Here is a 72089-nt window from a genome sequence, read left to right as displayed (position 1 = left end):
CCCTGAGTGTTGCTGCCCCAGCAAGAATTGTGAAGAACTGAGTTCAAACCCCAGTTATCCTTACAAGGGTAGAAGAAAGCCATCAGAGATACTCCACTTCTTTGTCCTTAGATTAAATCAAGATGATAGAATGTGAATCTAGTGGGCTATTTGACCAGACATCTTTCTCCCAACCCCACCTATCTGAGTTCATTGCTTGGCAGAATTCATGCACCCCCCCCCCCCCCGATCCAAGATGTTTCTTGGTACATTGCTGCCAAGGACCAGGTTTCCTGAGTTTTGTTTTTTATAGAATTGGGTGTAGTCAGTCATTGTTGCCCTCTATTATAGATATAGACAAATATCTATAATAACTGACCACACTGTACTTGTATATACAGGTACAGTAGTGGAAATTTCAGCATAACTGAGGAGTGGGCAACCAGGACTGTGTCCTAGCCTTTCTCTGCCCATGTCACAGCTCACAGGCGGCTGGGGCAAACCTTGAGTTCCTCTGTAGAAACAGAGTGAGGTTGAATGGACACTGAGCAGGCAGAGCAACACAGCTGAGGCAACTCAATTCCAGCAACAAACACATTATTTGTTGCCCATCTTAACAGCTCGTTTTGAGGTCTTGTCCCCACACCTAGCTTAAACACAGCAATTTGCATACATGCCAGTCTGCTATTTCATATTGTTGCTGTAATATGCCTCCTCATACGCCTCCACATCATAGATTCCAAATAAGAAAAAAAAATAAACCTGACAGTGAGAAGGTTGATGCTTGTCAACATCTAGTGCGTTGGGGGCCCAGGTACGGTCACAAAGACACAGAGGATGCAGAGCAAAGGCAGATGCAATTGCATACATGCATACATACCAGCCTGCTATTTCATATTGTTGCTGTAATATGCCTCCTCATACACCTCCACATCATAGATTCCAAAAAAGAAAAAAAAATAAACCTGACAGTGAGAAGGGTGATGCTTGTCAACATCTAGTGTGTTGGGGGCCCTGGTATGGTCACAAATAACCAGGACACAGGGGATGCAGAGCAAAGGCAGATGCAACTGCATGCAGCTGCAAGCTTATTAATCCTTATATAGGCATGAATATGTATTACCTCACTTTCCCTTTTGGCAAGATATAATAAGATCGTTATTCCCATGATACCAGGAACGACCGAGGCAAGACTAGGCAAAGAAGTAAGACTAAGCAAAGACTTCTTCTTAAAATATCTGTATAGCAAATCACCCCTCTTCCTAGTATCACAATATACTTGTCATAACCCAGAGAGCATGAGAGCCGCTTCCACAAAAATAGGACATAGTACAACATACTGTAAGGTAAAGTGAGCAAAAACATTTTCTTCTCAAGGGCAGCATTCCAGCACCTGCTTGCATCTCTCAGCAGTCTTTCCTTGATCCTGTCTGGGAAGTGTATCTCAATGACTCCACGATTTCTTCCTTTGTTCTTTTGTTTTAAAAGTAACACTTTCTATAACATAGGTCAATGTCCTCGAAGGGGTTTAATTGTGCAAAAAGAAAGCAATATAATATATAATGTATGCAACCTTTAATGACAGTATCTATTTTCTTAGGGGTATTATTCAGATATCTTCCCAGATCTGGATTTAACTTTGGTAATTGTTATCTGTCTAGAAAAATCAACAATATCGAATAAATATTTCAGTTTTCTGGTGTAAAGTCCTTGGGAGTAAGAACTAATGATTTTGGAATTTGCTCAGTGTCTGTTGTTATGTCCCTCATTTCCTTTCTGATTTTTAATTTTTGTATTGTCTCTCTTGTGCATTGTTAGTTTGAGGAAGGGGTTGTCTCTCTTGTGGATCTTCTCAGAAGAAGAAGAAGAAGAAGAAGAAGAAGAAGAAGAAGAAGAAGAAGAAGAAGAAGAAGAAGAAGAAGAAGAAGAAGAAGAAGAAGAAGAGGAAGAAGAAGAAGAAGAAGAAGACAGCCCTTGCTTTCCTTGACTTTGTATTTTTCTCTTTGTTTCTGAAGGCTTGATTTCAACCCTGAGTTTATTTCCTTTCATCAGATCCTACCAGACTCTCTATGGGATGAGGCTTTGCCTCACCTTGGTAAGAGCAGCATGGAATAAATGAAGCTTCTGCTGATCTCTGTTGTGGTGTTGCACATCACAATCTCACCGAAAACCATGCATAGCCTGGTTTAGGCTCTGTTAAAGCAGCCCACTATTTCAGTGTTCCCTGCAAGGTGCCATGGAACAGTAGTAACATAATTCTGCATGCACATCGACAGGTTTCTCTATGGTGTTCTGGGGCATTTGATAAAAGTTTATAGTGAGTTCATGGATGAACACACACACACACACACACACACTTTACTGACATGGTGCATATTCTTTGTACACCAAGAATAAAGTGAGCGTTGCTGAAAATGCACCAATAATGGAATCGAAGGAGGGAGCTGTGGGGAAGCTGGGGCTTAGAGTTACTTAAAAGACCCGATGCAGATTCTCCTTTTATTAGAGGAGAAACTTGATAGACAATGTGGTTCTTTATTTTCTTTTTCTAGCGCACACAGGACTAGGGTGGCAGCTAGGGCTTTGAGTGTGTTTGGCAAGTACTGTAGCACTGAATTAAATTCTTTGGCTGGAACCCTATTAATCGTCTACAACAATTACTGGGCAGGCTGGAACGACACTCAGTTGACACTGTGAACATCTCAAGACAGTAACTGGACAATGGCTGACAGACTTGTCTAAAGACTGGAAATGTTTCTCTATCTTGGAGAGCGAAGAAGGATCCTCCAACTACACTGAACTCTAAGGAAGTTTATTCAGGTGAGGGATGACATGGACTGTTTTGTCTCATGTCCCACATGTCAGTAAAAATATCCTCTGCAAATAGTGATATTTTGACTTCTTCTTTTCCAATCTGTATCCCCTTGATCTACTTTTGTTGTCTGATTGCTCTGGCTAGAACTTCGAGAACTATATTGAATAAGTAGGGAGAGCATGGGCAGCCTTGTCTAGTCCCTGAATTCAGTAGGATTGCTTCAAGTTTCTCTCCATTTAATTTAATGTTAGCTTCTGGTTTGCTGTATATGGCTCTTCCTATGTTTAGGTATGGGCCTTGAATTGCTATTCTTACCTGGACTTTTATCGTGAAGGGGTGTTGAATTTTGTCAAATGCTTTCTCACCATTTAATGAAATGATCATGTGGTTTTGTTCTTTCAGTTTGTTTATATAATGGATTGTGTTGATGGTTTTCCGTATATTAAACCTTCCCTGCATGCCTGGGATGAAGCCTACTTGATCATGGTGGATGATTGTTTTGATGTGCTCTTGGATTCAGATTTCCAGAATTTCATTGCATATTTTTGCATTGATATTCATAAGGGAAATTGGTCTGACGTTCTCTTTTTTTGTTGGGTCTTTGTGTGGTGTAGGTATAAGAGTAATTAGGCTTCATAGAAGGAATTTGGTGGCACTCCATCTGTTTCAATTTTGTGGAATAGTTTGGATAGTATTGGTATGAGGTCTTCTAGATCTGATATAATCCTGCACCCAACCCTTCTGGACCTGGGCTCTTTTTGTTTGGGAGACCTTTAATGACTGCTTCTATTTCGTTAGGAGTTATGGATTTGTTTAAATGGTTTATCTGTTCCTGATTTAACATCAGTACCTGGTATCTGTCTAGGAAATTGTTCATTTCCTGCAGATTTTCAAGTTTTCTTGAATAAAGGCTTTTGTAGTAGGATCTGATGATTTTTTGAATTTCCTCTGATTCTGTAGTTATGTCTCCCTTTTCATTTATGATTTTGTTAATTTGGACACCCTGTCTGTGTCCTCTCATTAGTTTGGCTAAGGGTTTATCTATCTTGTTTACACTCTGAAAGAACCAACTTTTGGTTCTGTTGATTCTTTCTCTGGTCCTTTTTGTTTCTACTTGGTTGATTTCAGCTCAGAGTTTGATTATGTCCTGCCTTATACTCCTGTGTGTATTTGCTTCTTTTTGTCCTAGAGCTTTTAGGTGTGCTGTCAAGCTGCTGATATATGCTCTCTCCTGTTTCTTTCTGCAGGCACTCAGAGCTATAAGTTTTCCTCTTAGCACAACTTTCATTGTGTCAGATAAGTTTGGGTATGTTGTACCTTCATTTTCATTAAATTCTAAGAAGTCTTTAATTTCTATCTTTATTTCTTCCTTGACCAGGTTATCATTGAGTAGAGCATTGTTCAACTTCCACGTATATGTGGTCGTTCTTCCCTTATTGTTATTGAAGACCAGCTTTAGCCTGTGGTGGTCTGGTAGGACGCATGGGATTATTTCTAACTCTTTGTATCTGTTGAGGCCTGTTCTATGACCAAATATGTGGTCAATTTTGGAGAAAGTACAATGAAGTGGTGAGAAGAAGTTATATCCTTCTGTTTTAGGATGGAATGTTCGATAAATATCTGTTAAGTCCATTTGGTTCATGATTTCTCTTAGTCTGTCTATGTCTCTGTTTAATTTCTGCTTCTATGATCTGTCCATTGATGAGAGTGATGCGTTGAAATCTCCTACTATTATTGTGTGAGGTGCAATGTGTGCTTTGAGCTTTAGTAAGTTTTCTTTTATGTATGTAGGTGCCCTTGTATTTGGAGCATAGATATTTAGGATTGAGAGTTCATCTTGGTGGATTTTTCCTTTGATGAATATGAAGTGACCTTCCTAATCTTTTTTGATTACTTTTAGTTGAAAATTGATTTTATTCAATATTAGAATCGCTACTCCAGCTTCTTCAGACCATTTGCTTGGAAACTTGTTTTCCAGCCTTTCACACTGAGGTAGTGTCTGTCTTTGTCTCTGAAGTATGTTTCCTGTAGGCAGCAGAATGAAGGGTCCTTAATGCATATCCAGTTTGTTAATCTATGTCTTTATATTGGAGAGTTGAGACCACTGATGTTGACAGATATTAAGGAATAGTGATTATTGCTTCCTGTTATTTTCATATCCACCAGAGTACTACTAAACATGATAAACAGTATCAGCAAAGTGGCTGAGAATATAATTAACTCAAATAAATCAGTAGCCTTCCTCTACAAGAGAGAAACAAGCTGAGAAAGAAATTAGGGAAACAATACCCTTCATAATAGTCCCAGATAATATAAAATACCTCAGTGCGATTTAACCAAGCAAGTAACAGATCTGTATGATAAGAACTTCAAGCCTCTGAAGAAAGAAATTGAAGAAGACCTCAGAAGATGGAAAGATCTCCCATGCTCATGGATTGGCAGGATTAACATAGTAAAATTGGCCATTTTACCAAAAGCGATCTACAGATTCAATGCAAACACCATCAAAATACCAATCCAATTTTTCAGAGAGTTAGAGAGAACAATTTGCAAATTCATCTGGAATAACAAAAAACCCAGTATGGCTAAAACTATCTTCAACAATAAAAGGACTTCTGGTGGAATCACTATCCCTGAACTCAAGCACTATTACAGAGCAATAGTGATAAAAACTGTATGCTATTAATACAGAGACAGACAGATAGACCAGTGGAATAGAATTGAAGACCCAGAAATGAACCCACACACCTATGGTCACTTGATTTTTGACAAAGGAGCCAAAATCATCCCATGGAAAATAGATAGCATTTTCAGCAAACGGTGCTGGTTCAACTGGAGGTCAGCATGTAGAAGAATGCAGATCTATCCATGCTTATCACCCTGAACAAAGCTTAAGTCCAAGTGGATCAAGGACCTCTACTTCAAACCAGATACACTCAGACTAATAGAAGAAGAAGTGGGGAAGAATCTCGAACACACAGGCAGTAGAGACAATTTCCTGAACAAAACACCAATGGCTTATGCTCTAAGATCAAGAATCGACAAATGGGATCTCATGAAACTGCAAAGCTTCTCTGTAAGGCAAAGGACACTGTGGTTAGGACAAAATGGCAAGCAACAGATTGGGAAAAGATCTTTACCAATCCTACAACAGTAGAGGCCTTATATCCAAAATATACAAAGATCTCCAGAAGTTAGACCGCAGGGAGACAAATAACCCTATTAAAAAATGGGGTTTAGAGCTAAACAAGGAATTCAGAGCTGAGGAATGCCGAACGGCTGAGAAACACCTAAAGAAATGTTCAATGTCTTTAGTCATAAGGGAAATGCAAATCAAAACAACCCTGAGATTTCACCTCACACCAGTGAGAATGGCTAAGATCAAAAACTCAGGAGACAGCAAATGCTGGTGAGGATGTGGAGAAAGAGGAACACTCCTCCATTGTTGGTGGGATTGCAGACTGGTACAACCATTCTGGAAATCAGTTGGAGGTTTCTCAGAAAATTGGACATTGAACTACCTGAGGACCCAGCTATTCCTCTCTTGGGCATATACCCAAAAGATGCCCCAACATATAACAAAGACACGTGCTCCACTATTTTCATAGCAGCCTTATTTTTAATAGCCAGAAGCTGGAAAGAACCCAGATGCCCTTCAACAGAGGAATGGATACAGAAAATGTGGTAAATCTACAGAATGGAATATTACACAGCTATCAAAAACAATGACTTTATGAAATTCATAGGCAAATGGATGGAACTGGAAAATATCTTCCTGAGTGCAATAACCCAATTACAGAGAAACACACATGGTATGCACTCATTGATAAGTGGCTATTAGCCCAAATGCTTGAATTACCGTAGATACTCAGAACACATGAAACTCAAGAAGGATGACCAAAATGCGAATGCTTCACTCCTTCTTTAAAATGGGAACAAGAATACCCTTGGGAGTGAATTGGTAGGTTAAGTTTAGAACAGAGGCAGAAGGAACACCCATTCAAAGCCTGCCCCACATGTGTACAGCCACCCAAATAGATAAGATGTATGAAGCAAATAAATGCAGGGTGACAGGAACCGGATGTAGATCTCTCCTGAGAGACACACCCAGAATACAGCAAATACATAGGCGAATGGATTTCAGAACCTTAAGGTCAGATTTTTCTGATAACAGCTGCTAGGTGGAGCTGAAGTCTACTGTGGGTGGGATCATCCCAGGCAGGGGTCTTACTGTGCAGGCCTGGCCAGCCTCTGTTTTCTCATGAAAATAATTGTTGGTCAGCTGTAAATCTGAAGTGTGAGTTGGTTTTTGTCAACTCAAAGGGATGACATTTAAAGTCTCACACACTATGTGAGAGACACACATTTACCCTCAGGGGATTTGAACTTACTTCTGTAGAAGTGACTGTGGGTCGACAGAGGGAAAACATTCTTGCCTTTAGCATTCTGTCTGTATTAGAGACTACAGGGACTGGCTTCCTGGACAGATAAGAACAAGTAGACAGAATTGTAATGGGGGAAAACTGAGGCAAGAAATGTCCTGAGGACAGTGATTTGAGACTGTGCCTTTAGCCAGCAATCTCTTTTGTCATTAAGGCAAGCAGCCTCGGTGTCTGCTAAAACTTGTCGCTACTTCAGGATTTCTCTGCTGTTAATACTACTCCAGGTCATTCTGAGATGAAGGCCTTTCCTAAACAAAAAAAGTTTACAGGGCAACGTTTCTCAACCTGTGGGATGCGACCACTTCACAGATACTTTGATATCGGATACCTTGCATAATATGATTTATAAGACTAGCAATATCAGTTATAAAGTGGCAATGAAATAATTTTATGGTGGGGGGTGACCACAGTATGAAGAGCTGTATTAAAGTGTTGCAGCACTAGTAATGTTGAGAACCACTGCCATAGAAGCTGACACATGGGAGCAGACTCCTCAGATGAGTAGAGACACACAGCAAGGGATACCGTGTCCCACCCTAGAACCCAGAGGCAGAATCTATCCCAGGAGTCTGGGGGCTCACCTTGTCTTAAATTCTCCCAGGGTCAAGAATAGCATTGATCATCTCAGGAGAGTCAGCTTGCACAGCCCACATCAGGCCCATGGCTTCCCTTTACAGAGAAGGATGTGGGTCTAAGTGACAGCCAGTGAGACTGATGGGACCCTGATACTCATTTGTTTGAGCTGTGGTTTCTTCACATGTAAAATGGAGGTGTTTCTGCTGAATTGGGTTGTTGTGGAGATTAACAGAACATACAACCTGCTCAGTGTCTGCCTGGCATGGACACCTGCTGGTTAAATGGAAGCTGTGGATGGTGACACATTCAAAAGTAGAATCTCTAGCCCAATCATGTTAGATGCCAGGCGCCAGACAGGTGTTGTAAGCATTTTGTGATTCTGAGACCACCTCGCATTAAAACAGAAGGCTCTTATTTTTAAAACTTTTAAAAATGAATCAAGTATAAAATACTAATATGAAATAGTCATAATCATAATTGAGCTAATTCTTGTGAAGTCATTTAGATTTTCATTTTCTGCTTCTATTTTCAAGGCATCTAGAGTAGACCTATATGAGATCCTAAAGCCTTCTATTATGGTGCTACCCATTCATTCCTCTCTCCTTGAGGAAATCTCAGGTGACTTAAGAAAACCTGATTTCTTTTCAGGTTGTTCCCAGCTGGTGGGATCTCTCTGTCGATGGTTCTTGCCAAAAGCTGCAGAGCCAATGTGTTATTTTACAACACAAAATTCCACACCTTATTGTTACCAATGAAGTCTCAGGAATCAGATGCTGTATTTAAGTAAAGCTTCCAACTGTTCCTAATTCACTGTTCCCCCAGAAGAAGAGCATTGTACCTCCCTCTGCACACTTTCTTAAAAATCCTTCAATTCAAAGACTTTCCATTGCCTTAGTTATCTTCATTTCCTTTCAAGTTGTGCTTTGATCTGCTCTGGACCTTAATGCACTTTTTACCTTTGCAATAAAGGTGTGAGGTACGTGAGCCATACCATAATTAAGTCCATGTTTATAGTGAACAAACAACTCTTGCTTTAAATGTCTGTGCCATGGCGATTCTATACCACACACTAATTTTTCAAATATTTTAGGATGGCATGGATTTTTGAATGATGACAGAAGTTAAAATTGTACTTGCATAAATGATTCAATTCATTTTTAAGATATAAGCATATGCAACTTATTCATAATGTGGTGTAAAATTCTAATTCTATAAAATTACTACTGCACACTGCCATGGATAATTAAGGAATTCAAGCTAGTACTTTCCAACTGTAAATAATCAGTCTTCCAGTCATGTTAGGTACTGCTTTAGTTAGGTACAGAAATAAGCTTTATTTAACTTCCTGTGTATGTTTTTAAAGTTAAGCAGGAAGTAAATCCCTTGGGGAAAAAGTCACATTTGTCCACGGAGATAGACATTACATACAAAGGTGGTTCTCATATTCTTTAGAGATCTGAAGAATCTGCCATTTCAGATGTCCTAGTAGTTAAAGGCTTTTCACAGTGGGAGAGACATCAACTCCTAGCAGTGTCCCCAATCTATTCTGAAGAAGATGATGGGCTCTAAAGAACCCTACCTGGAGTTTCCTTCAAATGTGGCAAAGTGGCCATTGGGTGAAATACTACCCACTTACCTCTACTGCTGCCAGAAAGCTGCCCAGACGTTCGAGAAGTTGATCATGGGGAAGTCTGTTGTCCCAGTTTTTGGAAAAAAAATAGGATAGTCCTTCAAGTGACCTGCTTCAAAGGATTATTGTCAGAGCTCCTGGCCCACTGAGTTGAAGGTGGATGCCACAGTGACACAGGAATATTTGCTGACTGTCTGTCAGGGTAGCCAACAATTTTTGTCATTTCTTTAGATTTGGAAGCTGTTTGCTCTGAATTTCCTTTTCTTCAGGCAACATTTCTCCTTCTCAGATCTCGGATGGGGTTGAAGATTACATACTTTAGTCTTAACCTTTTTTTGTTATGAGAATCAGTAAAGAAAACTTGCTCACCATCGTGCAGGAATGTGACAGCCAGGAACCTGGACAGGAACAGGGTGAACTTGGGAGGCCCAGAAAGCAGGGCTCGATGGACAGTCCACAGCAGCATCAGAACGCCTGCGACAACCGCTCTGGCACCATAAGTCCTGAGAGAGGATGGGGATCCCAGGAGAGTGTGTGTGGTCTGACCACTGCCTGGGACTTTTAAAAGCATGGACCACCCCCGAGCACATAGAAGAGCTTGAGCAGAAAGAGGCCGATGCCCAGAAGCTGCTGCTGTGGTAGGAGGCAGTTATGGCGGTCGGAGGTGGAGGTAGAGGTGGAGGAGGGATGGGAGAAGACGGAGGAGTTTCCCTAAAAGATAAGAACAGACACCATCCTTACTACTCCAGAACCCATCCCAATCCCACCCCACCCCCTAAAATGCCCAGGCCACTGCCAAACCTCCCTATGCCAAGCATTCACTGCTTCATCCCCACTGTGCTCATTTCTTATTTTTTTTAACTTCTTACTGTCTGTGAACCTCACATCATGCAGCTCAACTCCATTCATCTGCCCTCCCCTCAGGTCTGTACTCCACCATTGCATCCTTCTCTAAATCAGAGCAAAAATATTCTTCTGGTGCAAGCTGCAAAAAGAAAAAGAAAAAAAAAAAGATCATATATCCACAAGAGAGGTGTAAGATTATAAAATGAAAGACATAAACCCTTAAATTATTTAGAATTAACAATAGTACTTTTGGTCTCAGAGGATGTATTATGGCTAAGAAATGCAAGTTATGATAGATAGAGGATATAAAAGCTTAAAAAGTGATAGAAAGTGATTTAGGTACAAAATTTTAGACTAATATAATTTAGAGAACGAAGTACCATCTCCAATTTTCTCAAATACAAATGGACTGAACATTGTGACTGTAATTCTTATCTGATGGATCCCATAATTTCTCTTATTTTATCTAGTTTATTAATGTTAATGTTAATGTATTCATTTTTTTACTATGATAGATGCTTTTGTGTTTGGTGGGGTGGCCATTTCCCAGAGTTCAGGTTCTGGGACCTTGCTCTATCAACTTAATGATGTCTATATCCTCATTTTAGACGTTTATGTACACCCCCTATATCTCTTGACTATTTTATTTTTCTGATAGAAGCTCATGGTATATCTTACACAGGCCTGGGAGCAGTGCACCTTTGGCGACATTGGTGCAGAGAGGAGAACCCCACAAACAGCATGAGGTTCCCTTCATTGGTGGCTCCAATATTGCACGTTCCTCTCCCAACTGGTCTCCACACTGTTCCCAGCACCATAAAGACTTCAACTCTTTCCCTTAAGGAATTTTCTGGCAATTGTCAATTGCTAAGCACATGACTTCATGAGTGTTCCCCTAACACACACCCATGTTGTAACCTACCATGCAGACTATTTCTTGATGTGATTTAAAGCATCTGTACTTAATAAGACAGGAGAACTTTTGACTGCATATTCAAGCTGGTATGAAATCTCAGGAAGTTTTAATGGCTAACATTGGTGAATGAGGACAATTTGAGTTAGGATGAGACATTTTGGGGCAAGATATGGAAGGAAACATTCATTTAGATACATAGGAATTACTAAGGTTTTTATAATCAAGCCTTGAGGAAAATTTGGCTTTGGAAGCAGGAGATGCTCAGTGGCTCTGCCCCAGGATAGTCTCCTGGAAAGGGCACCTCTGCTTATGCTCAGTACAGGGAGAACATTAGCAGGGAGGCAAAGTCTGCTCCCCATGACATCAGCTGTCCCTTCTTGGACATTCTATTGTCTCCTAGAGAGTTCTTGGCATCCTCTGCGATGTCACCAATGTTGTAGTGACAACCAGTGCCCTAGTTTCTCTCAGTCTGAGTCTGGGGGTTACAAGCTAAGACATGTTTTCCCGTCTTCTCAAGCATTTTGGGAGGGGGAACGTCGATTGTGGAGAGACTAGAGTGAGGGAGGCTAGCCTTTCGTCTCAAAGTAATGATGGACAAAGACAGCACTTCTGGGGAATGTGGAGTAAGTTCTGGGCAGTGTATTTTGAGCTTCCTGTCAGGGTGACTGTAGGTTTAAGCTGACCTTTCTAGCAATGGGCCACAACAACTGGAGCATCTGAATAGGAATTGAATTTCCATGAATATCACAATTCCTGAAAGTCAAGGATTTCAGAATTTTAGTTTCCCCATCCCCACAGGGAGGATATGGTAAGGCCAATGCTATTATACTGTGAACTTCTGGTCTTTACTTTTCAGTTCATTTGTTATGTTACATTGATATAATAACACCATCAGGAGTCATGGAGGGTCCACCTTTTCTGAGTTTAGACAGGGCAGCAATGACAGTAGGAACAGGGAGAGAATTTTGCTCCAGGCAATAACCTTATGTTCTTAGACCTCCGCTGATTTCTTCTAACTGGCAGGGTCATCGTTAGCTTTATATATTAGAGGGTGTGTGTTACACACATTTTTCTAAAATCCCAAAACTATTTGGAACGTGTAGACCAAGATTCAGCCTGTAACCTATTGGCACTTCTGGGGCATTTGTTATTTCATATAGGGGAATTGATAAGTCTGTTGACCATGTCTTCCCTGGAAATGCATTTTAAATCCAATGTTGTTGGCTTTGAGTATCAGGGTCGGACATCTGAGTGTCTGCAATCACTCAAATTTTGTGGATGGTGAATTTATCATCTGAGTTCTGAAACCACAGGGGTGAGGGTCCTGAAACCAAGTTGTACCCTGTTCAGCTGATAATATTCCTGGAGAAGCCATCTCCGTGGTACATGTAAGCACGTGATGTCCGGCATAGGGCACACCTGGCTGCTTACATCTCTTGGTCTCTATAGAGTAGTGGGAGAACTGAGATCCCCTGAGGAGGCCTCTTAAGCAAAGACCAAACTCCTTGCAGTGACACTGGGTTCCAGGCTTATTCTCCTCTTTAGGCCTCACTGTGGTCTATGTACACTCTATGCATTCTCCCCATGCAGGTTCACTTGTGTTCTTCTACCTACAGACGCTGGGAGAGAAACATCATCCCCTGAAACTGACCTAAGCAAGAAGCAGGCCAAGAAGGAAAAGGAGAGGCTAATTAAAGAGCTGCAGCTCATTACCAAGGAGAGAAATGACCTGAGAGATCGCCTGAGGTTTCTGACATCATCTCCCATATAGAGAAGATTCAGAACCTGACCCTTCCTAAGGAGCGCGATGGAAAATGGACCCATCTGCTTCCATTTATTGAAAAGCAGGATTTGTGTTCTGAATGAAGAATTCAGGGATAAAGTCAGGGGGAGTGACTTCCCAGTGTACATTTGCAAAGCCCTTGACAGCTGGTGGCTTTGCAAGATTGTAATTGCAGTGAGTTTATGGTGAGTCTCTGTACTTGCTAGGCAGGGGACTGAGTGCTGGAAGATCCAGGCAGCAGCCTGAGGGGCCTGGTCCCACACTGTTCATCTCAATGCTTGACTAGAAGGTCTCAGGCTCAGGCCTGTTTGTTATTGTCTGTGTGTCTTACCCTCTGAGTAAGCAATGGTGCATGCATTTCTCCTGATTCTCACAATGCTCTCTGTTTCCATATTTGTCTTTCTCTTTCTCTCACACTGTTTACATTTCTCTTTTTTGTGGGTGTGTCTCAGTCTGTGAGTCTGTGTGTGCATACATCCAAATGCATATGGACAACTTTTATATGTTTATATTTCCCTGCACACTTGGAATCTAGGCGTCTATGTCTTGGTCTGAGTATTTACCTGTAACACTTTCATGGTGATGTGAATGCTTTGTTCTGGGAGCCCCACTGTCAACAGCACAATTTTTTGCCTATGTGGCCATGTTTGTCTGTGTATTTGTATTCTTTGTGCAGATTATAATTTTGGGTTGATATATGGTCTGTTATCAAAACATGAAAAAGGAAATCACAGGATTCTGGGTTTGTTGGGGTTGGGGGAGCATGGAGAGGTGTGGCTTAGGCTCTTGATAGCTAAACTGGCTTGACTGCAGATTTCCTCCTGATTGAACAAAGGGAGCCAGGGAACCCTCCATCTGGATGCCGAGCTTCTGGTGTCCTGGACGCAGAAAAACATGTTGCTGAAGGTGAAGAAGATCCCAATATGTAGAATTCAGAAGGTGTCCTTCCAGTACTGGGGTATTACAGGACCCACCCTAAGTTCATATATTCCTAAAAGCTGATGTTCATTGTATTCTATCATTTGGGGTCAGGCCCTACTTCAGGCCAAATCCATTATATGAAGACCTGGAGAGAATGGAGGAGGAGGTCATGTCAATTCTGCACAACTTAGAGATGGAGAACACTGAGATCCATGATAACATCCAGGAGCAGAAGAAGGAGATTACCTTCTCTAGGTAAGTACTGGTCAGAAAGGCTATCACTTGTGGAATGGCCATTTCTGACTTTCTTTGTTCTGTATTGGACGGTCTTCAGCTATGATTCTATCTCTTGTGCTGTTTACACATCAGTGTGCCAGGGTCATTAGGACTCAGTTTTCAGTTCCACAAAAGACTGTTACTCATCCCAGGATTGTCTAGGCATCTACAGAAGGCTCTAGATAGAACAGTACTGATTGAAGTCAGCAGAAGATTATTAGGCTGACCTGGACCAGGTTTTACAACACTCAGTGCATGGACCACATGTTTAGCATGACCTTCTCTTGGTTCTACTGACCTCCTTTGAGGGTGTTGGCCCACTACTAATTGATGTTTCCCCCATGCATTGGGCTTTCATGGATAGCTGTAGATCCATTTTCTTTTTGAGAGATGTGGTCCCTAATTCGTGCTTTGGCCAAACAAACAATTTATTCTTCCCTGAATTAACTCTTCGTGGTTTGTGCAGCAGCCTTATATGTATCCAAATGAATTCTATTAAGTCTCATGGGTATCTGGGTCCTGGTGGAGTTAGTGGCACTCGGGCGTGGGAATGGGAGAAAGGGACTGCATGATCTTACTATGCAGACTGTATTTCCAGCAACCTGCTCAGCCAGCTCCTGATGGAGAACACTTGTAGGAAGAAGTTGTTCCCACTGAAGCAGGAAAGCAAGGAGGTACAGCTTGAATGGGCACTGATCCAGAAATATTTGGTTGACTGCAACAAGAATGATAAAGACCAGGAACCTCAGGACCCAGAATCATCTGGTAAGAACAAGCAGCTGTGTCAGCTTAATCCGATAAAATATGCCAATTTGATACATCTTTGCTTCCTCCTACCACCTTTCTAATTTACACCCACAACCAGCCAACCACCTCATGCAATGGAATTGTTCATTGCTCTGCCTATGCACAAGGATCTGGGAAGTTAATCACTTTTCAGAAACTGAATTAATTTGCAAGTATAATTTGCCGCTCTTTTTGAAGCTGCAGTCTAGAAATGGTGACAGATTAATAACATACCTCATTATTGCATATCCATGTGATAGATTGGATGCTATGTAGAGTTTTGAACAAGTTCTTGGTCCTTTGACAAATGACACTCTGTGGTCATGTGACGTCTTGTGTATGAAGCACCTTTCCAGGATAAGAACCAAGTGCAAATGTCAAATTAGTACTTGTCATTGGCTTTCACCTTGGTGACATATGGATGTCTCCTTTCTTCCTGCAACCCAATGAGGTCTCTTCCCATTGCCCTGTTCTTGGTTTGCACTGGTATAAGTCTGGGTCCCAGATTGGCAGCCCACATTACTGTGAGGGTTGCTGGAGATTTTGCCCTTCCCGCAGAGTTAGCAACAATGATAACAGTTAAAAGGTCCATGTTGACTGTCCAATAGAACTGAGGTGGTAGAAGGCAGCATTCTGACAGCTGGCTTGCATTTCCCCACCAAATCAGTGTCTGAAAAACTGCCTTCCTTACCCAGGTCTCAGAAAGTGCAAGAGAGCTGGAACTGGACACACACCAGTAAGAGAGCTTCCTGAGGAATAAGTTGCTTTCTCAGGAGTCCCTGATGACAAACATCCTGAATGGTAACAACATATTTTAGATGAATATTCTTCCTCATAGTTAATTAGTCATTTCTTAAAGACCCTTAATTTATATATCACTAAGCCAGCATGACTGATTGAGGTCTTACTCCCTTTCTTTTTCAGAAAACACGACTTGAGAGACAACTTGGGAGACCACCTTTCATTATGTGTGCTAGAGGAGAAACAGCAATACATCTGTGCTTCTAAATATTCCTAAATGTTCTTGTTACTATTTTTCACTTTTCAAATATTTTAAAATATTTATATTTATTCATTTTCATCCTTTGTCTTTGTAAAAATGAATTTCTTATGAATAAAAATTGAATTCTATCTCTTGAGTCTTAAGACCATCATTCTTACTCAAAGATTCTGTGCCCACCCCCCTGTGGACTTAGAACTGACAGCTAGAGATGGATCTCTGCATGTTCCATGGAGCCTGGGCTAATAAGTGAATTCAAAGTCACCAAGGGGTACCCAGTGTGTCTTTTGTGTGGATAATGTGGCTGTTTCTCTGACACACACTTTATGATGTAATCACTGACATGCTTTACTCAATTGTTAGGGTCCATGTGGTTCTTCTGAGAGAGCAGCAGATGCTCTAACCTGTGAGTCATCACCACAGCTCCTGCAGGTGGCTTTTGTTATTCCACATGAGGTGCTGTACTAGGTGGACAGGATCACCTCCAATTAAATAGAGAGATCTCAGGAGATGTGTGTTCACAGGTAACTTACTGAGCTGTGCATGCTCAATGTGTTAGGTTGCCAGGCATCCCTACAGGGCTCTGGTGTTCCCACTGCTCATTGTGGGTCAGGATCATCCTCCAGCATCACTTAGTTTCCATATTAGAGCAGATCGTTTACCTGTTGTCAATGATGACCATATGTATTTTGCGCATCTGATAAAATACAGAATAGAAACTAGCTTCCTGTTGGCCAGATTGGCATAATGAGTTTTTTGATTGTTAGCATGAAAATTATTTTAAACCAAGCAGTTTAGGGAGGAACCTCAAGAGCATCCACAGTGAATGCAGCCTACAGCTGTGAACACAGGTTTCCTTTGGAGAGCAGGCCTGTGCAGGCCCAGAACCTAGGTGGGACAGTTCAAGCTACCCTTTTTCCATGGCCAATCTGGGATCATATTGAGAATGTATTTTTTCCAGGTGACAGATTTCCAGTTTATGAAATTGAACTAACTTCCTCAGAGTGGATGTTACTCAGAAAGTTAAGAACAGAAGGAATTATCCAGAATGTCCAAAACAGTTGCTGTCACAACAGGGCTTTTAAATCTCAGCAGCTAGAGAAGCAATGTAGTCTTTGGTTATTGTCAAGCTTAGGTCTTCTAGTCATTCATTATAAGCAGACCATGGCACAAAAAGAGTCATCTGTGTCACAATAAAAACTAGTCGGAACTATATTAACACTACACTATCACATTACTACTATATGGAGGTTCTCAGTTACTATCTTAGAAACTGTGAGAGGCCTAGGTCTTGCTACACATACGCATACTTTATAAGTCTTCACAACACAGTGTGATTTGTCCTGTTAATGCTACCTGCAGCCTACAATACCTTGGATAATTTCTACTGACATCTGTGACGTGAGGCAATAGTTCATGTCATCCCTTACCTGAATAAACTGTCCTTAGAGTACAGCATAGTCAGAGGGGCCTTCATTTCCAGTCTTCAGACAAGTCTGTCAGCCATTGTCCAGTGCCTGTCTTCAGATGTCCACATTGTCAGATGAGTGTCTTCATCCAGCCTGCCCTGTAATTTTGTAGAACGTTAATAGGGTTCCAGCCCTAGGAATTAATTCAGTGTTACAGTACTTGCCAAACATGCTCAAAGCCCTATGTTCCACCCTACCCCTCACTGTATGTTGTAGAGGAAGAAAATAAAGAACCCATTGCCCTTGAAGTTTAGCCTCCATCAAAAGGAGAGCCTGCATAGGGCCTTTAAGTAACTCTAAGCCCCAGCTTCCCCACAGTTCCCTCCATCAATTCCATTATTGGTGTGTTTTCATTAATGCTCACTTTATTTTTGGTGTGCAAAGAATGTGTACCATGTCAGTACAGTGTGTGTGTGTGTGTGTGTATGTGTGTGTGTGTGTGTGTGTGTGTGTGTGTGCGTGTATGTTTGTGCACCCATGAACTCACTGTAAATTTTTATAAAATGATTCAGAAGGCCCTAGCGAAAACTGTCAATGTGCATGGAGAATTATGTTACTACTGTCCCACGGCACCTGGCACCTTGCAGGGAACACTGAAATGGTGGGCTACTTTAATACAGCCTGAAACCAGGGTGTGCATGGTTTTCAGTGAGATTGTGATGTCATCACCACTACAGAGAGCAGCATAAGCTTCATTTATTGATTCTGCTCTTACCAAGGTGAGGCAAAGCCTCATCCTATAGAGAGTCTGGTAGGATTTGATGGCATGAAATAAACTCAGGACTAAAATCAATCAATTACAAACAGAGAGAAGAATACAAAGGGCCAAGCAAAGCAAGAGCTGCTTTTTCAGAAGATTCACAAGAGAAACAACCCCCTCCTCAAACTAACTACACACCAGAGACAATACATAAATTAACAAAATCAGAAATGAAAAGGGGGATATTACAATAAACACTGGGCGAATTCAACAATCATTAGATCTTACCTGAGAGACCTATGATCCAGAACACTGAACTCTCCATTTGATATTGGTGATTTTTCTAGACAGATAACAATTACCATGTGAAATCCAGATCTGGGAAGGTAACTGAATAATTCTATAAGACAATAGATACAGTCATTAAACACTGCCACTCCAAAAATTAAAAAAAAATATCAGGGTCACATGGCTTTAATGCATCCTTTCAACCAGACCTCTAATGAAGACCTAATAACAATAGTGCTTCAATTATTCCACTGAATTGAAAGAGAAGGAACATTGCCAAACTCCTTCTCTGAGGCCATTATCAACCTGGTGTCTAAACCACACAATAGTAAACATGAAAAGGGAATTAGAGAGAAAGTTCCATCATGAACATTGATGGTCACTGATTCATTTAAATACTCCCACTCAGAATCCAAGATCATATCAAACAAATCACCTACTATGATCAAGTAGGCTTCTTCTCAGGGATTCAGGAGTGATTCAATATAGGAACATCCACTAATGAAATATACCAATATAACCCCACTGAAAATAAACCACATTATTATCTTATTAGATCCTAAAATAGTCTACACACTTTGCTGTTAAAAGTCCTGCAGAGTAGAGGGATACAAGGTACATACCTATGCATAATAAAAGCAATAAACATAAAGTCAATAGGCAACATCAAACTCAATGGAGAAAATCTTATACCAATTTCACTAAAATCAGGGCCAAGATAGAGCTATTCACTCTGTCTATATCAATTCAAGATAGAACTTGAATCTATATCTAGAACTCTAAAATCCATAAAGAATGAAGGAGTTACCAATGGGAAAGAAAAAGGCAAATTATTGCTATGTGGACATAATGCGAAAGTATAAGATATGCCAAAGGGTCCACCAGAAACATTCTACAGCTGATAATCAACTTTAGGATTGTGACTAGATACAAAATGAACTAAAAAAAGTCAGAAGCTGTATTTATTGAAATGATAAGCAGGCTGAGAAGGAAATGAGGAAAGCAAACAGTTTATACTAGCCACAAAGAATATAAAAATCCATGATCTAACTATAACTATATGTGTGAAAACCTTATATAACATGGTCTTGAAATCTGAAGAAAAAAACAGAGGTAGTTATCATTGGAAGGAAAGAAATCTCATGCTCATGGATAGCTAGGAATAAAACCATAAAAATGGATATTTTACCAAAGTTATGTATACATTTAATGCAATTAAATGAAATTTTAACAAATTCACATCAAATTTGTTACAGGCTTGTTTTCAGACCTTGCTTTCTCACTTCTTAAGTTCATCCAGAAAAACAAAAAGCAGAGAATCTTTTTTTTTTAAAGCAGAGAATCTTAATTTGGGTTTCTATTACTGTGAAAACACACAGTGACCAAAACGCTTTTTATAAAGGACAACAGTTATAAAGGACAACTTTAATTGGGTTTGAGTTACAGTGTCAAAGGTTCAGCCCATTATCATCTTGGCAGGAGCATCATGGCTTCCAGATAGTCTTGGCATTGGATTGACCATGGGTTTCCAACCTGTACTAAATGCCAACAGGAGAAGGCTGTGTCATGGGAAGCCAGGAAGAGAGTCTCAGTTCTCCCACAGTGACACACTTCCTCAGACAAGGCCACATCTATTTCAACAAGGTCTCACTTCTTCATACTGACACCCCGAACCTTTGTTATTCAAACAACCTCACCGTGGATAACTAAAACAAACTGTTAGCGTTGAAGAACTTGAGGAGGTATCACTGTTCCTGATTTTAAATTATAATATAAAGTAATAGTAAATTCTCTTTTCAAGTGGCCTTGCTTATCACAATTAAAATATCTGTCATCTAGACTGTTCTTGATTTTTAGAAGTTACTTCTGAATAATTAGCATCATAACTGTGATATCTAGTATCAGTCCCAACTCTAAGGGATTCCTCTATTACTGCTGACCTTGTATTTAAAATAAGAACCCCTTTTTGCATCCTGAATTAGCACTTTCAAATGACTAAGATTCGATCCCTAGTTTTTGGTCCATTGAATCTGATATTTTTTTAGTAGCTGATGTCAATCTTTGCAAATATTTAGTGTAGGCTTTTTTTGGGCGTTTTGGAAATTGAGTTGGACCTCTTTTGTGAGCATTGATTCCATTGCTCTGAAAATTTTAACCACTACATGACAGGGAGCCTAGGGCTATTCATCCAATTCAAGCTGGCCTTAAAACTCAGTATTCCTTTACCTAGCAACGCATCCTGGGAAATGTCATTGCCTCTCACCTGATTTTTTGTTTGTCTTGTTTGTAGTCATAGGTTTCCCCTTTCTACCACCTTTAACATGAAACGGAAGACCAGCTTCCAACAATACTGTTGCCCAACTTTTCCAGTCTCGAGGTCTACTTCTGTTCTCTACTGTTCATGAATTTACCATCTACTTCACATAGGAGTAATACATACTACATGAAGGGATGACTTATTTAAGCTTACTAAAATCTAGCATAATAAATTCCATTTAAATTTTCCATACCCTTGGTAGTACTAAGTGTAGGCTGGTGTGTCATCATTGGAGAAACTAAGATTAGTTTTCTAAAAATCTTGAGCCACTCACATTTAGTGTCCTTATGTGATAGTGTATTAGGCCCTTGTCTAAATTCTTTTGCTTATGTCTGAATATTTTTCTTCTTGTTGTTTATAAGTCTCTGTAAATAAATAAATTAATTAATTAATTAATTTCAGGGCTTTTATCTTATCAATTCACTTTTATATTGAGCTTGTGCAGTAAGCCATTATGTCTAAGAAGAATAAAGAAATAGCAAATATTAATGTGAATGATCATAATCAATATTGGGGTATTTGCAGGGACGACATTGAGCTTTTCACTGTCTGGTTCTGTTTCCAAATCATCTAGAGTAGCTCTATGGAAAATCCTAAAGCATAGGAAACACTCAGCAGGTTCCAATGACATCCTTATGGGCTCACAGAGGCATGGGTGAAGTTCTTGCCGGGGCTCCCAGAGGCTGCAACTCTGAGGCTTGAGAAAGACAGAGGCCACTGAGGCAGTCTGTTCCTACCCTGGAGAGGGGTAGACCTCTTACAAGGCGTAGGCTGGACCTGGCTTCTCAGACTCTCGATTCCAGAATAGACTGCTTGTTTTCCTCCAGCAACTGCTGATTTTACAGGACATTCGGTGACACTACTTTAATAGACATTAGCAGTTTTATCCTTCCTTGATGAGAGCAATTCGGGGTTTTATGGGCAGATGTACTTGTCCATTCCTCCATAGGTAATATGCAGCAATGCATGTCCTGGACACCGACTATTGTTCTTTGTGGAGATGATGGGACTTACCCACACTCATCCAATGGTTGCTAGGTAGTATCACTTCCTCTAGACAGTTGGCTATGGCCCTTTTACCTAGAATTCCTAAGTCTGTTGCTTCGTCCTTTTTCACTCCATCAATAGAACCATTTAAAATGGGATGTGATCGATGTCTTTCTCTTGACCTCCTTGCAGTGTCCAGAAGGCATGCCTGTTCTCATGGACATGGCTTCATTTCTTTTTTCTGCATCGAGAGGAAAGCCAGCAGAGGAGGCAAAGTTTACAAAGCATCAGTAGGATTCCTAGAAAAGAAGCCATCCAGATCTCCATTCTCAGAAAACCCTGGCTTGCCCTCATGTGACTGGGACCTCAGACTCCAGCAGCCTTAGATGACACCAAGGAAAGCTGTGCAGAGTCCTGGGTCCTCAGGTTCTTGACCTCCTGAGTGACAGCTGCAGACACATCCTCCAGGGAATCCTTACAGATGGTGACATCTGGACAAGGTGAACCAGATGCCAAAATGAGACATGTGAGAGAAATCCTAGACTGTTTTGAAGGAAGCCGTCTCTACTTATGCTTCTGTCACTGTGTGACCTGCCTCTGTGATGTGGAGAGGGAGCTCTCTTGCCAGTGGGTCTCCTCCTAATGTGTTTGTTGTTGCAGATGTCCTGGATGTTCTGGACCCCATCAGAACTCAGCCCGTGCTCAGTCACGCGGAGGTCAACACCTTCCTGTCCATCAGGTCATGAGACCTGAGACAGTTGAGGTAACTGCAGTTGCCCTGGGTGAAGTGCTCACAGACTTGGGCTGTCTTGCATGGCTGTGGCTTCAAGCAGATCTGTTTATGGTTGTCTCCTTTGTAGTAACTCTTGCACCAGAAAAGCATTGCTTTGTACCAGGAAGATGATCAGGTCTTGGATAAGCCCAGAGAGTTCATGATTTTTAGGACCTGGAAGCTCTGTTCCTAAAGACTTTGGTGAAAATATTTGCAGAGGTTTCTCTGGGACTGTGCATAGTGGCAGTGACCAAGCAGTGTAAGCTTGCAGAGTTTTGGCCAATCTGTAGCAGGGTGCCTGGCTGCACTTGAGATTGAAGCCACAGGCTTCAGTAGTAGCCATCACCTACAGAGTGATCCCTGCCTGGTCTCCAGTCTCATGGAAAATCGAAACTGGGAAGTGGGATAACACATGAAATGGAAATGAAGAAATATCCAATAAAAATTAAAAATTAAAGTAATCCTCCCAGGAGAATGAATGGGAAGCAAATGCCTTAAGCAAACAGGTTCTCCACAACAATGCATGCTGTGTTCCAGCCTGGACATGAGGTGCCCTTAGTTTGGAACTGCCAGGCTGCTACTAGGAAGAGAACTTTCTTGTTCGTTTTCATAAGTCTCTCAAGTTTCCTTCTAAGGCTTTCATCTTATCATCCACTTTCCCAATGACCTTTTATGAGAAGCCATTATGGCTCACAAGAATAAAGTGAGGCTCATTGAGTGGCTGCGAGCTGCAGGTGTGGGGGAGCTAGGCACAGAGAGCACCAGCCTGCCAGGGGTGGGGCATGCACGGTGGGAGGGACTAGCAGAGCTTCAGCCTCCTCAGTTTGAGCAGGCTTAGCACTGGGACCAGGCTCCCTGGCTTGCCTCTGTGGCCACCTTGCCTGGGTCTCACCACAGGCGCCCACACTGGTTGCCAACCAGCTGTGCTTGCTCTACCTATCTGCTGGGCTTCTGCAGTGGCTAGCACAGCCTTCAACATGGACAACCACGAGTACAGCGTGGTCCGGAAATCGGTGCATCCCGGGAGCCTCTTAGACTCCTTGTTCACCATGCACAGGCAGATGTAGCTGGAGGACAAGTGGCTGTGAGTTCCCCTACTCTTCACATCACCTCTGGGTTGTGGCGCCCAGCCAGAAGGGCAAGGGCTAGCCCTGCTCTTGCTGGTCCTGCATGCCCATAGCTTATCAGCTGGCTGGTGGAGCTTGGCTTTTCTCTGCCTGACTCTGCTTTGCCCTGCCTTGGTTTGCACTGCCCTGTTGGCTCTCACTTCTTTGGCCAAAGACTTTTGAGATCCAGGCTCGCCAAGCCCTGCACTAGGCAACACCTAGAAGCCAGAGACAAATGAACAGATGCCAGGCTTGGCCCTGGGGACTTGTATCTCCCCCTCCCCTGAAGTGTTTTCCCCAGTTCTCCACTCCAGGTTTAGTTTGCAGGGACCCCAGTAGGTGGCAGGCTTTGCTGAGCCTCACCTGTGAGCCTGGGATGTAGGGTTTCTGGAAGACTTTCAGGGAGATGCAGGCTTTTCCTAAACTTCCCAACCATCCTGTGCCCTCCCTGGTTCACTCACCCAGTGGAAGTTGGGAAGCCACTTTTCGCTGTCCTGTGTGACTTTCCCTGCAGGGTGGGCTCTCCTGCAGGAGATACTTTCACATGCTTCTTTAAAAGCACTTGTTCCTCAGATCTAGATCAGCTGTGAAAACAGGCTTCTCCAAGTCAGGGTGAGAGCTACCCCTCCCAGCTCAGAGCTGCAACACCATAGGATCCTCCAGACACAATGCTGGGTGGGTCCCATGGAGGAGTTAGAGCAAAGTGCCCCTTCTGAGAAGTGACTTAGAACAGAAGGTTCAGAAGTGACAGTCAACCCCCAAGTGCTTCTTCCAGGAGAAAGCAAGATTCTCTCCCTTTTAAACAGTTGTTGGCTCACACATGACCCAGCTGTGTGACTGGAGAAGATTTTCTGGAGCTTATTTGCCCAGTCAGAGTGGGGATACATCCTTGACCCATGCTGATTCCCACATCAAAAGGTCCTCCCCAACCCCCAGGCCTTGAGTTGAACCCAGGTCCTTCCAAGACCAACAGACCTGAGAGAACAGAGGGCAGCCCAGGGGAGAGAAGAGGCCAGAATGATATTAACCTGGAACAAACCCCCATATCAGCCATTGAACAACTTCAGAGGTTGTGCAGATGTGGACTCAGAATCTTAAGGTGACATTTTTCTGATAACAGCTGATAGGTGAAGCTGAAGTCTACTGTGGGTGGGATGATCCCAGGCAGGGAGGGGATCTGACTCTGCAGGCCTGGCCAGCCTCTGTGTTCTCATGAAAATAATTGTTGGTCAGTTGTAAATCTGATGTGAGAGTAGGTTTTTGTCAACTCAAAAGGATGCCATTTCAAGTTTCACACATTATGTTTATAGACTACAGGTACTGGCTTCCTGGACAGATAAGCACAAGGTGACAGACATAGTAATGGGGGAAAACTGAAGCAAGAAATATCCTGGGGACAGTGATTTCAGATTGTGCCTTTAGCCAGCAATCTCTTTTGTCATTAAGACAGGCAGGCTTTGAGCCGGCTAAAACTTGTCACTACTTGAGGGTGTCTCTGCTCTTACAACTGCTCCAGGTCCTTCTGAGATGAAGGCTTTTCCATTAAAAAAAAAATTACAGGGCATTGTTTCTTAACCTGTGGGTCGTGACCAATTCACAGAAATTATGTAGCAGATACTTTGATATAGGAAACCTTGCATATTATGACTTATAAGAGTAGCAATATCAGTTATAAAGTAGGAATGAAATAATTTTATGGTGGGGGTGACCACAGTATGAAGAGCTGTATTAAAGTGTTGCAGCACTAGTAATGTTGAGGCCACTGCCATATAAGCTGACACATGGGAACAGACTCCTCAGATGAGTAGAGACCCACAGCAAGGGATACTGTGTCCCACCCTAGAACCCAGAGGCAGAATCTATCCCAGGAGTCTGTGGGGTCACCTTGTCTTAAATTCTCCCAGGGTCAAGAATAGCATTGACCATCTCAGCAGAGTCAGCTTGCACAGCCACATCAGGCCCATGGCTTCCCTTTACAGAGAAGGATGTGGGTCTGAGTGACAGCCAGTGAGACTGATGGGACCCTGACACTCATTTGCTTTGAGCTGTGGTTTCTTCACATGTAAAATGGAGGTGTTTCTGCTGAATTGGGTTGCTGTGGAGATTAACAGAACATACAAACTGCTCAGTGTCTGCCTGGCATGGACACCTGCTGGTTAAATGGAAGCTGTCGATGGTGATGAAGTTAAAAGTAGAATCTGTAGCCGGATAGTGTTAGATGCCGGGCGCCATACAGGGGTTGTAAGCATTTTGTGATTCTAAGACAGCCTCTCATTAAAACAGAAGGCTCTTATTTTAAAACTTTTAAAAAATGAATCAAGTATACAATACCCATATGAAATAATCATAATGAGAATTGAGCTAATTCCTGTCAAGTCAGTTAGCTTTACATTTTCTGTTTGTATTTTCAAGGCATCTAGAGTAGCACTATACGAGATCCTAAAGCCTTCTATTATGGTGCTACCCATTCATTCCTCTCTCCTTGAGGACTTCTCAGGTGACTTAAGAAAACCTGATTTCCTTTCAGATTGTCCCCAGCTGGTGTATCTCTCTGTCCATGGCCCTTGCCAAAAGCTGCAGAGCCAGTGTGTTATTTTACAACACAAAATTCCACACCTTATTGTTAAGAATGAAGTCTCAGGAATCAGATGCTGAAGTCAAGTAAAGCTCCCAACTGTCCTTCCTAATTCACTGTTCCCCCAGAAGAAGAGCATTGTAGCTCCCTCTGCACACTTTCTTAAAAATCCTTCAACGCAAAGACTTTCAATTGCCTTAGTTATCTTCATTTCCTATCAAGTTGTGCCTTGATCTGCTCTAGACCTAAGTGCCCTTTTAGCTTTGCAGTAAAGGTGTCAGGTAGGTGAGCTGAAAAATAATAAAGTCCATGCTCACAGTAAACAAAGAGCTCTTGCATTAAATGTCTGTGCCCTGGCGATGCTATACCACACACTAGTTTTTCATTAAATAATACATTCATGGAGATCACAGTGCGATCAAATATTGTGTAAAATAACTTAGTAATGTTCTCCCTATTACTTAAATCAAGTACTGTCCTGTGTATTCTGGTCTTTTTCTGTCATGTCTGTGTGCATCATCATGGGAATCCCAAGGAACATCAATCCTGTTCTTCGGAAAAGGTTGCATATGGCCAACCGGGGACCAAAATCACCCAGGAGACTACCGATACTTGACACACATAAAGTCACCTCCCTATTTTCATATTTTCAGTTTATGGCAAGATGTCACCACTCCTGACCATGTCTCATTATCCAACGTGCTACTAAATGGAAGAGTTGGGGTAAAGGAGGTCACCCACAAAGCACAAAACACCCATCTCAGATAAACATGTATGGTTTATTGAATCCAAACATCCATGAATTTCAGGACACAATTAAAAGTCCAAACATAAGGATAAGACATATAGAAGAGAATTTAGATTTCCAGTTCATAGGTCCAGTAAATATCTTCAACAAATCATAGCAGAAAACTTCCATAAGGTAAAGAAATAAAAGGCCATAAATGTACAACAAGCTTACAGAACACAAAATTAATTTAACCAGAAAAATTTCCTCCACTCACATAATAATTAAAATACTAAATGCACAGATCAAAGAAAGAATATTAAACAGGGTGATGTATAAATTTCCAGTAACAGATGAATTCAGAACTATCTAAATTATACCAGACTGCTCAACAGAGACTCCAAAAGCAGTGGACAGATGTAATGCAGACCCAGATTCCTATATCCAGCCTAATTCTCAATCACCATGAATGGAGAAACCAAGATGTTTTATGACAAAACCAAATTTAAACAATATTTTTTCACTAAGAAGGCATAACCGAGGATAATAGGAAAACTCCAAGACAATGAATGAGCTAAACTGTACCCAAGAAAAACCAAGAAATTAATCATCTGATTAAATCTGATCATAGTGAGAGATCTGTTTCAAATTGAAACTGAGTGATGCTGGAGGATGATCCTGAATGCACAATGAGCAGTGGAGGCACCAGAACCCGGTATGGATGCCTAGCAGCTACCACATTGAGCAGGCACCGCTCAACCACCTGTACATACACATCTCCTGAGATCTCTCTCCTTAATGGGAGGTGATCGTGTCCACCTAGTACAGCACATGCCCTGGAAGGACAAAAGCTACCTACAGGAGCTGTGGTGATGACTCAAGGTTAGAGCATCTGCTGCTCTCTCAGAAGAACCACATGGTCCCTAACAATCATCTACAATGGGGAATGTTATTCCCTCTTTTGGATCACGAGGGAAATGCACTGAGGAGTACATATATACATTCATACAGTTGAAAAAAATCCATTGAGTTAAATGATAAAAATAAATATAATCAGCAACAATAAAAAACACAGAAAACACAGCATAGGAATGATGAAGTGAAACAGCTCCTACAAAAACCTATTTCCCAAAATGACTTTGACGGTCATTATCTCTGTGGTTTAATACTGATGCTATAATATAAGAACAACTGAGGCACATGGTTCTCGATTAGGTTTACTTCTCTATTCCTTTGTGAAAGTTGACATTTTTTTCTGCAGCTCTACAGGCATGAGTGTATGTTACTCAATATCTGGTGCACACAGTCAATAAGGAATGTGTGTTGTAGACTGATATAGACTAGGATGAGCAGAATACATGACAGCATGGATACAGTATGGCGGTGATTACATCATAAAGTGTGTGTCCATAAAAAAAGTCACATTATCCACACAAAAGTCACTATCACCCTGTGTACCCCTTGGTGGCTTTGAATTCACTATTTACCCATGCTCCCTGGACCATGCAAAGATCCATATCTAGCTGTCAGTTCTAAGTCTACAGGAGGGGAAAGGACACTTGAATAATGAAAATGGTCTTAAGAGTCAAGAGTTACAAATCAATTTTTATTCATAAGGAATACAATTAACAAAAAACAGGCATAAAATGAACAATTAAAATGATTGAAAAAATGAAAAACAGTAACAAGAATATATAACTATGAAACAACAAAAAAACTTCAATGAAAATCATAACCCAAACTATTTCTTAACAGCATTTTCTTAATGACCATTTAGAAACACAGTTGTAGTGCTGTTTCTCCTCTAGGACATGAGATGTCAAGGCAGTCCCCTCAGTTGTCTCTCAAATGGTGTTGTCGGTATAAGAAAGGAGAAAGACCTCAATCAGACAGGCCGGCATACGGATACATAAATTCAGGGTCTCTAAACATTGAGGAAATTAACTGAGAAGAAGAATATTCACCCACAAAAAGTCTTTGACTGTTGAGGATTTTCATCAGCAGGGAACTCGTGAGGAAGAAACTCATTCTTCAGGGGGCTGTCTTCCTGGGATACATCCTATTCCATGTCTCCTGTAGTTTCTGAGACCTGGGAGAAGAAGGCAGCTATTAAGACACTGATTTGGTGGGGACATGCATACCAGCTCTCAAGTTGCTGCCTTCTGTCCCTTCAGCTGCATTGGACAGACAGCACTGATGTTTTCACTGAAATCATTGCTGATATCTCTGCAGGCTGGGGAACATCACCAGCAACCCTCACAGTACTGTGGGATAACAAGCTGCTACTCAGACTTCTACCAGTGCAAACCAAGATCGGGGAAATGGGAAGAGTCCTACTTGGGTTGCAGGAAGAAAGGAGAAGGCCACATGATACCCAGATCAAAGCCAATGACCAGGACTCAGTTGCCATTTGCACTTGGTTCTTATCCCTGCAAGGTGCTTCCAACCATCACATGACCCCTGTATGACCTTTGTCACAGGACCAAGAACTTGTTCAAATCTCTTCATAGCATCCAATCTGTGACAGGGAGATGCAGTGATGTGATATGTTATTCCTCTGTCACCATTTCTGGACTGCAGTTTCAAAAAGAGCAGAAAAGTATACTTGCCCATAATTCAGTTTCTGAAGAGTGGTTAACATCCCAGAATACTTGTGCATAGACAGAGCAATGAATAACTGTATCACATGAGGTGGGTGACTGATTGGGTGTGGGGAGAGTAGAAAGATGATAGGGGAAGCAAAGATGTATCAAATAGGCAAATGGTATCAGACATTGTTAATCTGACTCAGCTGCTTGTTCCTACCAAATTTTGCTGAGTCTGGAGGTTGCTGGTTTTCTCCTGTCCGTCTTCATCATTCGGGTTCAACTCAAACAAATATCGCTGTAACTCCTTGCTCTCCTGCTTCAGTGTGACCAACTTCTTCTTCATACATGCCTGGTCCATCAGGAGCCGGCTGTGCAGGTTGCTGGAAACACACTCTGCATAGTAAGATCCTGAAGCCTCTTCCTCCCATTCCAACTGCCAAATCCCACAAACTCCACCAGGACCCAGATACCCATGAAGACTTCATAGAATACATCTCCATACATGTAAGTCTGATGCACAAACAGCAAAAGGCCAATTCAGGGAAGAATAAATTGTTTCTGTGACCCAAACAGCAATAAGAGTCCATGTCTCCCCAAAAGCACAAAGAATCTACAACTATCCATGAAAGCCCAATGCATGGGGGCAACATCAATTAGTAGGCAGCAAACAATCACAAGAGGTCAGTAGAACTAAGGGAAGGTCATGCTAACCATGTGGTCCACACATTGAGCTTTGTTAAACCTGGTATGACCCCAGAGCCGCAGGTCAGCCTAATAACACTCTGATGCCTGAATCAGTATAGTTCTATCCAGAGCCTTCTAAAGATACATAGATACTGTGGTGATACGTAACAGTCTCTCATGGAACTGTAACTGAGTCCAAAAGACCCACGGCATAGTGATTTTTAAACAGCAGAACAGATGGACTCAGAGCTGCAGGCTCTCCAGTCCAGAACAAAGAGAGGCAGAGATGGCCATTCCCCAAGTGATGGGCCCTTCTGACCAGTACTTACCGATAGAAGTTAGTCTCCTTCTTGAGCTCCTGAAATTTCTCACGATGTTCAATGTTGTTTGTGTGTAAGTTGTGCAGTAATGACATGACCTCGTTCTCCTTTATCTTCAAGTTTTCATAAAATGGATTTGGCCTGAAGTAGGGGCTGGCCCCAGGAAGGTAGAACCAAAGAAGATCAGCGATTAGGATTATATGAACTCAGGCTGGGTCCTGTACTACCCTAGCCCTAGAAGGACACTTTCTGAATTCTACATATTGGGATCTTCTTCAGCTTCAGAAACTTGGAACTGTGCGCCCAGAACAACAGAAGCTAAGCACCCAGATAAAGGGTTCCCTGGCTCACTTTTTTAAATCAGGAGGGCTGGATCTGCATTCAAACCTATCAAGAGCCTAGGCTACAGGTCTTATGCCACCACACACACACACACACACACACATACACACACTCACATACCAAGAATCTTCTGATTTCATTTTTCCTGTTTTGACAACTGGAATGCTACAAGCCAAATAACTAATATTCTTGAGGCAGACAGTACACATAATTCTGGAGATGAGACCAGAATTTGCCACAAACTTATAATCTGCCCAAGGCATACAAATGTACAGACAAATGTGACTATATAGGCAAAGAACTGTGCTGTTGAAAGTGGGGCTTCCAAAATAAAGGACTCACACCTCCATGAAACTATTATACAGGTAAATCATGAGGCCATAAAACAGACCCCTAAATTCCAAGTGTGGAGGGACATAGAAACATATAAAAGTTGTGCATATGCATGCAGACCTGTGCACACACAGACACCCAAACTGGGACACACCCACAAGAGAAGAAAAGTAAACAGACTCAGAGAATGATAAAGAGAGACAAATATGGAAAGAGTACAATGAGAATCAGTAGAAATGCATGCACCATTACTGTCTCAGAGTGGACGGCGCACAGAAAGAAGGAACAGGCCTGAGCCTCAGGCCTTCTAGTTAAGCATTGATATGAACAATGTGGGACCTGTCACCTAAGGCTGCGGCCAGGAGATGATAGCATTCAGTCACCTTCCTAGCAAGTACAAACACTCTCCACAAACTCACAGCACCTAGAACTTTGCAAAGCTACCACCTGTCAAAGGCTTTCCAATTGTACACTGGGAACTCATGCTCCAGTGACTTTATCCCTGAATTCTTCACTCAGATCACAAGTTCAGATTTTCAACAGGAGGAATCAGAGGGTCCATTTCCAAACTCACTCCTAGTAAGGGTCAGGTTCTGAATCTCCTCTATATGGGAGATGAGGTTTAGGACAAGGTCGTTCGGGAGGCACAGCCTTCTAGAGCCCACCACCTTAAGAGGATAAGATGAGAATGATATTACACAGCAGTGAGTGACACAAGAGCATTTGGAGCAATGCATACCTCTTGTTCATGGATCCACCTGTCACATAAAGGAGGCGATCTGTCAGCTCATTTTTCTCCTTGGTAGTTAGTTCGAGCTCTCTATTCAGCCTCTCCTCTTCCTTGTTGGCCTGCACCTTGTTTAGGACAGATTCAAGGGATGGCGTTTGTCTGCAGGCCTCTGTAGGTAGAAGAACACAAGTGAACCTGCATGGGGAGAATGCATAGAGCATACACAGACCACAGTGAGGTCCAAACAGGAGAACATGCCTGGAAGCCAGTGTCGCTGCAAGGAGTTTGGTCTATGTGTAAGAGGCCTACTAAGTGGATCAAAGTTCCCCCACTACTATATAGAGACAAAGAGATGTAATCAGTCAGGTGTTCCCTATGCCCGCCGACATAGGCTTACAAGTACCAGAGAGATGGCTTCTCCAGGATTATTAACAGCTACGCAGGCTACAACCTGGTCTCAGGACCATCATCCGTCTGGTTTGAGAAGTCAGATCATCAATTCAGCATCCACAATGACTTGAGTGATCAGGGATACTCAGATATCCTACATTGTTACTCTAGTCCAATAACTTTGGATTAAAACGTCATGCAGGGTGAGGAAAAGGTCAACAGACTTATCAATTCCCCCTACTGAAATGACAAATGCCCCAGAAGTGCCAATAGGTTACAGGCTCTTTCTTGGTCTACCCGCTCCAAATAGTTTGGCTACTGTAGAAAATATCTGCCACACAGAACCTCTAATATATGAAGGTAAGGTTGGCCCTCTCAGCAGAGGTAGTCAGAGGAGTTCTAAGAATATAAGGTCATGTCCAGGAGCACTATTCTCTCCCTGTTCCTACTGTCAGATAGCAAATGAATTTAAAGAATCATTGAAAGTGAAGTACATTGATGTCCTGTTTAATTCAGAAAAGTTATACCCTCCATGACCTGATGGTGTTATTATATCAATTTAACTTACCAATTGCACTGTAAAAGTAAAGGCTAGAAGGTCACAGAATAATAGCATAGGAATTGCCATATCCTCCATGTGGTTATGGAGAAACTAATATCACAGTGCCTTTCAGGAACTGTGATAATCATGGAATTCAATATCTTTGGAGATGTTCCAGTGGTTGTGGCCCATTGCTATAAAGGCCAGCTGAAGGCCCCCACACTCACCCGTGACAGGAAGCTCAACATACTCTGCCCAGAACTTACTCCACATTCCCCATGACCTCATCCTGTGTCCATCATTACTTTGAGGTTTCCTTTGCTTCACTCTAGACTCTTCTCCATCAACATCAACTCTCCCAAAGCACCTGCGAAGACGGGCAAACATGCCTGTGGATATATCCTTTGGACACTAAGAGAAAAAGTAGGGAACTGGTTGTCACTACAACACTGGTGACATCACAGGGATTCCAAGGATTCTCTAGGAGACAATAGAATGTCCAAGCAGGGACTGCTGATGTCACAGATAACAGATTTTGTCTCCCTGCCAGTGTTCTCCCTGTAGTGAGCAAAAGCTGATGGGCCCTTTTCAGGAGACTTCCCTGTGGCATAACCACTGAGCACCACATGCTTCCAAAGCCAAATTTGGCTCTAGACTTGATTGGAAAAACCTAAGTCATTGCTATGTATGTAAATGAGTGCTTCCTCCCAAATCCCTGCACAGAAATGTTTCATCCTATCTCAAATTCTCCTCTCTCAACAATGTTACGCATTAAAAATTGCTGAGAAATCACACCAGTTCAAACAAGTAGCCAAACAGATCTCTTGCCTCATGACATGCAGGTGCATGAAATCACACCCCAAAATAGCCTACAGGGTAGTTTGCAATGTGGGTGTGTTTTATGGGTACAACTTGAAGCTTTGTGCTTAACATTTGACAGTTGCCACAAGTTTCCTTAGGAGAAAGAGTTGCATTCATTATGGTCCTGGCAACAACGTGGAGATCTGTTGGCAGAGGAAACTGAAATATTGGATCCACCAGTGAATGCACCCTCAGGCTGAGTGTGGGGCTCTCCTCTTTGCACTTAAGTTACCAAAGCAGGATTGCTTACGGGCCTCTCTAAGCTCTAACATGCGATTCTATCTGAAAAACAAAATAATCAGCAGATGTGGGGGGTGCAGCCAAAGGAGTAGCACAAGCCTAGGGACATAACTCAGTGGACAGAGTAAGAAACGAGCATCTTCTCTTCTGGTTCATGGGTCAGCCCACAAAACACAAAAGCATCTATCGTAGTTTTAAAAAAAACAAGTTATTTTATTGCATGTATACAGTAATACTAATTGATCAGATGCATAGCTCAGATTTTGGGGGCAGTTCCATGACTTGAACTATCCTCCTGACAACACAGAAAGCAATAAATAAATAAATAAATAAATAAATAAATAAATAAACAAACAAATAATAAGAAACAAAGATAGATAGAAAGAAAGAAAGAAAGGAAGGAAGGAAGGAAGGAAGGAAGAAAGAAAGAAAGAAAGAAAGAAAGAAAGAAAGAAAGAAAGAAGTAACACAAAAAGCACAAGCCTCTCATGTGAAGTTACAGAAGAGTGATCCAGTGGTCACTTCTGACCAGGCCATTTTAGCTATGACAGTGCATTGTGACCCTTAATCTGATGGGTCCTATATAAAGCTTTGTGCAATATTGTCATTTTAACAAACCTCATCCAGTACATACATAACGACACAGGATATGATTTCCATGTCCTTGCTGTGTATCAAGTTATTTTTCTGTGTCCTTGGTTGTCAGGCGATCTGAAATGGCTGGTAGATGTGGAAGAAAGTGGATAAAGCTATAGTTGTGGGTTACACACCTCAGTTCTCAATGGCTAATGCTGTCCTAACAGTCCTTGGAGGCGCCTTTGTAAGACTGTGTTTTGGAAAGTGGAAGCAGGTTTATCTGAGCTCAAAGTGCACCTGACAAGCAATGTAGAGAACAACATGGGGTAATTAAGACCCTGTCTAAAACCAGCATGGAAACCCACCCTTCATTCAAAGCATCATCTACCAATTCTTGAAATATTTACCATTCTCTGCTGACCAGTTTTATATTCTGGAACGGCAGAAAAGGACTGGAAATGATCTCTCTATTCTAAGCACCTTGATCTCTCTTTCCTTAGGTTCAGGTTAAGAATGCATGCAAATGAGTATCACCATCTGAACAACTTAGTATCATTTACTCAGTATTTCTAGCCTAATACTGTGCCTATGACAATCTCAAGCTTCCCTGAGTGTTGCTGCCCCAGCAAGAAGAATGAAGTACGGAGGTCAAACCCCAGGAATCCTTTCAAGGGGTTAGAAGAAAGTCATCAGAGATACTCCACTTCTTTGTCCTTAGATTAAATCAAGATGATACAATGTGAATCTAGTGGGCTATTTGACCAGACATGTTTCTCCCAACCCCACCTATCTGAGTTCATTGCTTGGCAGAATTCATGCCCCCTCCCCATCCTAGATGTTTCTTGATACATTGCTGCCAAGGGCCAGGTTTCCTGAGTTTTGTTTTTTATAGAATTGGGTGTAGTCAATCATTGTTGCCCTCTATTATAGATATCGACAAATATCTGTAATAACTGACCACACTGTACTTGTGTATACAGGTACAGTAGTGGAAATTTCAGCATAACTAAGGAGTGGGAAACCGGCACTGTTTCCTGGCCTTTCTCTGCCCATATCACAGCTCACAGGTGGCTGGGGCAAACCTTGAGTTCCTCTGTAGAAACAGAGTGAGGTTGAATGGACACTGCGCAGGCAGAGCAACACAGCTGAGGCGACTCAATTCCAGCAACAAACACATTATTTGTTGCCCATCTTAACAGCTCGTTTTGAGGTCTTGTCCCCATACCTAGCTTAAACACAGCAATTTGCATACATGCCAGTCTGCTATTTCATATTGTTGCTGTAATACGCCTCCACATCATAGATTCCAAAAAAGAAAAAATAAACCTGACAGTGAGAAGGGTGATGCTTGTCAACATCTACTGCATTGAGGGCCCAGGTACAGTCACAAATAACCAGGACACAGGGGATGCAGAGCAAAGGCAGATGCAACTGCATGCAGCTGCAAGCTTATTAACCTTTATATAGGCATGAATATGGATTACCTCACTTTCCCTTTTGCCAAGATACAATAAGACCGTTATTCCCATGATACCAGGAACAACCGAGGCAAGACTAGGCAAAGAAGTAAGACTAAGCAAAGGCTTCTTCTTAAAATATCTGTATAGCAAACCACCCCTCTTCCTAGTATCACAATATACTTGTGATAACCCAGAGATCATGAGAGCCGCTTCCACAAAAATAGGACATAGTACAACATAGTGTAAGGTAAAGTGAGAAAAACATTTTCTTCTCAAGGGCAGCATTCCAGCCCCTGCTTGCATCTCTCAGCCGTCTTTCCTTGATCCTGTCTGGGAAGTGTATCTCAATGACTCCACAATTTCTTTCTTTGTTCTTTTGTTTTAAAAGTAACACTTTCTATAACATAGCTAAATGTCCTCGAAGGGGTTTAATCGTGCAAAAAGAAAGCAATATAAGATATAATGTATGCAACCTTTAATGAAAATATCTATTTTCTTACAGGTATTATTCAGATATCTTCCCAGTTCTGGATTTAACTTTGGTAATTGTTATCTGTCTAGAAAATCAACAATATCGAATAAATATTACAGTTTTCAGGCATAAAGTGCTCGGTAGTAAGAACTAATGATTTTGGAATTTGCTCAGTGTCTATTGTTATGTCCCTCATTTCATTTCTGATTTTTAATTCAAGTATTGTCTCTCTTGTGCATTGTTAGTTTGAGGAAGGGGTTGTCTCTCTTGTGGATCTTTTCAAAAAAAAGAGAAGAAAAGAAAAGAAAAGAAAAAGAAAAGACAGCTCTTGCTTTCCCTGAATTTCTATTTTTCTCTTTGTTTCTAAATGCTTGATTTGATCCCTGAGTTTATTTCCTTCCATCAAATCCAACCAGACTCTCAGATCCTACCAGACTCTCTATGGGATGAGGCTTTGCCTCACCTTGGTAAAAGCAGCATGGAATAAATGAAGCTTCTGCTGATCTCTGTTGTGGTGTTGCACATCACAGTCTCACCGAAAACCATGCATAGCCTGGTTTTAGGCTCTATTAAAGCAGCCCACTAATTCAGTGTTCCCTGCAAGGTGCCATGGAACAGTAGTAACATAATTCTGCATGCACATGGACAGGTTTCTCTCTGGTCTTCTGGATGTTTTTATAAAAGTTAATAGTGAATTCATGGATGAACACACACACACACACACACTTACACACACACTCTCACTCATACACACACAAACTTTTAAGCAAAAGTTATTTTTCTTAGAGTCCGATATAATTGCTTCTAATACAAAGACAGCCTTGGGTGTAGTTATTATATAATTAAACAGTACTCATGCTCTCAGGCAAAGAGTTTAAAGTTTATAGGTACCTAATAAACTAGCATTGGGACATATAAAGAACATTTAAATGTTCAGCAGAAATACAAAGAATAGCTCATTTAATTTGTTAAAAGTGAAAGCTTATACAATTCTGAAGGTTTTTATACTGGTTTTATTATACATGTAACTGTGAAAAGGAAAACATACATATTTGATCAATGAAATGAGGAAGATTGATTTAATGAACAGAAAAATGGATGGTACTCCAAAACTTCCATGATTACATATTAACTATTTGATTCCCTCCACAGTAGCAAGAAATGGACATTATTATTTATGCGACATTACAGATACATAAACCGAGAAATTATTAATTGGTTGCCTGATTTTCTGAGCTTCCTTAAAGATGTAGTTAATTGACAGAGCTGTGCTTTAAAATTAGGGTCCATATTCTTCTGGTTTAATGTGTGCCATTTTTTTTCTATTTTTTTCTCCATCTTTATTATATTGGGTATTTCTTATTTACATTTCAATTGGTATTACCTTTCAGGTTTCCAGGCAAACATCCCCGTAACCCCTCCCCCTTCCCTTCTGTATGGGTGTTCCCATCCACATCCTCTTCCCATTACTGCCTTCCCCCCAACAATCCAGTTCACTGGGGGTTCAGTCGTGGCAGGACCATGTGCTTCCCCTTTTATTTCTATTGGTGCCACTGGAGGCTGGCATGTGTGCATGCTCTCCCTGCTGGACAGGGAGTGGTTGGGGGGAGGGCCCGCGCCTGGGGTGAGTTGGAACTGGGGTAGAAAGGCATAGGGACTCCTAGGTGAGAATGCCAAGCCACTGCCACCTTTGCAGCCTGCTCAGAGAAGCCCTTGTTCCTGCTGCAGGGAGGAGAGTCTGGTGCCCACAAGATGGCTGAAGGGGATCTGAATGTGGACAACTTCACCACCTGCCTGTTGGAGGTACAAGGATATCATCTGGGAAAAATTGTGCAGATGAGTGAAGCAGAAGTCCGAGGGCTGTGTATCACATCTCGTGAAATCTTTCTCAGCCAGCCTATTCTTTTGGAATTGGAAGCATCACTGAAGATTTGTGGAGATATTCCAGGACACTATACAGACTTACTGAGATTATTTGAATATGGAGTTTTTCCACCAGAAGTCAACTATCTTTTCGAAGCAGATTATGTGGACAGAGGACAGCAGTCTTTGGAAACCATCTGTTTGCTATTGGCTTACAAAATCAAATACCTGGAGAACTTCTTTCTTCCAAGAGGAAACCATGAGTGTGCTAGCATCAACGGCATTTATGGATTCTATGATGAGTGCAAACGAAGTTTTAATATTAAATTGTGGAAGACATTCACTGACTGTTTTAACTGTCTGCCTATAGCTGCTATTGTTGATGAGAAAATCCTCTGTTTTCGTGGAGGACTGTCACCAGACCCACAGTCTATGGAACAGATTCGGAGAATTATGAGACCCACTGGCGTACCTGATACAGGTTTGCTGTGTGATTTACTGTGCTCCGACCCAGATAAGGATGTACAAGGCTGGGGAAAAATGATCGTGGTGTTTCTTTTACTTTTGGAGCTGATGTAGTCAGTAAATTTCTGGATCGTGATGATTTAGACTTGATTTGTCGAGCCCATCAGGTGGTAGAAGACGGATATGAATTTTTTGCTAAAAGACAATTGGTAACTTTATTTTCTGCCCCAAATTACTGTGGCGAGTTTGACAATGCTGGTGGTATGATGAGTGTGGATGAAACTTTGATGTGTTCATTCCAGATATTGAAACCATCTGAAAAGAAAGCGAAGTACCAGGATGGTGGGCTGGATTCTGAACGTCCTGTCACTCTACCTCGAACAGCTAAACCACCGAAGAAAAGGTGAAGACAGGAATTCCGGAAAGAGAAACCATCAGATTTGTTAAGGACATACTTCATAATATATATGTGTGCACTGTAAAACCATCCAGCCATTGGACACCCTTTATGATGTCACACCTTTAACTTAAGGAGAAAGGTAAAAGATCTTAATTTTTTTCTAATAGAAAGATGTGCTACACTGTATTGTAATAAGTATACTCTGTTATAATATTCAACAAAGTAAAATTCAAATTCAAAAGTATCCATTAAAGTTCTATCTTCTCATATCACAGTTTTTAAAGTTGAAAAGCATCCCAGTTAAACTAGCTGCGTTAGTTACCCAGATGAGAGCATGAAGATCCATCTGTGTGAAGTGGCTTTAGTGTTGCTTGGTTGTTTCTTTATTTTGGGCTTGTTTTGTTTAGTTGTTTTTGCTAGAATAATGGCATCTACTTTTCCTGTTCTTCCCTAACCATTTTTAAAGAGTGAAAATGGGAAGAGCTTTAAAACATTTACCGACTATTACTTTCCTTTACTCATCTACTTAAGCAACTGTTGGATCTTACTAAGAAAACTGATGCCTCATAATAAAAAGGATATTTAGAGGTCGATAGGTTTTTAAAAGATACAAACTATTTGATCCAGTGATTTTAATCAAACAGTTTGACTGGGCAAACTTTGCAGCTGATAATGACGATTTTGCTTTTTACAAATTGCCACTGATTTGGATTTGTGCACTCTAACCATTAATTTATTGATGCTCTATTGTGCAGTAGATTTCATTTACGATAAGGTTCATATAGTATCCAAAACTATTTGGTGATGTGATTATGTGGTACCTTGGCTTTAGGTTTTAATTGGAACGAGACCCCTTTTGGCATGCTTAACTTTCTGGTTTTACCCTCACTTGCATTGGTTTTGTTTTTTTGGGTTGTTGTTGTTGTTTGTTTTTAGATCCACAGAACATGAGAATCCTTTTTGAGAAGCCTTGGAAAGCTGGCTCTTCTTTCCCTCTCTCTGTGAAGGATGTGTTTAAATGAACGCTGGTCAGTGGGACATTGTCAGCTCTGAGCACTGGGTGCTTCACTGGCTAATAATTGCCATGTGAATGTTGTTTTTGTCTGTAAGGCTATGTCACTAAAGATTTTTACTCTGAGCTTTCATAATCAAAGCTCATGATGTGTATAGACATGATTTGTAGTGAATTATAGTAGAAATAATTTCTGCACATTAAAAAAATAAAGTGGATTTGTTATGTTACATTGACATAATAACACCATCAGGAGTCGTGGAGGGCCCACCTTTTCTGAATTTAGACAGGGCATCAATGTTCTTCCCTCTCATCGCTTCTTTAAATACAGTGGATATCTGACAGTAATAACAGGGAGAGAATTGTGCTCTTGGCAATGACCTTAGGTTCTTAGAACTCCTCTGACTTCCTCTAACTGGCAGGGACATCCTTAGCTTTCTATATGAGAGGATGCGTGTTACAAACATTTTTCTACAATACCAAAACTACTTGGTAGACCAAGATTCAGCCTGTAACCTACTGGCACTTCTGGGGCATTTGGTGTTTCAGTTAGGGGAATTGATAAGTCTGTCAACCATGTCCACCCCTTGAATGCTTTTTAAATCCAAAGTTGTTGGCCTAGAGTATCAGGGTAGGACATCTGAGTGTCTGCAATCACTCAAATTTTGTGGACGGTGAATTTATCATCTGAGTTCTGAAACCACAGGGGTGAGGGTCCTGAAACCAAGTTGTACCCTGTTCAGTTGATAATATTCCTTGAGAAGCCATCTCCATGATACATGTAAGCACGTGATGTCCGGCATAGGGAACACCTGGCTGCTTACATCTCTTGGTCTCTATAGAGTAGTGGGAGAACTGAGATCCACTGAGGAGGCCTCTTAAGCATAGACAAAACTCCTTGCAGTGACACTGGGTTCTAGACTTGTTCTCCTCTTTAGGCCTCACTGTGGTCTATGTACACTCTATGCATTCTCCCCATGCAGGTTCACTTGTGTTCTTCTACCTACAGACGCTGGGAGAGAAACATCATCCCCTGGAACTGCCATAAGCAAGAAGAAGGCCAAAAAGGAAAAGGAGAGGCTGATTAAAGAGCTGCAGCTCATTACCAAGGAGAGAAATGACCTGAGAGATCGCCTGAGGTTTCTGACAGAGAGATCCATGAACAACAGGTATGAATCGCTCCAAATGCTCTTGTTTCATTCCTGGGTCTGCAAGGTCACCTTCCTCTTATCCTATTAAGGTTTTAGGTTCTAGAAAGCTGTGCCTCCCTAGCCAAACTGTACTAAACCTCATCTCCCATATAGAGGAGATTCGGAATCTGACCCTTCCTGAAGAGCGATATCGAAAATGGACTCATCTGCTTCCATTTATTGAAAAGCAGGACTTCTGGTCTGACTGAAGTATTCAGGGATGAAGTCAGGGAGAGTGAGTTCCCAGTGTGCATTTGGAAAGCCCTTGACAGCTGGTGGCTTTGGAAGATTGTAATTGCAGTGAGTTTATGGTGAGTCTCTGTACTTGCTAGGCAGGGGACTGAGTGCTGGAAGATCCAGGCAGCAGCCTGAGGGGCCTGGTCCCAAGCTGTTCATCTCAATGCTTGACTAGAAGTTCTGAGGCTCCCGCCTGTTTGTTCTTGACTGTGTGTCTTACATTGTGAGACAGCAATGGTGCATGCATTTCTCCTGATTCTCACAGTGCTCTTTGTTTCCATGTTTGCCTCTCACTTTCTCTGAGTTTGTTTAGTTTACATTTGGTGGGGCTGTCTCAGTCTGTGTGTCAGTGTGTACACCCATCCAAATGCATGAGCACAACTTTTATATGTTTATATTTCCGTCCACACTTGGAATCTAGTGGTCTATGTCTTGTCCTGAGTATTTCCCTGTATAACACTTTCAGGGTAATATGAGTGCTTTGTTCTGGGAGCCCCACTGTCAACAGCACAGTTCTTTGCCTATGTGGTCACTTTTGTCTGTACATTTGTATCCCTTGGGCAAATTATAATTTTGTATCAATATCTGGTCTCAACTCCATAATTATGTGTAATGTCTGTATCAGTAGTATTAGTTATGCTGAGTGAACAATTTCTGTTGTCAAAACAGGAAAAAATGAAATCACAGGTTTCTGGGTGTGTCGGGGTCAGGGGAAGGGAAGAGCTGTGGCCTAGGCTCTTGAAAGCATAACTGGTTTGACTGCAGATCCAGTCTGCCAGATTGAACAAAGGGAATCAGGGAACCCTCCATCTGGATGCCGAGCTTCTGGTGTCCTGAACCCAGAAAAACAAGTTTCTGAAGCTGAAGAAGATCCCAATATGTAGAATTCAGAAAGTGTCCTTCCAGGTCTGGGGTAGTACAGGACCCAGCCTGAGTTCATATATTCCTAAAAGCCGATGATCATTGTATTCTATCATTTGGGACCAAGCCCTACTTCAGGTCAAATCCATTATATGAAAAACTTGAGAGAAAGGAGAAGGAGGTCATGTTAATTCTGCACAACTTAGAGATGGAGAACACTGAGATCCATGACAACATCCAGGAGCTGAAGAAGGAGATTACCTTCTCTAGGTAAGTCCTGGTCAGAAAGGCTATCACTTGTGGAATGGCCATTTCTGATTTCTTTGTTCTGGATTGGACGGTCTTCAGCTATGATTCTATCTCTTGTGCTGTTTACACATCAGTGTGCCAGGGTCATTAGGACTCAGTTTTCAGTTCCACAAAAGACTGTTACTCATCCCAGGATTGTCTAGGCATCTTCAGAAGGCTCGAGATAGAACAGTACTGATTGACGTCAGCAGAAGGTTATTAGGCTGACCTGGGCCTATGGTGTCACACCAGGTTTTACAAAACTCAGTGTGTGGACCACATGGTTAGCATGACCTTCTCTTGGTTCTACTGACCTCCTTTCAGGGTGTTGGTCCACTACTAATTGATGTTGCCCCCATGCATTGAGCTTTCATGGATAGTTGTAGATCCATGTTCTTTTGAGAGATGTGGACCCTAATTGGTACTTGGGCCAAACAATTTATTCTTCCCTGAGTTACTTCTTTGTGGTTTGGGCAGCAGCCTTATAAAAACCCAGATGTATTCTATTAATTCTTCGTGGGTATCTGGGTCCCCTGTTAGTGGGACTTGGTAGTAGTAATGGGAGAAAGGGGCTGCATGATCTTACTATGCAGAGTGTGTTTCCAGCAATCTGCACAGCCGGCTCCTGATGCAGAACACGTGGATGAAGAAGTTGGTCCCATGAAGCAGGAGAGCAAGGAGGTACAGGTTGATTGTGCACTGAACTGGAAATATTTGGTTGATTTGAACAAGAATGAGAAAGACGAACAGGAGAAACCAGCAACCTTCAGACCCTAGCAAAATCTAGTAGTGACGAACAGCTCTGTCAGCTTAACAATATCTGATAAAATTTGCCAATTTGATACATCTTTGTTTCCACATTTCTAATTTGCACTCCCAGCCAGCCAACCATCTCATGTAATGCAATTGTTCATTGCTCTGCCTATGCACAAGTATTCTGGGAAGTTAACCACTTTTCAGAAACTGAATTATTGGCAAGTATACTTTGCTGCTCTTTTTGAAGCTGCAGTCTAGAAATAGAAACAGATGAATAACATATCACATTATAGCATATCCATAAGATAGATTGGATGCTATGTAGAGTTTTGAATAATTTCTTGGTCCTGTGACAAATGACACTCTGTGGTCGTGTGACCTCCTATGTAGGAAGCACCTTTCTGGAATAAGAACCAAGTGCAAATGTCAAATTAGTCCTTGTCATTAGCTTTAATCTTGGGCACATATGGACGTCTCCTCTCTTCCTTCAACCCAATGAGGTCTCTTCCCATTGTCCCGTTCTTGGTTTGCACTGGTATAAGTCTGAGTCCCATATTGGCAGCCCACATTACTGTGAGGGTTGCTGGAAATTTTGCCCTGCATGCAGAGTTAGCAACAATGATATCAGTTAAAAGGTCCATGTTGACTGTCCAATAGAACTGAGGTGGTAGAAGGGAGCATTCTGACAGCTGGCTTGCATTTTCCCACCAAATCAGTGTCTGAATAACTGCCCTCCTCTCCCAGGTCTCAGAAAGTGCAAGAGAGCTGGAATTGGACACACACGAGGAAGAGAGCTTCCTGAAGAATAAGTTGCTGTCTCAGGAGTCCCTGATAAAAACATCCTGAAAAGTAACAACATTTTTGGATGAATATGCCTCCTCAGAGTTAATTTGTCATTGCTTAGAGATCTTAAATTTATATATCACTAAGCCAGCCTGACAGACTGAGGTCTTACTCCCTTTTTTTTTTCAGAAAAACACCACTTGAGAGACAACTTGGGGTACCGCCTTTCATTATGTGTGCGAGAGGAGATACAGCAATACATCTGTGCTTCTAAACGTTCCTTAAGAATATGCTATTTACCTTAGCCAGACTAACGGGAGGACACAGAGAGTGCGTCCAAATTAACAAAATCAGAAATGAAAAGGAGACAGAACTACAGATTCAGAGGAAATTCAAAAAATCATCAGATCTTACTATAAAAACCTATATTCAACAAAACTTGAAAATCTTCAGGAAATGGACAATTTCCTAGACAGATACCAGGTACCGAAGTTAAATCAGGAACAGATAAACCAGTTAAACAACCCCATAACTCCTAAGGAAATAGAAGCAGTCATTAAAGGTCTCCCAACCAAAAAGAGCCCAGGTCCAGACGGGGTTAGTGCAGAATTCTATCAAACCTTCATAGAAGACCTCATACCAATATTATCCAAACTATTCCACAAAATTGAAACAGATGGATCACTACCGAATACCTTCTATGAAACCACAATTACTCTTATACCTAAACCACACAAAGACACAACAAAAAAAGAGAACGTCAGACCAATTTCCCTTATGAATATCGACGCAAAAATAATCAATAAAATTCTGGCAAACCGAATTCAAGAGCACATCCAAACAATCATCCACCATGATCAAGTAGGCTTCATCCCAGGCATGCAGGGATGGTTTAATATACGGAAAACCATCAATGTGATCCATTATATAAACAAACTGAAAGAACAAAATCACATGATCATTTCATTAGATGCTGAGAAAGCATTTGACAAAATTCAACACCCCTTCATGATAAAAGTCCTGGAAAGAATAGGAATTCAAGGTCCATACCTAAACATAGTAAAAGCCATATACAGCAAACCAGTTGCTAACATTAAACTAAATGGAGAGAAACTTGAAGCAATCCCACTAAAATCAGGGAGTAGACAAGGCTGCCCACTCTCTCCCTACTTATTCAATATAGTTCTTGAAATTCTAGCCAGAGCAATCAGAGAACAAAAGGAGATCAAGGAGATACAGATCGGAAAAGAAGAGGTCAAAATATCACTATTTGCAGATGATATGATAGTATATTTAAGTGATCCCAAAAGTTCCACCAGAGAACTACTAAAGCTGATAAACAACTTCAGCAGAGTGGCTGGGTATAAATTAACTCAAATAAATCAGTAGCTTTCCTCTACACAAAAGAGAAACAAGCCTAGAAAGAAATTAGGGAAACAACACCCTTCATAATAAACCCAAATAATATAAAGTACCTCGGTGTGACTTTAACCAAGCAAGTAAAAGATCTGTACAATAAGAACTTCAAGACACCGAGGAAAGAAATTGAAGAAGACCTCAGAAGATGGAAAGATCTCCCATGCTCATGGATTGGCAGGATTAATATAGTAAAAATGGCCATTTTACCAAAAGCAATCTACAGATTCAATGCAATCCCCATCAAAATACCAATCCAATTCTTCAAAGAGTTAGACAGAACAATTTGCAAATTCATCTGGAATAACAAAAAACCCAGGATAGCTAAAGCTATCCTCAACAATAAAAGGACTTCAGGGGGAATCACTATCCCTGTACTCAAGCAGTATTACAGAGCAATAGTGATAAAAACTGCATGGTATTGGTACAGAGACAGACAGATAGACCAATGGAATAGAATTGAAGACCCACAAATGAACCCACACCTATGGTCACTTGATTTTTGACAAAGGAGCCAAAACCATCCAATGGAAAAAATGTAGCATTTTCAGCAAATGGTGCTGGTTCAACTGGAGGTCAACATGTAGAAGAATGCAGATCGATCCATGCTTATCACCCTGTACAAAGCTTAAGTCCAAGTGGATCAAGGACCTCCACATCAAACCAGACACACTCAAACTAATAGAAGAAAAACTAGGGAACACATCTGGAACACATGGGCACTGGAAAAAAATTCCTGAACAAAACATCAATGGCTTACGCTCTAAGATCAAGAATCGACAAATGGGATCTCATAAAACTGCAAAGCTTCTGTAAGGCAAAGGACACTGTGGTTAGGACAAAATGGCAACCAACAGATTGGGAAAAGATCTTTACCAATCCTACAACAGATAGAGGCCTTATATCCAAAATATACAAAGAACTCAAGAAGTTAGACCGCAGGGAGACAAATAACCCTATTAAAAAATGGGGTTCAGAGCTAAACAAAGAATTCACAGCTGAGGAATGCCGAATGGCTGAGAAACACCTAAAGAAATGTTCAACATCTTTAGTCATAAGGGAAATGCAAATCAAAACAACCCTGAGATTTCACCTCACACCAGTGAGAATGGCTAAGATCAAAAACTCAGGTGACAGCAGATGCTGGCGAGGATGTGGAGAAAGAGGAACACTCCTCCATTGTTGGTGGGATTGCAGACTGGTAAAACCATTCTGGAAATCAGTCTGGAGGTTCCTCAGAAAACTGGACATTGAACTGCCTGAGGATCCAGCTATACCTCTCTTGGGCATATACCCAAAAGATGCCCCAATATATAAAAAAGACACGTGCTCCACTATGTTCATCGCAGCCTTATTTATAATAACCAGAAGCTGGAAAGAACCCAGATGCCCTTCAACAGAGGAATGGATACAGAAAATGTGGTACATCTACACAATGGAATATTACTCAGCTATCAAAAACAATGACTTTATGAAATTCGTAGGCAAAAGGGCGGAACTGGAAAATATCATCCTGAGTGAGGTAACCCAATCACAGAAAAACACACATGGTATGCACTCATTGATAAGTGGCTATTAGCCCAAATGCTTGAATTACCGTAGATGCCTAGAACAAATGAAACTCAAGACGGATGATCAAAATGTGAATGCTTCACTCCTTCTTTAAATGAGGAAAAAGAATACCCTTGGCAGGGAATAGAGAGGCAAAGATTAAAACAGAGACTGAAGGAACACCCATTCAGAGCCTGCCCCACATGTGGCCCATACATATACAGCCACCCAATTAGACAAGATGGATGAAGCAAAGAAGTACAAACTGACAGGAGCCGGATGTAGATCGCTCCTGAGAGACACAGCCAGAATACAGCAAATACAGAGGTGAATGCCAGCAGCAAACCACTGAACTGAGAATGGGACCCCCGTTGAAGGAATCAGAGAAAGAACTGGAACAGCTTGAAGGGGCTCGAGACCCCATATGTACAACAATGCCAAGCAACCAAAGCTTCCAGGGACTAAGCCACTACCTAAAGACTATACATGGACTGACCCTGGACTCTGACCTCATAGGTAGCAATGAATATCCTAGTAAGAGCACCAGTGGAAGGGGAAGCCCTGGGTCCTGCTAAGACTGAACCCCCAGTGAACTAGACTGTTGGGGGGAGGGCGGCAATGGGGGGAGGGTTGGGAGGGGGATGTTTGCCCAGAAACCAGGAAAGGGAATAACACTCGAAATGTATATAAGAAATACTCAAGTTAATAAAAAAAAATAAAGAATATGCTGTTTAGAAATAATTTTGTCATGATTTTAATTGAAGTTTTCTTTTTGTTGTTTCATAGTTATATGTTCTTGTTACTATTTTTATTTTTTAAAACACTTTTTAACATTTATATTAATTCATTTTAATCCTGTTTTGTTGTAATTGTATTCCTTAAGAATAAAAATTGATTCTTATCTCTTGAATCTTTTCTTTTCTTTTTTTTTTTTTTTTTTGGAGCTGGGGACCGAACCCAGGGCCTTGCGCTAGGCAAATGCTCTACCACTGAGCTAAATCCCCAACCCCTTATCTCTTAAATCTTAAGACCATCTTTCATATTCAAGTGTTTTGTCCCCTCCTGTGGACTTAGACCTGACAGCTAGAGATGGATCTACATGTTCCAGGGAGTCTGGGTTAAACAGTGAATTCAAAGTCACCAAGAGATACCCAGTGTGAGTGTCTTCTGTGTGGATAATGTGGCTTTCTCTCAGATGCCACTTTATGGTGTAATCCCTGCCATACTTTATCCATGCTGTCACGGGTTCTCCTAATCTCAGTATATAAGAGTCTACAACAAACATTCAGAATTGACCCTGTGCACCACATATTGAATACGCTCATTGCTGTACAGCTGCAAAAAAATTGACAACATTCAGAAAGGCATACAGAAGTCATCCTAATGCAGAACCATGTGCTTCAGCTTTTCTTGCAATACAGCATCAATATTAACCCCAGGGATACTGACCTTCAAAGTCGTGCTGGGAAATAGGTTTTGATAGATGCTCTTGTCCTTTGTTTTTATTGTTGTAGATTAGACTTAGTTTTATCATTTATGTCAATGGATCTTTTTCTTCTACTGTATGTCTGTGGCCTGTCCTGCTTAATTTACCTCATAATCCAAAAGAAAGTGTCACATTACCTGTTGTAGATGATTATTAGGGACCATGTGGTTCTTCTGAGAGAGCAGCAGATTTTCTAACCTGTGAGTCATCACCACAGCTCCTGCAGGTGGCTTTTGTCCTTCCATGCCATGACCGGTATTAGGTGGACAGGATCACCTACAATTAAATAGAGAGATCTCAGGAGATGTGTATTCACAGGTAACTTACTGAGTCATGCATGCTCAATGTGTTAGGTTGCCAGGCATCTGTAGAGGGGCCTGGTGTCCCCACTGCTCATTGTGGGTTTAGAATTGTCCTCCAACATCACTGAGTTTCCACATTAGAGCATATCTTTCAGCTATCATCAGTGATGATCATATATATTATGCACATCTTATAAAATACCGAATAGAAACTAGATTCCTGTATGCCAGCTTGGCATAATGAATTCTTTCAATAGAAAGAAAATTATCTTAATATAAGCAGTTTAGAGAGGACCTCAAGAGCATCCATAGTGAAAGCAACCTGTAGCTGTGAACACAGGTTTCTTTGGAGAGGAGGCCTGTGCAAGCCCAGAACCTAGGTGGGACAGTTCAAGCTACTCCTTTTACATTGCAAATCTGGGATCCCATTGATAAGGCATTTTTTTCCAGGTGACTAATTTCAAATTTATGGAAATGAAGTAACTTACTGAGAGTGGAAGTGACTCAGAGAGTTAAAGTACAGAAGGAATAATCCAGAATGTCCACAAAGACTTGCTGTCACACGAGGAGTTTTAAAAACTCTTCAGCTAGAGAAGCAATGTAGTCTTTGCTTATTCTCTAGGTTAGGTCTTTTACTCATTCATTATAAGCTGACCATGACACAAAAAGAGTCATCTGTGTCACAATAGAAACTAGTTGTAACTAGATTCACACCACACTATCACATCTCTACTGTGTTTGAGGTTCTCAGTTACTATCTAAGAACCTGGATGAGGCTGGGTCTTGCTACACATACTCATAATTATGTCTTCATGACACTGTGTGCTTTGTTCTGTTAATGCTACCATTGGCACACAATACCTTGGATACTTTGTGTTGACATCTGTGACCTGAGACAATAGTTCATGTCTTCCTCACCTGAATAAACTGTCCTTAGAGTACAGTGTGGACGGAGGGGCTTCTTTTCTGTCTGAATTAGCAAATATTTCCAGTCTTCATCAAGTCTGTTAGCCATTGTCGGGGCCTGTCTTGAGATGGCCACATTGTCAGCTGAGTGTCTTCCTCCAGACTGCTCTGTAATTTAGTAGAAGATTAATAGTGTTCTAGCCCTAGGATTTAATTCACTGTGACTGTACTTACCGAACATGCTCAAAACCCTAGTTTCTACCCTAGTCCCGTGTGGTACAGAGAAAGAAAGTAAAGAACCACATTGTATTTCAGGTTTAGCCTCCAACAGAAGGAGAGCCTGCATAGGGCCTTTAAGTAACTCTAAGTGCGAGCTTCCCCACTGCTTCCTCCATCAATTCCATTATTGGTGTATTTTCCTCACTGCTTACTTTATTCTTGGTGTGCAAAGAATGTGCACCATGTCAGTAAAGCCTGTGTGTGTGTGTGTGTGTGTGTGTGTGTGTGGTCCCTAGTGAAATCTGTCGAGGTGCATGCAGACTCATCCTAATATTGTCCCATGGCACCTTGCAGGGAACACTGAATTGGTGGGCTACTTTAATACAGCCTAAAAGTGGGCTGTGCATGGTTTTCAGTGAGATTGTGGTGTCATCACCACTACAGAGAGCAGGAAAAGCTTCATATATCACATGCTGCTGTTACCCAGGTCAGGCAAAGCCTCATCCTATAGAGAGTCTGGTAGGATTTGAAGGCAGGAAATAAACTCAGGCCTCAAATGAAACATTTAGAAACAAAGTGAATAATACAAAGTTTCAAGGAAGCAAAGAGCTGTTTTTGTTTTTGTTTTTTTTTTGTTTTTTTTTGTTTTTGTTTTTTTTTTTTTTGTTTTTGAGAAGATCCACAAGAGGAAAACCCCTCCCTCAAACTAAATACACACTGGAGAGACAATACATAAAAACCAGAAATGAAATGAGGGACATAACAGCAGACACCAAGCTAAATCAAAAATCATTAGTTCTTACTGCAGAGGACTCTACTCCAGATAACTGAAATATGTATTTGATATTGTAGGTTTTCTAGACAGATAACAATTACCAAAGTTAAATCCAGATCTGGGAAGGAGGCGCTCTTTCTCTTGACCTCCATGCAGTGTCCAGAGTTCATGACTATTTTCATGGACATGGCCTCATTTCTTTTTGCTTCATCAAGAGGAAAGCCAGCAGAGAAGGCAAAGTTTACAAAGAATCAGTAGGATTCCTAGAAAAGAAGCCATCCAGATCTCCATTCTCAGAAAACCCCTGGCTTACTTTCATATGACTGGGTCCTCAGACTCCAGCAGCCTTAGATGACACCAAGGAAAGCTGTGCAGAGTCCTGGGTCCCCAGGTTCTTGACCTCCTGAGTGACAGCTGCAGACACATCCTCCAGGGAATCCTTACAGATGGTGACATCTGGACAAGGTGAACCAGATGCCAAAATGAGACATGTGAGAGAAATCCTAGACTGGAAGGAAGCCGTCTCTGCTTATGCTCTGTCTCTCTGTGACCTGCCTCTGTGATGTGGAGAGGGAGCTGTCATGCCTGTGGTCTCCTCCTAATGTGTTTGTTGTTGCAGATGTCATGGATGTTCTGGACCCCATCAGAACTCAGCCCGTGCTCAGTCACGCAGAGGTCAACACCTTTCTGTCCATCAGGTTATGAGACCTGAGACAGTTGAGGTAACTGCAGTTGCCCTGGGTGCAGTGCTCACAGACATGGACTCTCTTGCATGGCTGTGGCTTCAAGCAGATCTGTTTGTGGCTGTCTCCTTTGTAGTAACTCCTGTACCAGAAAAGCATTGTTTATTACCAGGAAGATGGCCAGCTCCACTTGTTTAAACCCAGAGAGCTCATGATCCTTCAGGACCTGGAAGCTTTGTTCCTAGAGAACTTTGTGAGAATATTTGCAGAGGTTTCTCTGGGACTGTGCATAGTGGCACTGACCAAGCAGAGTAACCTTGCGGGGGCTTGGACAATCTGTAGCAGGGTCCCTGGCTGCACGTGAGATTGAAGCCACAGGCTTCAGTAGTAGCCACCACCCACATAGCTGTCCCTGCCTGGTCTCCAGTCCCTCACAGCAGGAAGCAATCTTGCTCTGTGGTCTCCAGCAGCTCATAGAGCTCTGCCTCAGGAGCCTGATCCTACTCTGCAGTTCCTTAAGGGTCATGCGGCCCCTGTGGGTGCACAGGATCTTGGTGAGGAAACAGTATACCCCAGGATCAGCCATGTTGCACTGTGGCTGCAGTTGCAGCCTTGTGAGCTTCTGAGCTGGACTCTGCTTCATGGAGAATTGAAACAGGGAAAGGGGATAACACATGAAATGGAAATAAAGAAAATATCCAATACAAATTAAAAAATTAAAGTCAGCCTCTCACGAGAATGAAGAGGAAGGAAGGTTCTTAAGCAGGCAGGTTCTCCACAGCAATGCATGCTGGGTTCTACACTGGACATGAGGTCTCTGGACTTGGAACTGCCAATCTGCTACTGGGAGGAGAGCTTTCTTATTTATTTTTATAAGTCTTTCCAATTTTCTTCTAAGGCTTTCGTCTTATGAATAAACTCTCCCAATGACACTTCATGTCTATCCATTATGGTTAACAGGAATAAAGTGAGGGTCATTGAGTGGCTGCTGGCTGTGGTTGTGGGGGAGCTCCCTACTGAGAGAACTAGCCTGGCAGGCAGGGCGAAGGGAGGGACTGAAGGAGCTGCTGTGGCCTGGGTGAGCACAGGCTAGGGGCTGTGGCCAGGCTGCCTGGCACCCCTCTGTGGCCACTTGACCTGGTTCCCAATGCGAACCCATGGTGGTCTTACACCAGTTATGCTTGCTCTACCTGTGTGTGGGGCTTCTGGCAAGGCTGAGCACAGCCTTCAACCTGGACACCCATGAGGACAATGAGATCCTGAAATCAGGCAATCCTTGGAGCCTCTTTGGCTTTTTGCTTGCCAAGCACTGGCAGTTGAGGCTGGGGGACAAGAGGCTATGAGTTCCCCCAACTCTTCCCATCCCCACCTTGGTGCCTTCCCCACCAGAGAGAACAAGGGCAGGCTCTGCTACTGCACATCCTCAGGCCCATAGCCTATCAGCAGGCTGGCAGGGGCTTGACTTTGCTCTGCCTGGCTCTCCCTGCCCCTGCCCCTGCCCCTGCCCCTACCCCTGCCCCACCCCTGGCATCTCCCAATTCTTCAGCCCAAGACATTTGAGATCTGGACTAGCGACGCCCTGCACTTGCCCTGCCATAGGAGCCAACAGGAAGTGATGTCAGGCCCACCTGAGACTTGTGCCTCCCCATCCCCAGATGTGTTTTGCACAGTTCTACACTCACTGTTTAGTTTGAGGGACCCCAGCAGGTGGCAGGCTTTGCTGAGCCTCAGGTGTGCACCTGGGACAGTGGTGGGACTTATGGTTGAGGGAAGACGTTCAGGGAGGTGCAGGCCTTTCTCAACCTTTCTGACTATCCATCTGATGCCCTCCTTGGTTCTCCCCCTGTGGAAGTTGGGAAGCCACTTTTCGATGTCCTGTGTGACTTTCCCTGCAGAGTGGGCTCTCCTGCAGGAAATGCTTTCACATGCTTCTTTAAAAGCACCTGTTCCTCAGATCAGGATCAGCTGTGAAAACAGGCTTCTTCATGTCAGTATGCTAGCTCCCCCTCCCAGCTCAGAGCTGCAATAACCAAAGGTCCTCAAGCCACAGTGCTGGGTGTGCCCCACAGAGGACTTAGAGCAAAGTGCCCCTTCTGGGAAGTCACTTAGAACAGAAGGCTCAGAAGTCTGAGTCAACCCCCAAGTACTTCTTCCAGGAGAAAGCAAGGAGCTCTCTCTTTGAAACAGTGTAGGCTCCCGCATGACCCAATTCTGTGACTGGGGAAGATTTTCTGGAGCTCAGTTGCCCAGTCAGAGTGGGGCTACATTCTTGATCCATGTTCATTTCCACAACAAATGGTTCTCCTCCACACCTCAGGCCTTAAGGAGAACCCAGGTCTTTCCAGGACCAACAGACCTGAGAGAACAGAGGGCAGTCCAGGTGAAAGAAGTGGCCAGAATGATTTGAAAGTGGAGAAAACCCCCAATCCACCATCTATCAACTTTAGGATTTGTGCATATGTGGACTTCAGAATCTTAAGGTCAGATTTTTCTGATAACAGCTGCTAGGTGAAGCTGATGTCTACTGTGTGTGGGATTGTCCCAGGCAGGGAGGGGGTCTGACTCTGCAGGCCTGGCCAGCCTCTGTATTCTGAAAATAATTGTTGGTCAGCTGTAAATCTGAAGTGAGAATAGGTTTTTGTCAACTCAAATGGATGAGATTTCAAGTCTTAGACAGTATGTGAGAGACACACATTTACCCATAGGGGATTTGAACTTACTTCTTCTGTAGAAGTGACTGTGAGCCGACAGAGGGAAAGCATTCTTGCCTTTAGCATTCTGTCTGTATCAGAGACTACAGGGACTGGCTTCCTGGACAGACATGTCCAAGGAGACAGACACTGTAATGGGGGAAAACTGAGGTAAGAAATGTCGGGGGGACAGTGATTTCAGATTGTGCCTTTAGACAGGAATGTCTGTTGTCATTAAGGCAAGCAGCCTTGGGCCTGCTAAAACTTGTCACTACTACAGGGCATCTCTGCTCTTATAACTGCTCCAGGTCCTTCTGAGATGAATGTCTTTCTTTTAAAAAAAAAGTTTATTGAGAAATGTTTTTAAACCTCTGGGTAACGACCCCTTCTTGGTGAGTGCATATCAGATATCTTACATATCAAATACCTAGCATGTTATGACTTATAAGAGTAGCAATATTAGTTATGAAGTAGCAATGAGATAATTTAATGGTGGGAGTCATCACAGCATGAAGAGCTGTGTTAAAGGGTTGCAGCACTAGGAGTGTTGAGACCACTGCCATAGAAGCTGACACATGGGAGCAGACTCCTCAGATGAGTAGAGACCCATGGCAAGGGATACTGTGTCCCACCCTAGAACCAAGGGGCAGAATCTAACCCAGGAGTCTGTGGGTCACCTTGTCTTAAGTTCTCCCAGGTCCAAGAATAGCATGGATCTTCTCAGCAGAGTCAGCTTGCACAGCCCACATCAGGCCCATGACTTCCCTTTACAGAGAAGGATGTGGGTCTGAGTGACAGTCAGTGAGACTGAGGGGACCCTGATACTCGTTAGCTTTGAGCTGTGGTTTCTTCACATGTAAAATGGAGGTGTTTCTGCTGAATTGGGTTGTTGTGGAGATTAACAGAACATACAACCTGCTCAGTGTCTGCCTGGCATGGAACCTGCTGGTTAAATGGAAGCTGTGGATGGTGATGCATTTAAAAGTAGAATTTCTAGCCAGATAGTGTTAGATGCCGGGCGCCATACAGGGGTTGTAAGCATTTTGTGATTCGAAGACAGCCTCGCATTAAAAAAGAAGGCTCTAATTTTAAAACTTTTAAAAATGAATCAAGTATAAAATACCAATATGAAATAATCATAATAATAATTAAGCTAATTCTTGTGAAGTCATTTAGTTTTTCATTTTCTGTTTCTATTTTCAAGTCATCTAGAGTAGCACTAAAGCCTTCTATTATGGTGCTACCCATTCATTCCTCTCTCCTTGAGGACTTCTCAGGTGACTTAAGAAAACCTGATTTCTTTTCAGGTTGTTCTCAGCTGGTGTGATCTCTCTGTTGATGGCCTTGCCAAAAGCTGCAGAGCCAATGTGTTACTTTACAACACAAAATTCCACACCTTATTGTTACCAATGAAGTCTCAGGAATCAGATGCTGAAGTCAAGTAAAGCTCCCAACTGTCCTTCCTAATTCACTGACCCCACAGAAGAAGAGCATTGTAGCTCCCTCTGCACACTTTCTTAAAAATCCTTCAACTCAAAGACTTTCCATTGCCTTAGTTATCTTCATTTCCTATCAAGTTGTGCTTTGATCTGCTCTGGACCTTAATGCACTTTTTACCTTTGCAATAAAGGTGTGTGGTAGGTGAGCCATATAGTAATTAAGTCCATGTTTACAGTAAACAAACAACTCTTGCTTTAAATGTCTGTGCCATGGCGATTCTATACCACACACTAGTTTTTCATTCAATAATACATTCATAGAGATCACTGTGTGATCTAATATTTTGTAACGTAACTTAGTAATGTTCTCTCGATTATAGAAATCAAGTTCTGTCCTGTGTATTCTGGTCTTTTTCTGTCATGTCTGAGTGCATCATCATGGGAATCCCAAGGAACATCAATCCTGTTCTTTGGAAAAGGTTGCATATGGCCAACCGGGGACCAAAACCACCCAGGAGACTACTGACACTTGACACACATAAAGTCACCTCCCTATTTTCATATTTTCAGTTTATGGCAAGAGGTCACCATTGCTGACCATGTCTCATTATCCAACATGCTACTAAATTGAAGAGTTGGGGTAAAGGAGGTCACCCACAAAGCACAAAACACCCATCTCAGATAAACATGTATGGTTTATTGAATCCAAACATCCATGAATTTCAGGACACAATTAAAAGTCCAAACATAAGGATAAGACATATAGAAGAGAATTGAGATTTCCAGTTCATAGGTCCAGTAAACATCTTCAACAAATCATAGCAGAAAACTTACATAAGGTAAAGAAATAAAAGGCCATAAATGTACAACAAGCTTACAGAACACAAAATTAATTTATCCAGATTAATTTCCTCCATTCACATAATAATTAAAACACTAAATGCACAGATCAAAGAAAAAATATTAAACGGGTAATGTATAAATATCCAGTAACAAATGAATTCAGACCTATCTGAATTACACCAAACTTCTGAGCAGACTCCAAAAGCAAGAAAAAATTGGGCAGTTGTAATGCAGATGAAGGCTACTATACCCAGCACAAGTCTCAATCACCATATATGGAAAAACCAAGATATTTCACGACAAAACCAAATTTAAACAATATTGTTCTTTAAGAGAGCACAACTGAGGATAATAGGAGGAATACTCCAAGACAATGAGCTAAACTGTACCCAAGAAAAACCAAGAAATTAATCATCTCTCAAAAATTTCAAAAAAGACAAGCACACAAACATAATTTCATCTACAACCAGAAAAAGAAGAGAAAGCAGCAATCATTGGTCTTTAATATCTAACCAGACCTGTGAGGAGCTGTCCTCACATATGTGAGGAGCTGTTCTCACATACTCCATTACAAGATGGCACCGGCATCCGGCAGAAAGCACCTAGTAAAAAGGGCAATACGCAGGCGCCTGGTAACTTCCCTACTCAAAGGGACACGTATGGTTTGGTATGTCATCTGGCATAATTGGCAGCGACCAGTCAGAGAGTGACACGTCCTAGGCAAGGATAGTTTCCTATATAAGGGACGGTTATTCCTCACTCGGCGTCTCCGCATTGTAAGCTTATGCTCTCCCTCTCAAGACGCATTAAAGCTTTTCTGCAGTAGGATCCTGTGTGTGCCGCGTCATTCCTGCTGGTGAGACATAGCGCGGGACACAGACCCTCTGTCACGAATCCCCCAGCTCCTAGGGACCAAACTGCCAGCCAAAGTGTATACAAGGATGGGTCTATGGTTCTAGATAACTGTGTAGAAGAGGATTGACTTAAGTGGCATCAATGTGGTGGGAGGTCATTGACTACACTGAGGCCTGTTGCCCCACCAAAAGGAGATCCTAGAGTTGTGAGGTGGGAATGGATATGTGTGGGTGGGGGAACACTGTCATATAGGCAAAGCTCAGTGGAAATGGGATGTAAGATATGATGAGGGGAGTCTGGAAAGTGGGACAACATTTGAAATATAAATAAATAAAATTACCAATTAATAAAAAAATAGCCAAGAATAAAATAAAAAGTGAAAAGGTAAAAGAAAACTTACACCAAAACAAAACTAAAGAAATCCCTGTGGTGGATTGGCCTAATTCTGCTTGTATTTTAATGCTAATTTGTGGAACTCAAGACTGGTTAAGCCCAAAAAAGCTGACCCTGCTCCCAGTTAACTGTGATTATAAAGAAGCCAACAGCCAACAGCTGCACAGCAGAGAGATGGGGGAGGTGAGTTTCTGGGGGCTTTGCTAGAGAGGATCATGAGGAGGGAAGAAGGAAGAAGAAGCTGCCAGAGAATAAAGGAAGAAAATGTGTGATGGAGAGGAGAGAGGAAGAGGACAGCAGCCATGGTTAAGGGAGAGGAGTGCCTGGTCCTGAGGGCTGTCCAAGTGCAACAAAGAGCAGCCAAGATGCTACACAGTCAGTAAGAGTTGAGCGTTATTGTTTGGAAAGTAGATCTGATACCATGGAGGGCAGGCAGCTGCCCAGCCACTGTGCTGATAAGGCCATAGTATAAATAAAGTAAAAAAAAAAAAGTATAACCAGTAAGTCAGCTCTATAGAGAATCCTAAAAGGAATACTTTAGTTTGAAGGGAAGTCTAAAATACTAGAGGAAACAGGATATAATTTAATAAAACTACGACAGTCAATCAAAAGAAGTCAAGGAAAACCACAAAAATTAACAAAATGACAAAATTTAATACAGAGGTTTAAATAATGTTTGCATGTCACTAAACTCAATTGCCCAGTAAACAGACATTTATTTAGCCAGAAACAGGATCACCATCATGAGAGTTGTAGAGGATACACTAGGGAAACAGACCTAAGACACAGGTCCCTATAGCAATTCTATGGAGTTTCTCTATTAATAAAAACCAGCAAGCTCTAGAGTTAATGTCTATGTTAGTGCTGACCTATACCACCAGAGGTTCATTTTTTAAAATGAATAACACAATCTTGGGGCTTACAATGTAATCAAATACCCTGAAACATGAGTTTGCAGTGCTCCCTACATTATATAAATCAAACACTCTGACTACCGTTTTGGTTGTTTCCTATCATGTCTGAGTGCATCATCACGGGAATCCCAAGGAAAATCAGAAATGGGTTCTTGAAGCTGTTGCACAGGGCCAACATAGACCTAAATACCACAGAGGAAACCTTGATTCTTGTCACAAGGGATCATTCACCATCCCTCTTGTCACATACCTTATGACAAGATGTCACCTTTCCTAACCTTAGCTTCTTTTCCTAAGTGCTGCTGAAGGGAAGATTTGGTGTCAAGGGGTCTGGACTCAAACCACACGAACACTGGATTCATTTAAATAGGTGTAGTTTATTGAATGCACACACCAATACAGTTCAACCAGAGCAACAGCTCACAACTGTGTACTGGACATTGCTAGGCCCAGCTCATTGGAAGATCCACATGGGATAAAGCACAAGGGCTGGAAATGCTGCTGTCTATGGGCCTGACTCAGGCCATTTTACACATAATTGTTCTTATTTTCCTGGAATCTAATGGGTCCTATGTGAAGCTCATAGTTTGGGAACTTGTTAAGATTAAGAAACCTCATAACATACAGAATATAACAGGGTATGTGACCACCACCACACAGTTCAATGTCAGGTTTTTTTGTTATTTGTTAGTTTGTTTGTTGGCATCCATGATGTGGAGGCGTATTATAGAACAATAGGAAATAGCTGGCTGCTGTGTAACAAATTTGCTGCTATTAAGGTAGGAATGGGGGTGAGACCTCAGCAGTAGCCCTTAAGATGGGAAGGAGATGCTGTGTTTGATAACTGAAAGGAGCTGCCTCAGCTGTGTTTCTCTGCCTGCTCAGTGAACATTCAACATCACTCTGTCCCTGAGGAGGAACTCAAGGTCTGCCCCCTGCTGCCTGTGAGCCAGGAGTAGGCACAGAAAGGCAAGGCCACAGTGCTGGTTTCCAACTCCTCAGTAATGCTGGATTTCCAATAATATACTTGTATACACAAATACAGTGTGGTAAGTTACAATAGATACTAATCATTTCTTATATAGGGCAGCAGTTGATTGACTACAAATAACTCTACTTAAAAAAAAAGAAACTGGTCTCTTGTGGAAATATACAAAGAAATATCTACGATGGTGGGGCATCTGTAGTGGGGCCTGGTGTCCCCACTGCTCATTGTGGGTTCAGGATCATCCTCCAGCATCACCGAGTTTCCATATTAGAGCATATCTTTCAGCTATTATCAGTGATGATCATATATATATTAAGCACATCTTATAAAATACAGAATAGAAACTAGATTCCTGTATGCCAGCTTGGCATAATGAATTTTTTCCATAGAAAGAAAATTATCTTAATGTAAGCAATTTAGGGAGGAATGTCAAGAGCATCCATAGTGAAAGCAGCCTGTAGCTGTGAACACACATTTCTTTTGGAGAGCAGGCCTGTGCAAGCCCAAAACCTGGGTGGGACAGTTCAAGCTACCCCCTTTTCCGGGGCAAATCTGGGATCCTATTGATAAAGCATTTTTTCCAGGTGACTAAATTCCAATTTATGGAATTGAACTAACTTACTGAGAGTGCAGGTGACTCCGAGAGTTAAAGTACAGAAGGAATAATCCAGAATGTCCACAAAATTTGCTGTCACACCAGGGCTTTTAAAAACTCTTCAGCTAGAGAAGCAATGTAGTCTTTACTTATTCTCAAGCTTAGGTCTTCTACTCATTCATTATAAGCTGACCATGACACAAAAGAGTCATCTGTGTCACAATAGAAACTAGTTGTAACTAGATTCACCCCACACTATCACATCACTACCGTATTTGAGGTTCTCTATTACTATCTGAGAACCTGGATGAGGCTGGGTCTTGCTACACATACTCATAATTTATGTCTTCATGACACTGTGTGCTTTGTTCTGTTGATGCTATCATTGGCATACAATACCTTGGATACTTTGTGCTGACATCTGTGACATGAGACAATAGTTCATGTCATGCCTAACCTGAATAAACTGTCCTTAGAGTACAGTGTAGACGGAGGGGCTTCTTTTCTCTCTGAATTAGCAAATATTTCCAGTCTTCAGACAAGTCTGTCAGCCATTGTCAGGGCCTGTCTTGAGATGGCCACATTGTCAGCTGAGTATCTTCCTCCAGGCTGCTCTGTAATATTGTAGAAGATTAATAGTGTTCTAGCCCTAGGATTTAATTCACTGTGACTGTACCTGCCAACCATGCTCAAAGCCCTAGTTTCCACTCTACTCCTGTGTGCTACAGAGAATGAAAATAAAGAATCACATTGTGTTTCTAGTTTAGCCTCCAACAGAAGGAGAGCCTGCATAGGGCCCTTAAGTAACTCTAAGTGCGAGCTTTCCCACTGCTTCCTCCATCAATTCCACTATTGGTGAATTTTCCTCACTGCTCACTTCATTCTTGGTGTGCAAAGAATGTGCACCATGTCAGTAGTGTGTGTGTGTGTGTGTGTGTGTGTGTGTGTGTGTGTGTGGTCCCTAGTGAAATCTGTCGAGGTGCATGCAGACTCACGTTACTACTGTCCCATGGCACCTTGCAGGGAACACTGAATTGGTGGGCTACTTTAATACAGCCTAAAAGTGGGCTATGCATGGTTTTCAGTCAGAATTTGACGTCATCACCACTACAGAGAGCAGGAAAAGCTTCATTTATCACATGCTGCTGTTACCAAGGTCAGGTAAAGCCTCATCCTATAGAGAGTCTGGTAGGATTTGAAGGCAGGAAATAAACTCAGGCCTCAAATGAAACATTTAGAAACAAAGTGAACAATACAAAGCTTCAAGGAAGGGAAGAGCTGTTTTTTGTTTTTTTGTTTTTTTTGTTTTTTGTTTTTTTTTTTTTGAGAAGATCCACAGGAGGACAACCCCTCCCTCAAGCTAACTACACACTGGAGAGACAATGCATAAATTAAAAACCAGAAATGAAATGAGGGACATAACAGCAGATACCAGGCTAAATCAAAATCATTAGTTCTTACTGCAGAGGACTCTACTTCGGATGACTGAAATATGTATTTGATATTGTAGGTTTTATAGACAGATAACAATTATCAAAGTTAAATCCAGATCTGGGAAGGAGGCGTTCTTTCTCTTGACCTCCATGCGGTGTCCAAAATTCATGCCTGTTTTCAAGGACATGGCTTCATTTCTTTTTGCTACATCAAGAGGAAAGCCAGCAGAGGAGGCAGGAGCTTACAAAGAATCAGTAGGATTCCTAGAAAAGAAGCCATCCAGATCTCCATTCTCAGAAAACCCCTGGCTTGTTTTCATGTTACTGGGTCCTCAGACACCAGCAGCCTTAGATGACACTGAAGAGTTAAAATAAAAACTTCATAAAAACTGCAAAAGAACAGCCGATAAGGGGGCAGGACAGAGCAGGCCTGAGATGTGCCCCGACAAGCCTAAAATCAAGGTCGAGGGATTGTTCCAGGAACTAGCAGCCACCATCTCCTCTGAGTCGGGGGCCATCCGGACGGACAACTCCCTGCTCTACAGATAAAGATAAGACACTCTCCTATATTGAGAACACCCCAGCCCGCACGTACGCTTGCAGATGAGACCTTGTACCCATCTCCCTTGCTGATAACCACGCTGAATCCCCTTGCCTTCCCCTATAAAAAGCCTTAAATTTCGAGTCTTGGTGTCCATTCCTCTGTCTTCTGCATGAGACACGTTTCGGCCCGAGATCTCATTAATAAACGCTACCTCTTGCTGTTACATCAAGACTGGCTACTCGTGTTTCCTGGGGAACTCCATCCCGTGACTAGAGTGAGAGGCTCCCCAAATTTTGGGGCGGCTCTTTCAAGACCAAGGAAAGCTGTGCAGAGTCCTGGGTCCCCAGGTTCTTGACCTCCTGAGTGACAGCTGTAGACACGTCCTCCAGGGAATCCTTACAGCTGGTGACATCTGGGCTAGGTGAACCAGATGCCAAAATGAGACATGTGAGAGAAATCCTAGACTGTTTGGAAGGAAGCCATCTCTGCTTATGCTTCTGTCTCTGTGACCTGCCTCTGTGATGTGGAGAGGGAGCTCTCATGCCTGTGGGTCCCCTCCTAATGTGTTTGTTGTTGCAGATGACATTGATGTTCTGGACCCCATCAGAACTCAGCCCGTGCTCAGTCACAGAGATCAACATCTTTCTGTCCATCAGGTTATGAGACCTGAGACAGTTGAGGTAACTGCAGTTGCCCTGGGTGAAGTGCTCACAGACTTGGACTCTCTTGCATGGCTGTGGCTTCAAGCAAATCTGTTTGTTGCTGTCTCCATTGTAGTAACTCTTGCACCAGAAAAGCATTGCTTTGTACCAGGAAGATGGCCAGTTTCTCTTGATAAAGCCCAGAGAGTTCATGTTTCTTTAGGACCTGGAAGCTCTGTTCCTAAAGACCTTGGTAAGAATATTTGCAGAGGTTTCTCTGGGACTGTGCATAGTGGCACTGACCGAGCAGAGTAAGCTTGCAGACAATCTGTAGCAGGGTCCCTGGCTGCACTTGAGATTGAAGCCACAGGCTTCAGTTGTAGCCTCCACCCACATAGCTATCCCTACCTGGTCTCCAGTCCCTCACAGCAGGAAGCAATCTTGCTCTGTGGCCTCCAGCAGCTCATAGAGCTCTGCCTCAGGAGCCTGATCCTACTCTGCAGTTCCTTAAGGGTCTTGCGGCCCCTGTGGGTGCACAGGATCTTGGTGAGGAAACAGTATACCCTGGGATCAGCCATGGTGCACTGTGGTTGCAGCTGCTCAGGCTTGTGAGCTGGACTCTGCTTCATGGAGAATTGAAACAGGGAAAGGGGATAACACATGAAATGGAAATAAAGAAAATATCCAATACAAATTAAAAAATTAAAGTCAGCCTCTCACGAGAATGAAAAGGAAGGAAGGTTCTTAAGCAGGCAGTTTCTCCACAGCAATGCATGCTGGGTTCTACACTGGACATGAGGTCTCTGGACTTGGAACTGCCAATCTGCTACTGGGAGGAGAGCTTTCTTATTTATTTTTATAAGTCTTTCCAGTTTTCTTCTAAGGCTTTCATCTTATCAATACACTCTCCCAATGACACTTCATGTCTATCCATTATGGTTAACAGGAATAAAGTGAGGGTCATTGAGTGGCTGCTGGCTGTGGTTGTGGGGGAGCTCCCTACTGAGAGAACTAGCCTGGAAGGCAGGGGAAGTGGGTACTAGTGGGAGGAACTAAAAGAGCTGCTATGGCCTGGGTGTGCACAGGCTAGGGGCTGTGGCCAGGCTGCCTGGCACCCCTCTGTGGCCACTTGACCTGGGTCCCAATGCGAGCCCATGGTGGTCTTAGTCCAGCTGTGCTTGCTCTACCTGTCCAAGGGGCTTCTGGCAAGGCTGAGCACAGCCTTCAACCTGGACACCCATGAGGACAATGAGATCCTGAAATCAGGCAATCCTTGGAGCCTCTTTGGCTTTTTGCTTGCCAAGCACTGGCAGTTGTGTCTGGGGGACAAGAGGCTATGAGTTCCCCCAACTCTTCCCATCCCCACCTTGGTGCCTTCCCCACCAGAGAGAACAAGGGCAGGCTCTGCTACTACACTTCCTCAGGCCCATAGCCTATCAGCAGGCTGGCAGGGGCTTGACTTTGCTCTGCCTGGCTCTCCCTGCCCCTGCCCCTGCCCCTGCCCCTGCCCCTGCCCCTGCCCCTGCCCCTGCCCCTGCCCCTGCCCCTGCCCCTGCCCCTGCCCCTGCCCCTGCCCCTGGCATCTCCCAATTCTTCAGCCCAAGACATTTGAGATCTGGACTAGCGACGCCCTGCACTTGCCCTGCCATAGAAACCTACAGGAAGTGAGGCCAGGCCCACCTGAGACTTGCGTCTCCCCATCCCCAGATGTGTTTTGCATAGTTCTACACTCACTGTTTAGTTTGAGGGACCCCAGCAGGTGGCAGGCTTTGCTGAGCCTCAGGTGTGCACCTGGGACAGTGGTGGGACTTATGGTTGAGGGAAGACGTTCAGGGAGGTGCAGGCCTTTCTCAACCTTTCTGACTATCCATCTGATGCCCTCCTTGGTTCTCCCCCTGTGGAAGTTGGGAAGCCACTTTTCGATGTCCTGTGTGACTTTCCCTGCAGAGTGGGCTCTCCTGCAGGAAATGCTTTCACATGCTTCTTTAAAAGCACCTGTTCCTCAGATCAGGATCAGCTGTGAAAACAGGCTTCTTCATGTCAGTGTGCTAGCTCCCCCTCCCAGCTCAGAGCTGCAACAACCAAAGGTCCTCAGGCCACAGTGCTGGGTGTGCCCCACAGAGGACTTAGAGCAAAGTGCCCCTTCTGAGAAGTGACTTAGAACAGAAGTCACAGAAGTGAGAGTCAACCCCCAAGTGCTTCTTCCAGGAGAAAGGAACGAGCTCTCCTTTTGAAACAGTGGTGGCTCCCACATGACCCATGTCTGTGACTGGGGAAGATTTTCTGGAGCTCAGTTGCCCAGTCAGAGTGGGGCTACATTCTTGATCCATGTTCATTTCCACAACAATTGCTTCTCCTCCACACCCCAGGCCTTAAGGAGAACCCAGGTCTTTCCAGGACCAACAGACCTGAGAGAACAGAGGGCAGTCCAGGTGAGAGAAGTGGCCAGAATGATTTGAAAGTGGAGAAAACCCCCATATCCGCCATCTATCAACTTTAGGGTTTGTGCATATGTGGACTCTGAAGTGAGAGTAGGTTTTTGTCAACTCAAATGGATGAGATTTCAAGTCTTACACAGTATGTCCCACCCTAGGACCAAGAAGCAAAATCTATCCCAGGAGTCTGAGGGATCACCTTGTCTTAAATTCTCCTAGGTTCAAGACTAGCATGGATTGTTTCAGGAGAGTCAGCTTGCACTGCTCACATCAGGCCCGTGGCTTCCCTTTACAGAGAAGGATGTGGGTCTAAGTACAGCAAGTGAGACTGAGGGGACCCTGATACTCATTTGTTTGAGCTGTGAATTCTTCACCTGTTAAATGGAGGTGTTTCTGCTGAATTGGGTTGCTGTGGAGATTAACAGAACATACACCCTGCTCAGTGTCTGCCTGGCATGGAGACCTGCTGGTTAAATGGAAGCTGTCGATGGTGATGCATTTAAAAGTAGAATCTCTAGCCCAATAGTGTTAGATGCCGGGCGCCATACAGAGGTTGTGAGCATTTTGTGATGCTAAGACAGCCTCCCATTAAAACAGAAGGCTCTTTTTTAAAATCTGTTAAAAAATGAATCAAGTATAAAATACCAATATGAAATAATCATAATCAGAATTGAGCTAATTCCTGTAAAGTCATTTAGGTTTTCATTTTCTGCTTCTATTTTCCAGGCATCTAGAGTAGCACTATAGGAGATCCTAAAGCCTTCTATTATGGTGCTACCCATTCATTCCTCTCTTCTTGAGGAAATCTCAGGTGACTTAAGAAAACCTGATTTCCTTTCAAGTTGTCCCCAGCTGGTGTAATCTCTCTGTCCATGGCCCTTGCCCAAAGTTGCAGAGCCAATGTGTTTTACAACACAAAATTCCAGACATTAATTTACCAATGAAGTCTCAGGAGTCAGATACTGAAGTCCAGTAAAGCTCCCAACTGTCCTTCCTGATTCACTGACCTCCCAGAAGAAGAGCATTCTTGTTCCCTCTGCACCCTTTCTTAAAAATCCTTCAACTCAAAGACTTTCCATTGTGTTTAGTTTTCTTCATTTACTTCCAAGTCATGGCTTGACCTGCTCTGGACCTAAAGCACTTTATTACTTTGCAATAAAGGTGCGTGGTAGGTGAGCTGTAAGGTAAGAAAGTCCATGTTTACAGTAAAGAAACGACTCTTGTTTTAAATGTCTGAGCCATGGCGACGCTATACCACATAATAGTTTTCAGTGAATAACACATTCTTTGAGATCACAGTGTGTCAGATATTTTGTAACGTAACTTAGAAATGTTCTCCATTATATAAATCAAGTACTCTGATGAGGAATTCTGCTTGTTTTCTGTCATGTTGGAGTCATCATGGGAATCCAACAAGGAGCCCAGACCACCCGGGAGACTACTGCCACTTGACACACATAAAGTCATCTCCCTATTTTCATATAATTTACAAGCAAGAGGTCACCATTCCTGACCATGTCTCATTATCCAATGTGCTACTAAATGGAACAGTTGGGGTCAAGGAGGTCACCCCACAAAACACAAAACACCCATCACAGATAAATATGTATGGTGTATTGAATCTAAAACATCTGTGAATTTCAGGACAAAATTAAAAGCCCAAACCTAAGTATAAAAGATATAGAAGGGAATTAAAATTTCCAGTTCATAGGTTCAGTAAATATCTTCAACAAATCATAGCAGAAAACTTCCATACGGTAAAGAAAGGAAGGTCTAAAGGTACAATAAGCCTACAGAATGCCAAATTAATTATACCAGAAAGAATTCCTCCATTCCCATAATAATTAATACACTAAATGCAAAGATCAAAGAAAGAGCATTAAAAGGGGTTAAGTATAAATATCCAGTAACAAGCAAATTCAGACCTATCTGAATTACACCAGACTTCTCAACAGAGACACCAAAAGCCAGAAAACCCTGGGCAGATGTAATGCAGACCCAGGTTCCTGTACCCACCATAATTCTCAATCACCATAAATGGAGAAATCAAGATATTTCATGACAATTCCAAATTTAAACTAATTTTTTGTATAAGAAAGCACAACAGAGGATAATAGGACGAAAATTCCAAGACAATGAGCTAAACTATGCCCAAGAAAAAACAAGAACTTAATCATTTCTCGATAATTTCAAAAAAGAAAAGCACACAAACATAATTTCACATATAACCAGAAAAAGAAGAGAAAGCAGCCATAGTTGGTCTTCTAACCAGACCCGCAGTCACCAATCCCACAGCTCCTAGGGACCAAATTGCTCACCCAAGTGTACACAAAGATGGATAAGGGCAGATAAGGTTTGACTTTCTGCCATCAATGAGGTGCTAGGTCTTTGACTCTGGTGAGGCCTGTTGCTCCACCAAATGGAGGTTCTAGAGGTGTGAGGCGGGAATGGATATGTGTGGGTGGGGAAGCACTGTCATATAGGCAAATATGAGCAGAAATGGCATGTAAGGTTGATGAGGGGAGTTTGGAAAGCAGGAAAATATTTAAAATGTAAATAAAATAATCAATTAATAAAAAATAGTCAAAAATAAAATAAAATGTTAAAAGGTAAAATAAAAAGTAAATCAAAGCAAAAACAAACAAACAAACAAACAAAACAAAACAAAAGAACTCCCTGTGGTGGAGTGGCCTAATGCTGTTTGTATTTAATGCTAATTTGTAGAACTCACAACTGGATAACCCCCAAAAAAAGTTGACCCTGCTCCCAGTTAATTGTGATTATAAAGAAGCCAACAGCCAACACCTGCACAGCAGACAGATGGGGAAGGTGAGTTTTTGAGGGCTTTGCTAGAGAAGATCTTGAGGAGGGAAGAAGGAAGAAGAAGCTGCCAAAGAAGAAAAGACGAACGGATGTGATGGAGAGGAGAGAGGAAGAGGACAGCAGCCATGGGTTTAAAGAGAGGAGAGCCTGGTCCTCAGGGTTGTCCAAGTGGAACAAAGAGCAGGCAAGATGCTAAACAGTCAGTAAGAGTTGAGCGTTATTGTTTGGAAAGTAGATCTGATACCATGGAGGACGGGCAGCTGCCCAGCTACTACATAGAGAAGTATGCTTTTTACCATCTAGAACCACTTAAAACTAACTTGTTCGCCAAGTAACATCAATTCAATTTGCGAAACAGTAGCTGTGTGTTTATCTTCAAAGTCAACTTCTTACAAGCTTTTACCACTTGGAGCGAACAGAATTCGCCAAATAATGTGCGATTCAGACTGGGAAATGCAAGTTTTGTCTATATAGAAAAGTATGCTTTTTACCGTCTAGACCCACCTAAAACTAAGGTTGTTCGCCAAGTAACAGCAATTCACTTTGCAAAACACTAACCTAGTGTTAATCTTCAAAGTCAACTTCCTACAAGCTTTTCCCGCATGGAACGAACAGAATTCGCCAAAGAATGTGCGATTCAGACTGAGAAACTCAAGTTTTGTCTATATAGAAAAGTATGATTTTTACCATCTAGAACCACCTAAAACTAAGTTTGTTCGCCAAGTGACAGCAATTCACTTTGGGAAACAATAGCTGTGTGTTTTTCTTCAAAGTCATCTTCCTACAAGATTTGCCACCTGAGAACGAACAGATTTCGCCAAAAAATGTGCGATTCAGACTGGGAAACACATGTTTTGTCTATACAGAAAAGTATGGTTTTTTAACGTTTAAGACCACTTTAAAAAACTAAGCTTATTCGCCATGTAACAGCAAATCACTTTGTGAAACACTAGCTGTGTGTTTAGCCTCAAAGTCATCTTCCTACAAGCTTTGCCAGCTTGGAACGAACAGTATTCGCCAAAGAATGTGCAATTCAGACTGGGAAACACACTTTTGGTCTATATAGAAAAGTATGCTTTTTACAGTCTAGAACCACCTAAAACTAAGCTTGTTCGCCAAGTAACAGCAATTCACATTGGGAAACAGTAGCTGCGTGTTTATCTTCAAAGTCAACTTCCTACAAGCTTTTACTGCTCGGAGCGAAAAGAATTCGCCAAAGATTGGGCGATACAGGCTGGGAAATGCACGTTTTGTCTATATAGAAAAGTATACTTTTTACCGTCTAGACCCACCTAAAACTAAGCTTGTTCGCCATGTAACAGTAATTCACTTTGCAAAATACTAACCTAGTGTTTATCTTCAAAGTCAACTTCCTACAAGCTTTTCCCGCATGGAACGAACAGAATTCACCAAAGAATGTGCGATTCAGACTGGGAAACTCAAGTTTTGTCTATATAGAAAAGTATGCTTTTCACCATCTAGAACCACCTAAAACTAAGCTTGTTCGCCAAGTAACAGCAATTCACTTTGGGAAACAATAGCTGTGTGTTTTTCTTCAAAGTCATCTTCCTACAAGATTTGCCACCTGGGAACAAACAGATTTCGCCAAAAAATGTGTGATTCAGACTGGGAAACGCATGTTTTGTCTATACAGAAAAGTATGCTTTTTTACCGTCTAGAACCACTTTAAAAAACTAAGCTTATTTGCCATGTAACAGCAATTCACTTTGTGAAACACTAGCGGTGTGTTTATCTTCAAAGTCATCTTCCTACAAGCTTTGCCAGAATGGAACGAACAGAATTCGCCAAAGAATGTTCGATACAGACTAGGAAACGCACGTTTGATCTATATAGAAAAGTATGCTCTTTACCGTCTAGAACCACTTAAAACTAAGCTTATTTGCCATGTAACACCAACTCACTTTGTGAATCACCAGCTGTGTGTTTATCTTCAAAGTCAACTTACCACAAGCTATGCCAGCTTGGAACGAACAGAATTCGCCAAAGAATGTGCGATTCAAACTGGGAAAAGCAGGTTTTTTCTATGGAGAAACGTATGCTCTTTACCGTGGAGAACCACTTAAAAAAACTAAGAATATTGGTCAAGGAACATCAATTCACTTTGTGAAACACCAGCTGTGTGTTTATTTTCAAAGTCATCTTCCAACAAGGTTTGCCAGCTTAGTATGTACAAAATTCTAGAAACACTTAAAACTCAGCTTATTCGCCATGTAAGAGCAATTCACATTGTGAAACACTAGCGGTGTGTTTATCTTCAAAGTCATCTTCCTACAAGCTTTGCCAGCTTGGAACGAACAGAATTCGCCAAAGAATGTGCGATTCAGACTGGGAAATGCACGTATGATCTCTGTAAAAAAGTATGCTTTTAACCGTCTAGAACAACTTAAAACTAAGCATATTCGCCATGTAAGAGCAATTCACTTTGTGAAACACCAGCTGTGTGTTTATCTTCAAAGTCATCTTCCTACAAGCTTTGCCATCTTGGAACGAACCGAATTCGCCAAAGACTGTGCGATTCAGACTGGGAAACGCAGGTTTTGTCTATGGAGAATAGTATGCTTTTCACCGTGGAGAACCACTTAAAAAAACTAAGCTTATCCTCAAGTAATAGGAATTCACTTTGTGAAAGAGCAGCTGTGAGTTTATTTTCAAAGTCATCTTAGACAAGGTTTGCCAGCTTAGAACGAACAAAATTCTAGAAACACTTAAAACTCAGCTTATTCGCCATATAACTGCAATTCACTTTATGAAACACTAGCGGTGTGTTTATCTTCAAATTCATCTTCCAACAAGCTTTGCCAAGTTGGAACGAACAGAATTCGCCAAAGAATGTGCGATTCAGACTGTGAAATGCACGTATGATCTGTGTAGAAAAGTATGCTTTTACCGTCTACAACAACTTAAAACTAAGCTTATTCGCCACGTAACAGCAGTTCACATTGTGAAACACTAGCGCTGTGTTTATCTTCAGACTCATCTTCCTACAAGCTTTGCCAGCTTGGAACGAACAGAATTCGCCAAAGAATGTGTGATTCAGACTGGGAAACGCACGTTTGATCTATATACAAATGTATGCTTTTTACCGTCTAGAAAAACTTAAAACTAAGCTTATTCGCCAGGTAACTGCAATTCACTTTATGAAGCACTCGCGGTGTGTTTATCTTCAAATTCATCTTACTACAAGCTTTGCAAGGTTGGAACGAACAGAATTCGCCAAAGAATGTGCGATTCAGACTGGGAAACCCACATTTGATCTATATAGAAAAGTATGCTTTTTACCGACTACAACAACTTAAAACTAAGCTTATTCGCCATGTAACAGCAATTCACATTGTGAAACACTAGCGTTGTCTTTATCTTCAAAGTCATCTTCCTACAAGCTTTGCCGGCTTGGAACGAACAGAATTCGCCAAAGAATGTGCGATTCAGACTGGGAAATGCACGTATGATCTGTGTGGAAAAGTATCCTTTTTACCGTCTGGAAAAACTTAAAACTGAGCTTATTCGCCATGTAAGAGCAATTCGCATCGTTGAAACACTAGCGGTGTGTTTATCTTCAAAGTCATCTTCCTACAAACTTTGCCAGCTTGGAACGAATGAATTCGCCAAAGCATGTGCGATTCAGACTGGAAAACGCACGTTTGACCTTATAGACAAGTATGCTTTTTACCATATAGAACCAGTTAATACTAAGCTTATTCGCCATGTAAGAGCAATTCACATTGTGAAACACTAGTGCTGTGTTTATCTTCAAAGTCATTTCCTACATGCTTTGCCAGCTTGGAACGAACAGAATTCGCCAAAGAATGTGCGATTCAGACTGGGAAATGCACG

General features: G+C 42.1%; 1 protein-coding gene and 4 pseudogenes across 1 annotated transcript; 2 read left to right on the top strand and 3 right to left on the bottom strand.

Annotated features, from left to right (window-relative positions):
• Positions 1 to 21726: 21726 nt before the first annotated feature.
• Positions 21727 to 23554, bottom strand: Zc3hav1-ps3 (zinc finger CCCH-type containing, antiviral 1, pseudogene 3; annotated as a pseudogene).
• Positions 23555 to 28496: 4942 nt separating this feature from the next.
• LOC120098582 (disks large homolog 5-like) lies at positions 28497 to 33288 on the bottom strand. The gene is made up of 5 exons (XM_039098181.2): positions 33106 to 33288; positions 31918 to 32077; positions 30513 to 30656; positions 29717 to 29879; positions 28497 to 29000 (listed from the first exon to the last, which is right to left on the bottom strand). The coding sequence occupies exons 1-5, from the start codon at positions 33224 to 33226 to the stop codon at positions 28971 to 28973; spliced, it is 618 nt and encodes a 205-aa protein (XP_038954109.1). The 5' UTR covers positions 33227 to 33288; the 3' UTR covers positions 28497 to 28970.
• Positions 33289 to 38200: 4912 nt separating this feature from the next.
• Positions 38201 to 39625, top strand: Ppp1cb-ps4 (protein phosphatase 1 catalytic subunit beta, pseudogene 4; annotated as a pseudogene).
• A 1973-nt stretch (positions 39626 to 41598) lies between these two features.
• LOC134483682 (disks large homolog 5-like) lies at positions 41599 to 44329 on the top strand (annotated as a pseudogene).
• Positions 44330 to 61871: 17542 nt separating this feature from the next.
• Zc3hav1-ps6 (zinc finger CCCH-type containing, antiviral 1, pseudogene 6) lies at positions 61872 to 63554 on the bottom strand (annotated as a pseudogene).
• Between the last annotated feature and the right edge of the window lie 8535 nt (positions 63555 to 72089).

This window comes from Rattus norvegicus, chromosome 19 (genome assembly GCF_036323735.1).
Source record: "Rattus norvegicus strain BN/NHsdMcwi chromosome 19, GRCr8, whole genome shotgun sequence".
In the NCBI taxonomy this organism is placed as follows: domain Eukaryota; kingdom Metazoa; phylum Chordata; class Mammalia; order Rodentia; family Muridae; genus Rattus; species Rattus norvegicus.
The sequence above is the reverse complement of the archived record's forward strand: the minus strand, read 5'-3'. Positions and strand labels throughout refer to the sequence as shown.

Excerpts from the sequence above, each read along its gene's own strand:
- LOC120098582 (XM_039098181.2), bottom strand. The coding sequence starts at position 33,226 with ATGTTTGCCCGTCTTCGCAGGTGCTTTGGGAGAGTTGATGTTGATGGA. Across the intron at positions 30,657-31,917 it reads GGTGGATCCATGAACAAGAG|CCCCTACTTCAGGCCAAATC; the intron begins GTATGCATTGCT and ends TCCTGGGGCCAG. Across the intron at positions 29,880-30,512 it reads AAGGAGACTAACTTCTATCG|CAACCTGCACAGCCGGCTCC; the intron begins GTAAGTACTGGT and ends GTGTGTTTCCAG.